This window comes from Mytilus californianus, unplaced genomic scaffold (genome assembly GCF_021869535.1).
Source record: "Mytilus californianus isolate M0D057914Y unplaced genomic scaffold, xbMytCali1.0.p SCAF_10, whole genome shotgun sequence".
Classification (NCBI taxonomy): domain Eukaryota; kingdom Metazoa; phylum Mollusca; class Bivalvia; order Mytilida; family Mytilidae; genus Mytilus; species Mytilus californianus.
In genome coordinates, this window is record NW_026262582.1 from 16,004,886 (window position 1) to 16,076,974 (window position 72,089).

Below are 72,089 nucleotides of genomic sequence, written 5' to 3' on the forward strand. Positions count from 1 at the left end.
GTACCAACAGTTTAGGAGTCAGTGGTCAAAAACAACATTTTATGGTTGTTTTTTCCATAATTTTTGTTTTTTTTTCTCCAAAAATTTACCATTTTTACATTGATTATTTCTCATTTATATATAAATGCAACAAATACTGATATGGCTGGTGATACACACGAAACAGGGTGTGTAAATTTTGTGCATTTTTCCTTTGATGTGTACTTCTTGATAATATGTCAACGTGTCAAGTATCAGTGAACTGGTCACGATAAAGAAAATATATTGGGTCAGTTCACAAGTGCATCGCAAAAGGATCTTCTTTCCCTTTAATTCACAAACTTGCACATGATTTTTTTCGCAGAAACGCACAAGTTATTTCATGAATGAAACACTTGTCATTGTTTGAAACTTTAAGTAATCAGCTGGTAATAAAAAGTTAGTTTAGCCTTTTTGAACGATTCACTGATTGTGTGAAAATTTGAACAGAAAATGTACAATAAACCTCAGTGATAAAATTTTGTTATCTGCAGAATTATTGATAGCTTTCCTTACTATTCATGATCACTAGGACATATAACTTACATAACGTCCATGCTATTCCGATCTGAGTTTTTATTCATACATAGTCTGGCATGGCTGGTGCTGTTATACACATCATATAATTTTGTTTTGGTTATAACTATGGACTAACACTTCAAAAGCAACATATATATATATAATCATTCTTTCAATTGACCTTTAGATAAATATAGAGTCTAATTAAAATTTAGTAACGTATCTGGTCAAAGAAATAGTGACATATATTCTCAAAACTGTGTTGGTTTTATTTTATGACAAACTACTTAAAATGACATAAATTTGTATTGGCTAAATGGTGATAGATCTGAAAAGGCAACACAGGTACATTATTTTACAAGCTTCTTAAGTTAAATACTCAACAGAAAAAATATCTATACCATCAGGGACATTCGTTTTACTCAAAATAATACGTTTTAGTGTAAGGCTGGAGTAATTTTAATATTCTTCTACGTAGCAATTGTGTTAGTTTTAGCTAGATATCTTCCTTGACTTTCAAAAGCATATTTGTTTAGACATTTTAAAGCAGATGAGGCTTCAAATATCTACAGGGACAACAAATCACGTATTGGACCTGATTTCCTGAGAATGAGTGGTGTATAATGTCAAATCATAACAATACAAATTGTTTAGTCTCAAAGAAAACTTGTAAGATTTCCGCAGTTATTTTTGTTGAATAGGTGCAAATTGGGTACTCGGTGCAATTTGGGAACTGTGACGTTATAGCCATAAGTGTTTATTGCTTTAATAGGTTGAAATGTGCACCTGATAAAAGTATTCAGTAGAGGGAAAATGTTTTGATCAGGTTTAAACTGACGCATGAAATACACAGGCGACTGCGGGAAGCAATTATTTATATTGCATCCAAATAATGTGCCGGCAGCTTGAATTTCAAAGGATGTAGCCCACATACTTCCAATTCATGGTATTGTCATGGGTTATTATAACTCCATCTTCCCATAAAATTCTATTTTGGACAATATGGGTGCATACAATACATATGTACGTATAAATGTATTACTCAGACTCAAGTCTCCTTTTACAGCTGTTTTAATTTATGATTAAACTCCTGGGACTGTTTAAGGTAGATATGTGTCACAATTAATGACAAGATTTGTTGAGAGTTTGTCAAAGGAAGTACATGCAGTCTATACAGATAGTGAATTTGAATATATTTTCTTTGCTTAAAACTTTTGTTAAGTTTTGAATTTCACAGGTCTGCATTTGTCTGTGAGCTTAAAGGAATAACCTTGATCACATTCAACAGTAGAACCAACTTCATTATCACTGTTTCTTGATATGGGAAATTCTGTAGCAGATAATTAATAGTGGTCATGGTCAACCAGAGGCAGAGCACCGGATTTTACTTCCTCCGGCTACGTTTCTCCCGAAATTTATAGCTTGCAGAGGGGTTTTCTGTGTTCCCATGGCTGGACGGAACTTTTACTTCTGTCCCGGCAACCTGACTATCACTTAAATTAAAGTTAAAACAGACATTTTTTTCAAAATTCCCTATCAGTTCAATATAATTTCCGTGACCCGTATCCGATTTCTTTAGTTTAATATTCAAATAAGCAAAGTGGCGTTGATTCCTGGATATGAGGGCTTTATAGCCAGTCAAGGTCGTTAAAAACCATATAAGTAAGTTTGTATCAATAGCTATTATCATCTGAAGTTAAATGACTTTTTAATCAGCGCGTGCCACTCGGCACGGGACCCAATCATCATATTCAATCAACCTTATCCAATAAACCATTGTCTTTTGATCGTTAGAGAGATATAGATTTCACCACTGCAAAAAGTGTGTTACGATATTTCTCCACTCGAGACAGTTAAATTTTTTAAATATTTAAAGCGCGAGGCTTGCCGAGCTTTTTAAATAATTAAAATTTAACTGTTGAGAGTGGAGAAATATCGTAATACACGAGTTATAGTGGTGGAATCTGTTTCTCTAATGATTTTTATCCTTCCTTTTCAAAGATTTGCAGAAATTTGTGTTCTGTGCCATGACGTCATCAGGTATGGTCGCCTTTTTTCATAACGTCACAATAGGAAATTCAGAAGAAACCCAAGAAAATCTGACGTCATAATTAAATTTCGACCAATCAGTTACCGAGAACAAATATCTCACTAGTGAGGAGAACTATTTTTCTCACACCGATCAAGAAATGTGAAAAAAGCACAAAAATTAGAGAAACATATATACATGTGTATTTATGTCTCTGATCGTTACTAATTAATAGTTAATGCAAGGATTTGTACTATACAAATCCTTTGTTAATGGTATAGTTGTTGAATAAACCCAATGGTTTGGTGTGGTATATTTTCAACTTGATGAACGTAAAACTGAAAATTTTGATTAACAGTGTCTTTGTTTTATTTTGCATCACGGGAAATTGTTAAATAAACTCAAATTTCTATTTTCAAGAAGCCAATTTTAGAGTTATAATCTGAGAAAAAAGGGGCGCATTGCATTTGCGCCAATTTTTACAAAATCCAACCTTTCATTTGCGCTAAAAAAAACTACATTTGTGCCATTGTACAGTTAAAATATAACGGAAAAGTTTAAATATTCGTAGGTGTCAAGATGGACATTGCCAATTCTGAGACAAACAGGCCGTTAGTTTTTTCAATTGAATTGAATTGCTTCATACTTTTCATGTCGGGCTGTTTATGGGGTTTTCTCATTGTTGAAGGCCAAACGGTTGACTTTAAATGCTTGCATCCCATTCATTTGATCTTTAGTGGATAGTTGTCTCATTGGCAATAATACCATTCTCCTTATTTTTATATAGAGGAAATAAGTCTGTAATTTCTATGACCACTTATAGGTTATCTTATGTACATCGTACTTTCTTTTAGGTTTAATGATCACGTTAATTGTGTTTAAACATAGTTATGAAAAGTCGCTTTTTCAGAACTTATCAATGTATAACGCTTTCATTATGGTTATGATGATTGATTTCGGATGAATATGTTTTATTATGCATACAAAAACTGTGTTTTAAAGTTATTATTAAAAGTTTCATTTGAATAAATCTATTGTTTTATACTATTTACCTGTATTATTGGCGCAAATGAAATGTTTTATTTTGGCGCAATTGAAATATGGTTTGTGGCGCAAATGAAAGATTTTTTTGGCGCAAATGAAATCCCAATTGGCGCAAAAGCAAAGCACCGGAAAAAAGGACGTGTTTCCTTGTAAGTATAAGTAATTAGTTTATAATAGTGACTTGTGAACATGTACATGTATAAATAGATATAACACATTTTACAAATTAAAGTTTGTATAGTCAATGTTGCACCCGGCCCATTGGACCTATAAATCATATATAATTATTTGACAAATTTAGTAAGTTTATCATGGGAATATAATATTTCTTAATTTATTCAAAATTAAAATAAATGTTCAAATATTTAGATTAGATATGGAAATTATTTAAATGTTATAGATTATACATCAACTGACGTCTATATTTTAGCTGACGAACTATATATTTTGCTAATATACTTATGTTGTAAGTCATTAAAGAGTTCAATTTTTCAGCATGATCCAATTCTGAGAAATTTTCTTCAGTTAAGACTTTACCAAAAATGTTAATGTTACAGTCAATATAAAGAGGGCAGTCACAGATGAAATGGGACTCAGTTTCGGTTATTACAGAATAAACGTTTACTTTTTACATCGGATGTGACCTTGAGAGGTCATACCGGTGTTATGTTGCCGCAGAAATTTCCTTGCCGTTTGACGGATAACCGAACGTATTTCGTATAATTACGCGGATATTATCGAGTGCAAAACATCATTCCTTATCGCTTGTTATATATTAATTTCATCAATAAATATTCATGAAAATAATTTTTAAGAACATAGATAAATGTATGAAAATGTTTTGTCATGAAAAATATATATATCAATAACAAATCATGGATACCGAAAATTTGTGTTAACGCATGCGGAAGAATATTTCGAGAACGTTTGCAACAAAAGCGGGAAAATATGAATGCCTACTCAAATCCAATCTATTAGAAAAACGAATTATTACAGAAGAGTGTCCACCATGCACTTGCACTGCACTATCATTAGAATAGTAGAATAGAATGATATATAAATGGATGAAAATTTGCCTGTAGAGTTATTAAGATGATCTGCTATATACATATAGATTCTACCACTGCATCGAGTGTGATACGATATTTATCCACTCGAAACAGTTAAATATTTAAAATTTAACTGTCGAGAGTGGATAAATATCGTGTTACACGAGATTTGGTGGTGGAATCTGTTTCTCTAATGATTTTCAAACAATACGCAGGCAAATTTATTCCTTCTTTTCGAATGTTCTGCAAAAAGATGTGTTCTTTCTATGTGACGTCATCAGGCATGGTTGCCTTTTTTCATGCCGTCACAATAGGAAATTCAGAGGAAAGCAAAAAAATTCTACGTCATAATCGGATTTTAACCAATGAAGAACTGAGATCAAACGAACCACACGTTGATTAAATTTTTTTTATACAATGGGTGCAGAAAGGGATAAATTGACGAAGAATTAGAGAAATGTATATAACTGGTATACAAATATTAATATAAATAATATATAACAACATACCAGATTATACTGATAACAAATGATTATATCACTACAATATAATAATTATTACGGTGAGGTTGAATTCCATGTCATGTATTCATCATCCACACAGGAACTTGTCTCAGAAAAAATATATCTATGTACCTTAACCTAACTTTCAGGTAAAGAGATGAGGATTTTTTTTCTAAGACAAGTACTTGTGACCATCCACCAGAACTTGCGGTCATCCGATGTTCAGTTCTTCAGTACTTTGATTACACATTGTGACTTGAATGGAGAGTTGTCTCATTGGCCCTCATACCACATCTTCTTATTTCTATATAGTCTTTCTTCTAGAGTTTCGTTGGAATACCTTCCAGTTTCCACTTTTAAGTATTTTTTCTCTTTATTGTATGTAAAAATTTTGCACAAGAAAAGTTTCATATAAAAATGTGAAAATTTTTATTATATGTTAAAAATAAAAAATAAAACAACCTACAAATATTGCAGTTATGGGATCTACTTTATATACAAGATCATGGATTTTTTTTATAATTTTCGGTTGTCCGTAATTTACTGACTCAAGTTTTTTTTTTTTGCAGTTTTCATTAAGAAAAGTCAACAATTTTGTCAAACGTTCATGGAATTTATGAACTTGGACAGAAGCTTTTTTATGATCAAAAGAAAGTATCCAGAGGGAAATTCAGTTATTTTTTTTTTAATTTTACGTTTGTCCGTATCTCAAATTTCAATTTTATATACAAAATACAAAACACATAAGAACAAAAACATAGAACATGTATACACATTTGAACTGTATACACGTGCGTTATAAACTGGTCCTGGTTGAATGAACAACAATTTCAATCAATTACACAGGTGGCAATCAATATTGAATGCGGCACGTGTCGATAAAACATTAGATAACTTCGTCATTTTTAAAGATATAACTATAAAATTTTGAACTATTTATTTTAAATTAGTTTACTTCTATATTTCATGTCCTTTGTGCCAATTATATCATTCCATAGTGCACTAAGGAGGTCCTTTGCGGTATTTCTACGGACCCATGATATTTTGACTATCTTACCACAATTACCGACATTGTGACTGACACCCAATTTAAATCCACATTTTTACAGCGTTGGACATGCAAGGTATATATATATATATATATATACGTATGCTACAGATTGATCCCTGATGTCAAAATTGTTGTTAAAACTTACCTTTTTTTTTTATTAAAAATCGGCACATTTGTCGTAAGTTTCTTTTGGTTATTTTGGCAATATATATATAGATAATTCTATGAATTAAGCATGTGAAAGATGTTTTAAGTAACTATGATTGGAGGGGAGCAGAGCTGGGCCTTTTCTCAACATTAATACATATTGTCTGTACAATTGCTATGTAAACATGATATATTATTGCATAAAATTCCTGCTTACTCTTTTAGACAGAACCTGTGACTGATAGCTAACTGGTGACGAAGATTGAAAAATAAGTTATATTCAGCAGTGCATGGTTGGAATTTGTCTGAAGACACAAGGAGACAACTGAGACTCTCGTTAGCATCACATTCGGAAAGAATCGGCAATCGTTAAATTTGAGAATATTGATGCAATACGTAGAGAGCATTTCCAAACGAATTATTGAATGATGATTACGGAAAAGGGACTCTTTGCAAGCACGATTAACAAGTGAAAGTTACGGCTGTCATTCGGTATTTCGAGAGAAAAAAAATGTGGAACAATAATTTAAGTAACGGTGATCATGCATTGCGATCGGATCGTGGACGATCTTGTGAACTTATTAAGAACGTATTTTTTGGGCTGTAATTGACCTCCTTCTCCTTTTCTACAAAACCTTTAAAAAACTCAATTGAAAAATAAACTTATTATATTCATATCTATATACAATTAAGCAGCATGGTCATTCACAGAGGAAAAATAAAAAATAAAATAAAAAAACTTTATGTTTTTTAAAAAGCCTAGCACTTTCTGTTTATTACTTGAAAAAAACCCACTTTTATTAGGTTACTTATTGTTTATACAAATAATATTTCCAGTCAACTTTGATAATTTATCTTTCCAGTAAACATTCTAACATCTTGGATACATTTAATTGACATACACGAACCTTTGCTACATCTTGAGATTAATTTCTCTGGCATTTGACACTTTGAAGTTACACTGCAATCTCACCAGGGGACATACTAATCTGTTCTTAATCAGATACATGTTACAATTATTCACTGTTTGTGGTGAAAGGCAAGGTAATTTAAGTTCCCATAAAAAAAATAAACATTAATTTGTATGTAATAACTGGAGGTCGGTGATTTCAGTTTCCTTCCACTAGATGATTGATGTACCCAAAATATGTGTGTTAAGCCATATGCATGGTCTTTGTGTAATCAGTTTCTTGGTTCAAAGCATTCAAACTTAGTTCAACTTGACAGTTTAACAGTGATATAATTCAATTTACAACCCACCAACCCCTTCCAAACGCCTTCAATAATGTTCATGACATGAGAAATATCTCAGCATTTACCAGTGATATTTTTTATTTTATAACTTGTTTTCCTTGATGGAATTTTATTACTGGTCATTTCTAAAATTTCATTCTTCTCCAAGCATTTCCGACGGGAACAAATTTTATCAAATTTATTCCAGCGCCAGATTAATAGACACTGCTACTTACTATTTGTAATAGCACCACATGGACAACTCCCATGCAGACCTTGCACACCCCGGCTGCAGATGAGACGCCTAGTCTCATCCCCTTGGTGGAGACCCCTGGCTTCACATTCCTGGCTGGCGTATTGTCGGGCAGGCAGGTTCTTCCTCACACTACAGGTTGCAATTTGACTTGCTCGGTAGGAACTCCAAAATTCTTAATTATACTGAGTGTTTCTCAAGGGCCAAAATATTTTGTTACTGAATTTATTGTATTAAAAAAAAATATTCATTCAAAGATTCTGTCTGCTTTGAGCCAGAATGATTTATTGAGATATGTTTTGGTTTACACACAGATACCCCCTTTCACATTTATACTAACATTAGATTATTTGGGAGTTTGTTCAGATCTACAATGCTCAATTTCACTAATGGTGAGTTTATAAAATTTTTACTTGTTACAATTTACTTTTGACTTAAAACTCACTATTGGGGACTGTGGATTGTGATATTAAATTTGAGTTTGGCTATCAAGAGATTTACATCAGAACTAAGAAAACATTGGATCTACAAGGATTTGATTCATTACCATACAAACAGAAAATTATTTACATATTTACATACCAAGAGACAATAAGAGATAATAAAACACCACCTATAAAAACTTCAAAAGTATGTTTACATTATGGAACAACAATTAACACAGCACAAAACTTACACCATACACAACCACAAAGATAATTGTGTTTGTATAAATTGTATATATAACCTCATATTAAGACCTGTTTTCACAAGAGTTTCTTCAAGTTTGATTTTTTTTTATCATTCTTCCAATTAAATTCTAGACAAAAAGATACTTTTCAAACGTTGTGAATTTTTAACCAAAAAGAATGACATTCTTACAAAAATGCCCCCTCCCCCCCCCCCCTTTTTGAATTAAAAAAAAACTGTTAACATCAACAAGGATCTTCCCTTCTTATAAATATAAATGCTGTTCATAAACAATATTGATATTAGATTAGGCATTCTTGACTTTTAATAACGACATAAAAAACAAACATACAGCAATTGCTTTATGGCACCACGGACTAGTCGGCATGTTTTTATTAAAAAAAAAACATGTACCAAATGACATTGAAACATCATAAACTATCTTTCACGATCATAAATATCAAATGTATACAAATATTCCAATTTTGACCTACTTTCTGATTAAGCTACTTCAAAATGATTTTGAAAGACAATTAAAACATCAATTTGGAACGACGCTTTCAGAGAATAGTAATTTATTCATTTCTATAATAAAAAAAAACAAGTGTGTTTACATTTTTTTGTCATTGAAATATTGAACAGCAATCTGCCTTTTTTGGTATTGTAAAAACGGTGATATTACAAATCTGATTTTCTTAGATACTGATCAGATCATAACATTAAACCATTTTGACAGACAGTTTCTTTTTTCTGACCTTACATTTGTCTTCTCGATCAGATTTCCTTCGCGATCTCATCGCAATATTTGACCACCGTGACTTATTATTTCACGATAATTTTTCGCGAATGACAGCCTTGGTTAAGATTATTCACCTTAGTGTTCACGGTAATGTCGATAACTCTGTATACCAAGATGAGGATATTGTGCTCACCAGGAGGCCTGACATTTTCAAAGAAGGTGTTCAAGGTCTTCAATCTGGGAAGGTTCCAGCCAAATTTTACGAAACTTTAAAAAGTCATAGGAATATGGAGAGGGTCAGTTCCCCTCGCAAACCCCCACCCCATTGACCAATGCACACTTTAAAAAAATCATTTTAGATTTGATTTTTACACATTTTGATTATTTCATCTAGTACTAGTTTTAAATTTTATAAATGCTGTGTTATCTTTGGAATGATGTTTATTTTTAATGTGACATTATTGACGTTTCGTAACTGTTTTATTTGTCATCATAAATCTTTAGTGAAGTTTGTACTCTATTTTTGTCTCGCCTGCGGTAGGGATTACAATCAGGAGGCGACGGCGTTAACTATTAGTTTAAAGCTTTATATTTCAGAAGGTAGAAGACCTGGAAGTTTTATACCTTGTATGCAGATGCCTTATGTGACGAAGTTTCCGTCTGTCATTTTTCCATTGTCTTTGACCTCTTTTTCATGCGTCAGTGACTGTAATAGGAATTTCTAACTAATAATGAATAATAGTATATAGCTATATTTTGATATAAATATTCCTTGCAAGTTCTACACGTCCGTCAGACAGTGTTAACCTGACCTCGACCTCATTTCATGGATCAGTGATCAAGGTTAAGTTTACGAGGTCAACTCCGTATTTCAGATACTATAACGAATTGGTCAACTATATTTGGTGTATTGGATGATAATAACGTGTGCATGTGTTACTGGCATGTTTCATCTGACCTTGACCTTATTTTCATGATTCATTGGTCAATGTTATTTTCTTCTGATTAGGTCTATTTGTCATATAATACGTAACGTGTGTCCGTCTGGCAGGTTTCATCTGACCTTGACTTCATATTCATGGTTCGTTGGTCAATATTCAGTTTTCCTGGTTTTGTCTGTTTTTCAGATACTGTATGCAATAATACAACTAAATGTGGTGTATGGAATGACTGTAAGGTGTACATGTCGGTCTGGAAGCGTTTATGTGACCGTGAAACTAAGCAAAATGACAATGATACATAAATTAACAAAGGACTACTTGCAGTTACTGACATGCCTGCTAAGGTTGAATCTGTAAGCATATTGAATATGGAAAGATTTATCTGTTATTCTACATACAATTATTGCAACTACCATTGAATTTTTGTAAAGTACAGTGTTAAAAACTTTGATGATTGCTTATGTTTATCGAGTAATTATTATATCGACATCAATCTTCATGCATTGCCTTCTCAGTGTGTTTTGTGTCATGGTTTTCTTCAAAAATGAAAATAAAAAGGATCCGTCTTAAAAAAATTATCTAAGGTACCGAAACTGCAAAAGTGTCATATTTCTTTAGGATCTGAAAAGGATTACTGTTGTAAATAATAACTACTAGACGATAGAATTTGAAAAATAACATATATCCCTTTTTACTTTTTGATAAAACTGAGCTATGTGTATATCTATTTATGGAGACATCTAGCCTCACTTCATTTGAATTTCATACGATCATTACCGTTTTTCATTTCGTGTTTTTTTTTTTTTTTTTGTGACTTTCTAATGTATTGGCTTCGGTTTTATTGTTACCCATCTCTAATGTAAAGAAAACCAGGAAAGAAAGCATGTTCCAATCTCGAATCAGTCGGCTGAAACATGCCGGTGCACTTCAATATGCAGAGGCATTCATGATCTTTTATACAGTTTTGAATTAAACACTGATAACTGATTTTTTGTGACTATTTATGACGCCAATACACTAAATCCGTTGGATGTGTAATGATTGTTAATTTATTCCTGGAGAACATGATTTATCTATTATCTGTAATTGGCTGTGAACTTGATTTCAATAACTATGAGAACTCTTATTTCGGTGCTTTGTGTCGATTGTTTTTATGTTTTATGTTTTTGTGCCTCGTAATCTTTTGAGTCAAGCCAATTTCTACTGATTTTTACAGTTGTTCTTATTTTGTGCTAGCTGTTACACTACTGTCCCAGGTTAGGGAAGGATGGAGCGTTCACAAAAATGTTTAACTCCGCCAAATTATTTACTTGCCTGTCCCAAGTTAGAAGTCTGTAGTACAGTGGTTGTCTTTGATTAATGTGTTTTCGTTTGAATTGTTTCACATTTTTCATGACGTGGCATTGGCCGACTATACGGTATGGTACAATGGCCTATAATTGCTATTAAACTACCACTTCATTTTAAACTCTGGTGAATAGTTGTCTCATTGGCAATCATACCACATCTCCACATTTTTATATTATTCTAAAACCGGGAGATCATTGTTAAAATACTTTATACAACATAATATGAAAAAGGTAATGAATATAGTATACTATTTCATAGAAAGAAACGCGTTAGCTGCAAGTTATGTTTCCTACAAAATTATATATTTTCTCAAGAACACGAACAATTATTTATTTAATTGGCTAGTGATAACAATAGTGTTTGTTATTCATTCAATCTGTGTTTAACAAGGTAACATTGATTATTCAATTTATGGTCCTACTAACAAAAATGCAAAGCTAACTTCATTATCTTTCTTTATACTCCTTCAAGTTGCATGCTGTGATTAGTATTGTAACAAGAAAGAATGCAGCTTAATTGTCACTGAGTATATAATAAAGGTAATGGTTACACATTACGTAAACTATTTAAAGATCCCTTTAACACAGTCATTGTGAAAAGATAAAGAATGTACATTCAAAAGAAATTAGTGGGTTGTATTATATCGTCACATGCATATTGGTTTGTGTTGTAGTAATATGAGATATACATACCAAATTGTTTAAGAACTTGCCGTGAGACTACTGTATATGATCAGAGTAAAAATTAACCATAATTTGTTTTGACATCCTATAGACATGTATTTCAGGATTTTCTACCCCAGAAATAAATTACCTTAGCTGTATTTGGTTAAACCTTTCGATTTTTTTTGTTCTCATTGCTCTTCAACTTCGTACTTTATTTTGTCTTTTATTAACTTTTTTGCTTCGTCATCACTGACGAGTCTTTTGTAGACGAAACGCGCATCCAGCTAACAAATCAAAAGCCTGCAGGTATCTTTGGTGATTTTTTTTTGTATTCAGATATGTATTTCTTTAGTAATTTAAAGACAATCTTTTTCAATATTCTGAAACTTGTCTGGCATAAAACCGCATCACAGCATATTAATAATGTAACCACATTAAAGTTTACAAAGAAAGTAACGAACAGGGTGGTTCATTGATATAACTATCTAATTAGTGACTTCTTTCAACATGGATTTTTAACTTATGCCATTAAGTTGTTATGTGAAATTATCACAAAACAGTTATATACTATTAGATACTGATACACAAAAAGGATAAAAGACATGACCAAAATATTAGACAGTACAACGGACCACAGTACAACCACCACCAACACAGGACTCAAAAAAGACGTTTAAACAAAGACAGACAACGAATAGTATTTCACTGTGTACCTTCATTAGATATATAAATTCCTGGCTAAATACAATCAGCACTGTTTACAATTATACTCAATTCTTTTATATAACTCTATAATTATTTAACATTTGTTGGGTGTTTCACACTATTTTTAAAACTGGTAGAAAACAGAATTGCATTGACCTTTTTTATTAAAATTTATATAAATTATCTGACATGTAATCTCATTTTAAGTTTGCTCCGGTTATTCATGGTACTGTCATAAACAAACATAGGGGCAATATATCTGCAACCCTAGATGACGATCTGGAGAACACCAGGTGTGGGATAATACAATTGTCACGCTGTAAGTCTTTGTGTACGTAATACAAAAAAAAAAAAAAAAAAAAAACCCGAGAATAACAGAGTTTTAAATTTCAGGTCAATCATAGTTTATTCAAAAAGTGTTATTTTACTTTTCAACTGATAAATAATCAAAATGGTACTGTGTTACCCTGAAATATTAAGACATTTATCAAATCATCCAAATATTTTTTAAATCAATTGACTATTTTGTTCTACTCGAATGCTTTACCCCTTTGCAATATTTAAATATGTAACTTTTATGTTTGAATGTTTAATACCTCCGACTATATTCAAGGAATAAACTTCCGCGTTCAGTTTTTCTAATGATGCCTGTCATCGTTTCGTATTAACATACATCGTTATTTAATTATGTATGGGATTTCTGTAATAGTTATTTTTCTTCCAGATGTGTTTGGTGGAATATGTTCTATATACACAGGACCGCATGGAAAAATGGAATGTTACGAAAGTACGAGCTCGTATTCTAAATATCAATGGGGTACATGTCTTTTGAATGAATATATCAAAACAATCTCTAAAGGAAGACTCAGTTGTTCAGACAGCACTGCCACTTATTGCTACTACCAATGTATGATAGAGGTCTACAGTATATCATCTGGTGCAGTGTATGATGATTGTGCATGTTCATCGGGAGAGGAATATACCGACTCTGAACTATCACTTCCATCTCGTTGTTACATCCCGTCAGGAACAGATTGCTCATGGTATAAAGACTGCTTTAAAAGGCAATTCAGTTGCAATGATACCCACATAGAATATGCACTTGAATTTGATACAGCTTTCTGTAATCTTTACTCACTAAACGAAAGTTTTTCAAATCATGGTCAACAGTGGATTAATGAAGTGAGGAAATGTCTTCAATATTCCATCCTCTCAACTCTTCGTCCATGGCGGTCTCTATCATGCACGGAAGTTGAACAAGTAGTAACTGATTCATATAGTCAGTGTTATATCCAGCCACAAACGAAGTTATTGGATGTTTCCATCTGTCATCTCATTGCTTCAGACTACTTCCAGGTATTTTGGACAGTCAGATCAACCTTGGGACAGTTTTATCATTCTACAAACAGATTTATTGATACTATGTTTAATACTTTGAAAAACTGTAGTGAATCTTTTTATCAAAATGTTACATTTGGCGAAGAAGTACGAAAGTTTGATTTGACGGTAAGTTATTCTAAAGCTGCTTTAGACAGGCGTCGCCGCTCAGTGCTTGACGATGATGTGACGATCTCTCTAGAAATTGTTGAAAACCTAGCAACTAAACTCAAATGGCAAGAAAAGGGGGTTCTTTGGTTTTCTCAACTTAACAGTAACTCAAGTAATCATCTGTCTGCGGATATTCATGTTGAATTATTTCTTGCAAATAGGAAGACTTATGATCTAAATGCAGTCAATATCACAGAATCAGTTGATCTTGACACAGTGGTAGACGAATTAAGGAATAGTGTACAAAAAGATAGTTTGTATGGAAATACCGACGATATATCATTCAAAGTTGTTTCAGTTAAAGGATGCTTGGATTCTAAATGTGAAACATTGTCGTTCAAAATCACAACATCACAAACAGGTAATGTAGCAATTTACTTTAACATTTCTACAACATTAGCAACATAATATTTTAAAACAATGTATTTTTTTTCTTTTATTCAAAGCGTAATATTTAATTTTTTTCTTATTGAAACTAGAACTTTCAAAAAATATAAAGTGTTTGCTTTATCGAATTATTTCACCAAGAGATCACAACAATGCACATATTCCTTTAATCAATAGCTAAGCTAAGATTTTATTAATATAATGACAAAAGACGGGATATTTAACTTACTAAAGATTTTATTAACAATAAAGGTTTTTTTAAATGGCTCTATCTAAAAATGAACAAAAGTGCACTTCAAACAGAAGTGTAAATGCATTGTCGTTGTAATCTTATTCCACATTATGTGATAGTCACAAATAAGTCAAACCATTAAACACAAAAAAAAGTAAAGGCTTAAAGTCGTTATTGAATTGGTGACTATATCAAAAAAAGTTATTGTTTTCATAATTTTGAAAACGTGCTGGATGATGATCAACCCATTTTTCAAATAATGAATAAAAGCATGAAACAAAGAAGAAGGATATTCTAAAATTAGGTAGCAAACTAACAACTTGCAAATCAAAAGACATCTAGATGGTTACGTAAATCACCATCTAGATGATTTCTTTAGATCACCATCTAGGTGATTTCTTTAAATTGCCATCTAGATGATTTCTTTAAATCACCATCTAGATGATTTCTTTAAATCACCATCTAGATGATTTCTTTAAATTATCATATAGAGGATTTCTTTAAATCACAATCTAGATGATATCTTTAAATCACAATCTAGATGATTTCTTTAAATCACCATCTAGATGATTTCTTTAGATCACCATCTAGATGATTTCTTTAGATCACCATCTAGATGATTTCTTTAAATTGCCATCTAGATGATTTCTTTAAATCACCATCTAGATGATTTCTTTAAATCACCATCTAGATGATTTCTTTAGATCACCATCTAGATGATTTCTTTAAATCACCATCTAGATGATTTCTTTGAAATATCATCTAGATGATTTCTTTAGATCACCATCTAGGTGATTTTTTTAAATCACCATCTAGATGATTTCTTTGAATCACCATCTAGATGATTTCTTTAGATCAGCATCTATATGATTTCTTTTAATTGCCATCTAGATGATTTCTTTAAATCACCATCTAAATGATATCTTTAAATCACCATCTAGAGGATTTGTTTAGATCACCATCTAGATGATTTGTTTAGATCACCATCCAGATGATTTCTTTTAATCACCATCCAGATGATTTCTTTAAATCACCATCTAGATGATTTCTTTAAATCATCATCCAGATGATTTCTTTAGATCACCATCTAGATGATTTTTTTAGAACACCGTCTAGATGATGTCTTTAGATATCCATCAGATGATTTTTTTAAATCATCATCTAGAGGATTTCTTTGAATAACCATTTTAAAAGATATATTAGACTGGAACCCTGTTTTGAAAATTGAATTCAGATCCCGGTCTGTCTGCCTATCACAAAGTTACTAAGTAACGCACTTTTGTATTTACCGTCAATAGGAACATTTGTGTTAGAAATTAGAATAAAATCGAGATTTGCTTACCATGTTGCACTCTGTATCTTTCTATTACGGTTTAACATGTTCGCTTCTATGTTTTTTTTCTGTTTATACATGGATTTACGTGAATTTAACAAACATCGCGATGCTACCGCTCGTGCGAGACACTTTATGGATAGCCACTGTCGTTCTAAATCTAGCAGTTGTTATACCACCTTCAATTTTTATTGATTTATTTCTGGTAGTTTAACGTCCAGTGGCAAATAGTTGATGCATGTTTAGGACGACCTTCAATTTTAAATAGAAAAAATTCAGTTGATAAGATAAGTTTTAAGATCGCCTTAAACACTTTAAAGGTTTGATAAATTCCAGAATTCTGAAACTTTTATTGTATTTGATAAATTTTGAGTGTTCCTGTTTTTAAAAGTATGTTATTGTTCTTAAGCTAAGTCTGCTACACTTGCAGGCAAGTGTGGCCTTTCTTTTTAACTCTTTCTGATTTGTGCGCACTACAACTTGTATATATTTGGCTGTTTAAGTTTTTTGCTGATCTACAGGCACACTATTAAGTTCATATAAAAGACTTCAGGTCAGAGTTGTACGCGCTTTTTTTCCCAGATATTCAAATGCCTAAAAAAAATGAGTACACTACAGTACGATAGATAGCAGTCCGGATTTTCGTGACGAACGTTTCTTTACTACGCGGCCGCCATTTTATGTCAAATCTAGAATGGCTGCACTTATATGACTATCGTAAAGTGTTTATTGAGATCTGGATGAAATTATCCGTAAAGGCTTCTTTAGTTTGTGTTAAACAGTAAAAGTAATTAAAATATAATTTAGGTCTTTCTTTATTGGAATAGGTCATTATGTTCTAAATGGCGATTCATTTTTGTCTCGGCTTGACAGAGGAAACAAACGAGACTTAGAGATATGCTGTATCCTTCGGTGGCGGCGACGTCAACAATTAATTTAAGTTTCTGATTAAGTCAGTTTAAGGGGAACCACTGATGGTAAATCAATGATATTGTGTATGCAGTAACTAGTATATAAGCATTTACGCATCTCATTTCCATGAAGAGTATTTGGCCCTGCTCTCTCAGTCATGGTCCGTTGACTTTAAAACTTTTGCATATTTTCCATGTTAAAATTTGTGAATTGGGTCAGCTTAAGTAGAACCATTTATGAATGGTCAACAATATTGGATATGCAGTTATAGAAGCATTGGTATATTTTCGTGGAGATTAGTTGGTCCTGCCCCTCAAGTCATGGTCTATTGACTTTGCATAGTATCCATGTTGTTTGTTACGATTAGGCTAGTTTACGGGTAACCACTAATGATTATTCAATGATGTTTGGAACAGCGGTATACTACTGTTGCCTTTATTTGGTATGCAGTTGTATAAACATTGGCACATCTCATTTTCATAGAGATTGTTTTTAGGCTCTGTCCCCTTAACTATGGTATATTTACATGTGAAAAAATTTGTGGTTAGGTCAGTTGAAGGGGAACTACTTGTTATAATTTAATGATAATTGGTATGCAGTTGTATTACTACTGGCAGGGATAATTATCTCATTCCCAAGAAAATCAGTCGGCCCTGTTCCTTTAGGCATGTTTGGTTGACTAATTTACACAGTTACAGAAACATGTTAAAGCATTTCTATTCTATTTCAACATTTGCATTTTCTATAAAAATAGCATTAGGTGAGTCATACAGTTTATTTTATATGAGGTTATCTAGTTCTTCCGGTCCTTTGAAGTTTAGAAGACTTCGATAGCATTTATCTTCCATTTCCTTTATTAGTGTATTGTGGTTAATTTGTACGTATCAAATAAAGCTGTCATTTTTTTCTCTGTAAAGTTTATTGTTTTTACAATATCAATATAACTATACCATGATGCGGTTTATTGCAAAAACAGGACCAGCGTTCAAAATTAAAAGTCACAAAATATCGTCGCATTGTGCGAGGCATTTATATTTAAACGTAACAGATGTCTCGTCGACGTCAAGTATGTTTATGATTTACTTCCTATCGAATATCTGTCAGTTGTCTCTTGTAAAATGCTAAAGCAATTTGGCACTTATATCTTATTCTTATATTAATTCAACTACACACCAAAATCATCATATGTGATGTAATCTTTTGCTATACAAGCCACTAAACAATTAATTATAAAATATGCATTCTTTGTCTCTTAATGATGATAATTGTATAGGAATCTTTAATGACATGGTCTATGAAATTGATATTTATGAACGATATATTGTTACGTCTTTGTTACTTAAGTATAAAGAAATTATAAAATCAGCAGACTTTACAACAAATCCGGTTAAATTGTATGCAGATCAAGAGCGCCTCTCAAGTTACGGCTAGTTTATTGATGTTCGTCTGCAAGTTTTTTTTTATTGACTGCTTAAAAATATAATACTGTATATAGTTTTGTAGTTTAAGCAAATCTATCAAGTATTGAAAGAGATACACATACGATTTGGTTGAAATATCTCTTACTTTTTGTTTATTTGTGATCATTTTAAGAGCGGTGCTATCTTATGACTATTGGTGGGGTTCGTGTTGCTTAGTCTTTAGTTTCCTATGTTGTGTCATCTGTATTATCATTTGTCTGTTTGTGACCATGGCGTTGTCAGTTTGTTTTCGATCTATGAGTAATACTGTCCCTCTGGTATCTTTCGTCCCTCTTTTAAGATAGAAAATAAGGTATTAACTTAGGCCGTGAAAAAAAAAACAAAGATCACTAGAGTTTATAGAACGTTCTGTCGACAGACAATTACATCACTTGATAGACTTAGATTTATTTCAGCCCCAGCACCAATCACCGCTGTCTAATACATAAGTATGTAAACCACTTATCAGAATATGTGTATGCTCAAGGACAGTGTTTACAATAGATTATACATCTATTAGGTGTTTCATTTGAGTCATGTCCGCTGGAACGTTTTGAAGACTATCTGTCGACAAAGGAAGCGCTTAAAAGTTTGTTCTTATTAACAGCTTTTGACATGGAACCAAACGTGTTAGGTTAATCTATAAGGATCAAAAATAAATCACAAAAATACTGAACTCCGAGGAAAATTCAAAACGGAAAGTCCCTAATCAAATGGCTAAGTTATTATAAGCAGTTTCTGCTTCACAAGTGGCATATGCCGTGTTGCTCTTTATTGTTTTCACAAATCTGTACTGAGTCTTGATCAATATATATCATGGAACGAGGAAAAGAGAAAAACGAAATCTAGGGGACAAAATTCAAGTCAGAGATTAATCAGCATTATCACTGTTAAAAAAAGCGAGTAAAAGAAAACTTCTGTTTACAAAATACTAAACAGCAAACTACTGAATGACCGAACAGCCGTGATCTAGTCAGTTAAAGTGTCCCGTTTATTTGCCTCGTGATTAACACATTTGCTGGTATATTCTTCAACTGCTTTTATCAGTAGTCTGAAGCTCTTCTTCTTCTATCTAAGTTGTTCAGTGTTTATGATGCTTAATCCTGTGGTTAAAAGATGACGAGCAGTACTATATGTGGACGAGGAACAATACATTTGTATTGGGGTGAGGAATAGGAGCAATTGGGATGTTTACATTTTACATCATTGGGGGTAATGGTCTGTTATACACTTTAATGGTTGACAATCGTTTATGCAATAGGTTTGGTGTAGGTATGAGAAATGACAGGTGTTATCTTGATTTTGAAGTAATCAGGTATTGTTATTCGTAATTACTTTTGACAGAAGATATTGTTTATATTGATAGCCTTCAAACCCTAAAAGGAAATTCTACACCAAAAAAAAACTGTGATTTTGGAAGTAGTTTTCGCCAGTGTGAATAACATGTGATACGAAATGTCCATCATTCTTAAAAATGGTCTGTACGTAGAAAAAATTATGAAAAGTTAACCAACACTATTTATTCACAGCTCTGCCAAGATCAGTATATTCATTTCTAAAATCCTCCTGCTCCAACTATTTGTTAATTTAGTTGGTGACTCTAAATTAAAACGATCCAGCTTTCATACTTTTGCAGGTAGTATGCTGAAAATACAAAATTATTATTTTTATAACGATTTAGGATGACATTCTAACATAACATTTTACTTAATTCAATCATCTTAGTTTCACAAATTTATACTAAGAAACTTACTTTGAATGCATGCGGGTGACGCTTGCTTTGTTGCGCACCCGGTCTCGCTCCTCTCGATGTTATTGCGATTCACTCAGGTTTTTGAGTTGATTTGTTTTTCTAATCGATTTGTGTTACATGTATTTGAACATCGTTAAACTACTGTTGTCCTAATTTGCCGATTTTTATTGATTTAAAGCGATCCAGCTTTCGTATTTTTGCAAGTATGCTGAAAATAAATAGTCATATTTTTATAACGATTCAGAACGACATTGCAACATAAGAATTTTATCAACTTCAATCATCTTAGTTTCACAAAGTTATACTAAGAAACTTACTTTGAATGCATGCGGGGGACGCTTGCCCTGTTGCGCACCCGGTCTCGCTCCACTCGATGTTATTGCGATTCACTCAGGTTTTTGCCTTGATTTGTCTTTCTAATCGATTTGTGTTACATGTATTTGAACATCGTTAAACTGATGTTGTCCTAATTTGCCGATTTTTATTGATTTAAAGCGATCCAGCTTTCGTACTTTTGCAAGTATGCTGAAAATAGATAGTCATATTTTTTATAACGATTCAGAACGACATTGCAACATAAGAATTTTATCAAATTCAATCATCTTAGTTTCACAAAGTTATACCAAGAAACTTACTTTGAATGCATGCGGGGGAAGCTTTCTCCTGTTGCGCACCCGGTCTCGCTCCTCTCGATGTTATTGCGATTCGCTCAGATTTTTGCCTTGATTTGTCTTCCTAATCGATTTGTATTACATGTACTTGAACATCGTTAGACTACCGTTGTCCTAATTTGCCGATTTTATTGATTTATGTATACCCACACCAGTAATATTTTATTCGAAGAGGAGCAAGAAAAAATATTTACGAAATTTCTTTTACTATTTTTAGCCGTCACAATGATTCAGATTATCAAAATGAATTAAGATATGTAATTTACAACCACCAACTCTCTTAAGTATCATTTTTGAGTTTTTAAATCAACCTTTACCTTCGAATTATGTATTTCAGAATTCTAAAACTACTATTGACTGCAAATTGCTCGTTCTTATGAACTATGTAAATGTAGTGAACCTAGGTTTGCATTTCATCCAGGTGTGACATGATTACTTCCCTTAGTGAATATAGTGTATACTTAGCCAGCCGTAAGCGGTTTAGCTAGGAAAGTACTTCTTTAGGTCAGTCGGTTAGAGCGCTGCCTTGTATCACAGAGGTCCCCGGTTCGAGACCCGGCGGCGACAAAGTAATTTTGTAATAGAATCATGCTCTCCGGTTACACAAGCAAAGAGCTGACTATTCTGCTTTAGCCCTTCTGGGTTTTGTTCTCTCACATTTTTGACTGTCCAAACTTTTTTGTCTTGAGCCTATTTGATGAAATTATTTCAGAAACACCTTTTTTAAGAACAAGCATAATACAATTTTTATGACCCCGCCGTAGCGTTCCGTTCTCTAACTTTAGTTTGCCTCAACCAAATGTTATTAAACTTACATACAATGCTTATTACCACAAAACACAGATCATGTTCGAAATTGGATGGCGTCACTTTTACCGTTCATGAGTTATACCTCTTTATAAACATAAAAAAATGCTGAAATTTTCGTATCCGTTCTCTAACTTTAGTTTGCCTCAACCAAATGTTATAAAACTTATACACAATACGTATTACCACAGATCAAGTTTGAAATTGGGAGGCGTCACTTTTACTGTTCATGAGTCATGCTCCTTTATAAACATAAAAATTGCCGATTTTTTCTTTTCCGTTCTCTAACTTTAATTTGCCTTAACCAAATGTTATAAAACTTATACACAATGCTGATTACCACAAAACACAGATCAGATTCTAAATTTAATGGCGTCACTTTTACTGTTCTTGAGTTATGTCCCTTTATAAATGTAAAAATTGCTAAATCTGTCGTTTCCGTTTAGCTTTAGTTTGCCTCAACCAAATGTTATGAAACTTGTGCTTATAATCACAAAACGGTCTTAACTACATGAATCCTGTATCTGTATGTGGAAGTTGACTCATGCATATTTACAAGCAGGGGCATTTGTGGCCCCTAGACATATTCTTCATTTATTTGGTTAATAGAAGAAGATGTCGGAAGTCGAATGACTGATAATGGCCAATTACTGTACTGGAATTTCTTTTTGAGTTCAGTAATGAATAGGGTGACACGTTAGCAAGTTTTAGTTTGAGCTGTGTAAATTTTTTTTGTTGGCGTGGTGGTATCTAATTTTAGCTATCATATTACCGTTATGATTATTGTACGTTCTTGTTAATATTGCGTTTTTATATATTCCTGTTTTGCCGAAAATAAAGGTAAGGTACCACATGTATACCAATGCTCAGTTTATATATGTTAATGACATGTATAAACGGACAACCCGGCAGAGTAATCAATAAGAACCTTATGCAACTTCATTTAGACAGTATAAGGATTTTCTGTAATGAATCACAAACGTACTTTTTCTAACTAATAGATAGTAGGCGAGGTGCCAAAAACTAGTTTAAAGTATTGTAACAATATGCAGATAAACTTAGTTAAGTCGGTAATAAAGATAATTTTTCTCACCATGTATTTAAAGATCTTTGTATGTTAATCAATGTCTAACGATAAAGATCTAAAGGTTAAAGTTTATTTTTCAGTGGCTTATATAACTAAAGATTATTTACCTTGATATATATATATATATATTATATAACAGTTTTGCTTATTGTTGAAAACCATACAGTGCTTTCCTCGTCCTGTGGTATCTCTTGAATAACAGTCTCATTAACAATCCTACCACATCTCTTAACTTTTACATTTATTCATGAGACGACACGAATATATCTGTAATATTGAATAGATAAGCCTTGAACAATTTCAAGACCTCCTACATGCAACTATGACTGTTAAATTCTGAACCTTGGCATGCATAAACGGATGGTAATACTGTATCATTTGTATATTGATAGGGTCAAAGATGAATTTTGTATTGTTTTGCGTCTGTTTGCTGGTAGGTTGTCACAAGTAAAAAACAAACACGAAAAAATAGCTAATACTAGATAAGCCCTTAGAACGCGATAGTGTTTACGTAAAAAGTTTAATTTGATCCTTGTTCGGTTTATTCAGAGAATAAATTTTTATCCTAGCTGTTTCAAAGGTTATAAAATGTTGAAATAGCGCAAACCTTAAAGGGATAATTCATGTTTACCGATTTGACCCAAGTTCTCATATTTGATTTATCACATACCAAAACGTACATTCAAATTCTAAAAATTCCAAAAGAAACACTCAACAAAGCATCGACTCGTTATAATGTATCAGCAGTCCGTGTGTATTTCAGAATAAACGCCATATAATTAATCATCGAAATGACCTCCGAAGAATGCCAATGGTTTATGAACCGATATAAACATGAATATAAATATTAATGCATACCCAAGCACATGCAATCGTATAATGCCGATTTTTCTGCTTATATTTAATTTCATGTAACATATTAAGCAAAACGTAAATCATTGTTTTTACCTGTATAATAATGATTTTTGTTGTTCTTATCGGTCAAAAAAGTGGTTCTTTTGGTGACTCTTTTTTTTCATTTTTTAATATAACCCATATGAATGTTAAAATTGAGAATGGAAGTTGACTACTTGTTGGTGATACCCTCGAACATTCTTTGGGGAGTCTGTATGCATTGCTTCATTTCATAAGTATGTGATTCTTTCAATTTTGAAACTATCAAATTAAAAGACTGTCAAATAGCTGCAAAATAAAGCGTAAAAGAGAGGCAAAAGATACCAAAGGGACATTCAAACTCGTTAGTCGAAAACAAACTGACAACGCCATGGCAAAAAAAGAAAAAACAACAATAGACCAAGAACAGTACACAAAACACAACATAGAACACTAAAGACTGAGCATCACGAACCCCGCCAAAACTACGGTTTGATCTCAAGTGCTGCTCCGGAAGGGTAAGCAGGAATCATTATGTTTTAATTCTACTATATTTGTTCAATCAAAGCAAGACGTTTATGTTTAATTTCAATTTTTGTTTTCCTTCGATTTTTTCTATTAATTCGAAACAATACGATATTTCGAAGGAGAGTCTGATATATTTTTCTTATTATTTCCTCATTTTTTTTAATTAAGAAACTATGAACTACATTATAGTATGGAAAAACATTACTAGCATATAGATAAATAACACAATGTTTTTATATTTATCATTGTTATTGCAGATTCATCAGAATTTTGTTTTATGAATGTCGACAGATTCAACACAAAATGGGACCAAACAAAAGTTGGTACTGTAATTGAAATGGCATGTACTGGTAATTATACTGGTACTGTCTCCCGATTTTGTGGCACAGGAGGCCAGTGGGAAGAGCCGGATAACAGTCAATGTACAAGTGTGGCCATTAAAAATTTACAAAAACAGGTAAATCTAATATTCATAAATTCTAAAGATCTCTGAATAATAACTATAACTAATTTATATCACCATTTGCAAATAATAGCATTAAGAAACTACATTGTTCTACCATTTGATTTTACATTAACTGTTCCATACTGTTATTTAAAGATATACTCTGAAAAATCAATTGAAATTTAAAAGGCGTACAAAAATGCACGTATGCACAAGTATATAATTCTAAGAAAGGATCATTCGTTTAACAAAGTATTGCAAAAACACGTTTTTGAACTTGGCTTCAACGAAGTATTCAGGTTTAGTTTTACAGCAGTTTCGATACGCTATTGTTGGCCATGTTTTTGGGGATTTTTTTTTGTTTTGGCTAACGTCGGTCGTCCATCCTATTAGCTCTTATTGTGGGCTCTCCTCGCCGACCAGTACTTTATTTGTACTATTCAGAATAAGACTGAAATTGGTTTCCAAGAAACCCACTGGAAACGCTCAAAACCGAACATTTGTGTACACATATCATTGGTGTGAGCCTTGCGCAATGCCAAAAAATAAGAATCGACAGAATGCAGGGGCGTAAGTTTCCATGACTGGATGATTATTTTCCCCTTCTAAAACTCTGAAAATTAAATCAAGGTTAGACCGATAACTAAACTATTCACAATATTACTACAATTTTAAATTGATAACCTTTTAGATAAAAGTCAGTTTTAAAACAAAACCTTACAACATAAGGAAGGACGTAAAATTTCAATTCCACATTTATGTATTACTTGGCAGGTGCCAGCATATTGGTAACGTATGATATAATCAAGAGTATGAGCTTCTTTTCGAGATTGAATATGAAAACTACTGAACTAGTACATTTCTATATCATCGCTGATTTTATCGCTTCTAAAGTATGGAAGATTCACTTTTCCATTTTTAGGCAAGTATGCTCCAGACCAGCGACAATACTGCTGCGATTGTAAATGATATTCTAAATGAACTAAATAATCTGACGAGCGAAGCTGAGGATCTAAGAAGCGGTGACATGGTAACATCAACAGCTATATTGAAAGACATTTCAGAGCATGTAGCACAAAACACAGCAGCAGTCTCTGGCAATCAACTAGAGGTTTGTGTCAAATTACACCAAAATAAGCGTTCATGAAATTCACATTTTAAATTTATAATGTATAGCGGATAAAAGAATTGAAGAAGGATAAAGGTGTGTCGTTGTACCTTTTCAGAAATAACCATTTGAAAAATATGAATATTTGACCGGAAAAAGGCCTTTATAAGTAATGATTTAGAAATGTGAATGTTTTGTTGTTTCATCAATAAATAAGAAATAAGAAATATTTCTTAATATTTAACTATAAGCGATGCATTTTTCAAATGAATATATTCAGAAATAGAAAGGATTGCTGGATATATTTTCTTAATATAGAGCCTGGAAAGAGCCATGTGGAAAATATTAAGGTAAAATGGTGAAAAAGAAAAGCCTCTAAAATGTTGTTCTTGATACAAAGCAATTATTATACAAAATCATATGTCTTTCGATATTTCATCAACTATGATAAATAGATTGAATCGATAAAATCATAACACGAAGTAGATCATTCAAAGGAGAATGGCGGAAACGGAAACGTCGTTACATTATTTGAACACTATTGTTGTTGGCATTGTTAATTAGTCCCGACGTCATCTGCAGTGTCACTTTTACTGCGAAACGTAATTGAAGATGTCGAAAGTTGAATGTTCTGATGGGTCTATTGGCGAGACATTTTTTTCATTATCTTAAAGTAGAAAACATTAATAGTGTATACTTTAAACTTTGATGTAATTAAATGCATGGCTATTATATACGTACACTTCATTATTTTAGACATTTGGTTCACTTTGTAACAGTCTACTGGATGATAAAAACAGCAACAATTGGAATGAGTTGAAACTGAAGGTAGGGTCGATTTGGTCAATTATATGGTAAACCACAGAAAAGCATTTCTATTTGAATTATAACTTAATCTTGAAAAAGAGTTGAAAGCATAGAATAATAAAATAAAATCATCACCTGATACCAGGGTTAACATTTTGTAAGCCATACGAACGTTTCGCTTAAAAACTACTTACCAGTGACGCTCGAATCAAAAATTAAAAGGCCAAACAAATGACGAAGTCGAAGAGCATTCAGGACCCAAAATTACGTCAAATGATTTCCTGGATATGATAAATCTGCAATGACAAAACTTTGAAAAAGCAAGAAGGTTTACAAACTTGAGGGTTTATATAACCATAAGAAATCTGAAAGGAAAAAATATTAGTAAATATTTGAAAAATGACATAAGTATGACAGTTATACAGTAAGATTAACACTTTAAAAATCAGGCCAGAAAAGCAAATTCAAGAGGACATTGTTTAATGTACATTTAAAAGAAATATATCGAGAAGATACTATAGTTGTTGAGTGTTAAACTCTCTAAAAGGTCGGACAAAGAGACAAAAAATGCAAAGAAGAAAACAAATTCCTTTTTTTAAATTGGGGAGAAATTTGTTTTAAATTATAGTGAGAAACTGACATTTTTAGGGCATGAACTTCCCATTGGAATTTAACTTAGCGTTCTGTTTTTTGTTAATACTTTTTTCACTAAAACATGTAGGTATTAAGACAGTTTTCTGCTTTTGGATTTTTTCCCCGAGGGCATCATGAACTTGGTAGCTTTATCCATTAGAGACAACAATACGAAAAACTTCGCCCGGGTTACCAAGGTCCTTTATTGCCACACGGGACATGAAGCACTATGTTTGTGTGTTCCATCGTATATTCTATGGGAAACACCTGATTTGACTTAATAATGATAAGATATTGAGGCAACAGTAAATTGTATTTTTAAACAATTTACCAAGCTTTAATATGAGATTATGTTTTTATGCGTATCAGATGAAGCATTTTTTCATAATACAATCCATATTGTTCATTTGTTGACATTGATATCTTGTGTGTATAAAACTTTCAAATTTTAGGGACCAAGCAGTATAACTGGATTGGTAAAATCTGTCACACTATACACCAAGAGCTATACTAATGTTATAGAAAGGGAATATAACGTCGTGGAGAATAAAAATATAGGTAAGTTCCTTTCTCTCTATCTCTTTTTCTTAATACACAAAAGAACGTACACGTGTTGTTTAAAGTTTTATGATATACACTTAATTTTAATATATATTTGGGGCGTCTGTTGCGCGTTGCTGGAGTAATTATTGTCATAACACGAAAACCAAAATTTGATTAACCAAAATTGCTCTTATCACATGCACAAGATAATGTTTGTCGATAAAATTTGTTGAATGATGATTCCATTTGTTTTAGTGATTGAGGTAGGAAAGATTCGATCTGAAGATTTGATTGTCCCTGTCAAATCAAAGATATCAGAATCCTGGATTTCGGATTCTCCGACGGAAATAACCCTGAATAAGAAAAACTTTGATGGTATGTATCTTGCATTTTTTGTAATTGATTTTTTCAAGTTGATATCTCGTAGAATAAGCATAAATATTGTGAGACCATTGCAAAAGTATGTATGGTGTTAATGGCAGATCTCTGATAGACTTTTTAATATTTACTCTCATCTGTATAGACAATGGGCGATTCACAGACTGACTTATGATATCGATAAACGAACTTGAAAACGATACACGTCGGCATGAGACTGTTTGCCCGAAAACTCTCATACACTACGGTTCCATACTGACATTTTGATTTGAGAACTTTTTACGAGAATTATGACACTTTGTCCAGCTTAGCCTATTTAACGTTATGGTAATTTTGGTCAAACAGCTTCTATATTCACTAGGATAATATGTTAATTATCTTCATTTGTTCAGGTCCGTTGTGTTCAACACTTCCATCATTGATCTTTGATCCCTTCAGCTTAAAACAATTTCAAAATGTAAGTGAAAGATGCAACTGTATTTTTTATCATTTAAATGAAGAAATTTCTTTAAAATATTTTTAGAACTGAATATAACTGGATATAGTACTGTGTTCTACAGAAATATTTCGAAGATATTTCCCGATTATTTTCAACAAAACGGGTTTGTATAGTTTTTTTTTCATCTTCATATAAGAATCAGAAACCATAGTTCATTGATGGCTGAAAGATTTTAAAAGGAGACCTTTTTTTATACATTTAGGAAACAGATTTTATTGACATGAAAAGGAGTAATTTACGTAATGTTTATTTTACATTTCAACGGAAGCCATTTAAAAAAAGGCGAAAGATACTTATTGGACATTTGAAACTCGGAAGAGAAACGTACAATGAAATAAAAAAACGAAAAAGGAGGAAAAGGAAAAGACAAACAATTACAAAAACACAACAGAGAAACTAAACAAAACAAACCCCATCGAAATCCGGGGTTAAACTAAGGTTGTCAAGAGGGGTAAGTTGATCCTGTTCCAAGTGTTCATTGGATAGGGTAGACAACTCTCATTATAAGCAATGCAGTTGATCTTATCTATAAGCTTAGTATATATTTATGAAAATGCTTACTTGATACAACAGTGACTTTTGATGTTATGTCCCTTAGCATAAACCTATCTTTTTGATATATTTTTTTACAGAGAACTAAGTGTTATTAACAGCAGCTATGACGTGAATTCATTTGTTGCCGACTTTTCTATTGAGCCAACACCAGAACGTTTAGATTACCCTTTGATTATAAAATTTCAGCACATATCGGCAAGTGATATTTTGTTAGCTATAGTTATATAGTTATTATTCTATTTGAAGTGCACGTTAATTTAAAGTGAGGACATAATGTTCCAACCACGTGAATCTACTTTGAATATACAAATCAGGATATAAAAGACTTGGGGAATGTTTTGAATGTTAAACGGAGCGAGAACAGGTGTGATGAAAGGGTAAGCGTTTCCTTTGCTTTGATCACTCCCCAGAGATCCAGTCAAAATGTCACGATAAGGTATTTTACTTAATCGACAAATTTACAGATAAGACGATTATTCTGATATCTTAGGAACTAAGACCACGAAATCATGTTCGCATGAAATAAGCCACAAACACATCCTATCGGTCAATCTATTTTTATTGTTTACCGTAAAACTGGTGTAGGGTTGATTTCAGTTGTTCTTCTTCATATTGCTGCTCAAACAATGTTTTGATTAACAGCTTACACTTCTTAATAAGGTCTGTACAATGTGAACAAGATCGCGAGTAACATATCAATTTGATCTATGTAAACACAATACGATGAGGCAGTCAGTTTTGTTACTACTGAAAAATTGGATTCAACTTTGTATTCTTCAATATGGCCATCATTAACAAATCTTGTCTTTTGAAATGATTTGTTGAAACTTTGTTTGTATTGAGACTAATATTTTGGCCTAGACTCTAAGAATTGCAGCTTAATATATATATTCATATTACACGATTTATATATGCAGACATATGTTAAACTTAAGCGGTCTTTTTGGGAGGTAGGACTTTATGTGTTCTTGGTTTCTGTTTTCTTGACGTACATACATACTGAATATTGCATTTTTTGCATACCTCTTCGTAACACATTTTTTTGGATTTTACAGGCGGGCTACTCAAAACCATTTTGCGGATTCTGGGATTTTGATATACAGTAAGTTTTACATGCTTCTTCAAGCAAATGCTAAACATAGCTTTTTTTAATTTACAAATTCAGAAGTGATGTTGAAGTAGTTGAAGTATGGGAACTTCAAAGTTTTGGACTATAAGCTTGGTCATGCCAAGACTGCGCTACCTGCTACTGGGAGCTGAATTTCTTAACTTCTAATCATTTACCTAATTTATACCTAGTTTCATGCATTTCCTTTTTATACTGTTACGTACCTTATAAATCGTTTAAAACTATATGGTTTCATGCACTACCTGTTTCATATAAAATTCAACAAAACATATATAGTGTGTGTTACTTGTTTGAAAATATGGAAGTGTATCACGGGCTGTACAAACAGAAGGAAAAGCGAGGCTAGCCAAACTTTTCTTCTGTTTCGTCGCGAGTACAAATTTTATTTTATAATTTGTGTGCATGTTTTTATCTTGCAATTTGATATACATGTACACACATAAAATGTTTTAATGGTTTTACACTAGTAATTTTTTGGGGCCCTTTATAGCTTACTTTTCGGTGTGAGCCAAGGCTCCGTGTTGAAGACCGTACTGTGACCTATAATGGTTTACTTTTATAAATTTTGACTTGGATGGAGAGTTGTCTCATTGGAACTCATACCACATCTTCTTATATCTACACACATAAAAGATTAGTTTATTTAAAGTCCCAGCCGTTGTTTACTTTTCATAACATTCTAAAATGCTGATTGTGACGTAAAAAGTTATTTGAATTATAGCGATTAGAGTTGGATGAATATACTGGGCGTTTGTTCATACAGTTTAGATTCTAATGTATAATACACATTTGCAAGAAAATGCATAGTATTTCGGTTTTTATGTTTTAGGTATGTGTATTTGTATGTTTATAACTTCATAAAATATCGAAAAAAATAATGTTTTATTTACATTAAATACTTAGTTAGTTGTATATTTAGAACAACTGCTTTATATCTTAATTCCTTTGACAGTGTATGCAAAACTTATCATTGTTGTAATTTTTTAGGTTATTCGCATGTTTCGCCTTCAGTTTCAACGTTAATCACCTGTTTTGTGTTGTCTTTTAGTTTACAGATTTTTGTTAATTACTGAATGTTATTTTTGGCACTACTCTTTTATGTTTGACAAAAACAAGTTCATCAAAGATACCCGGATTGTAATAAAAAGTAAAATAACAAAAATACCGAATTCCAAGGAAAATTCGCAACGGAAAGTATTTTATCAAATGGCAAAATCAAAAGCTCAAACACATCAGACAAATGGAAAACAACTGTCATATTCCTGAAGTGGTACAGGCATTTCCTTATGTAGAAAATGGTGGATTAAACCTGGTTTTATAGCTAGCTAAACCTCCCACTTATATGACAGTCGCATAGATAATAATATACACGACGCGTATATAGTATAGATTGCAATGTTTTTCGTTATTATAATTTAATAAAATATTCAAAGTAGCATGTTCATATGATTTATGTAATTATGACGCCTATATCATTATCATTATAATTTCATACAACAGAGACACTCCGAATGGAGCATGGTCTACAGAAGGATCAAGAGTTACTGAATCAACTAACAGTTATACAATATGCCAATATAACCATACCACAAATTTCGCTATTTTGATGAGTCCAGTGAAAACGGTAAATATATTTATGATGTTTCGATATTTCTTAATAATTACATACACATAACATAGATGTTTCATTAAATTACTTGTTTGTATTGGCCGGTGTATTTCAAAAGTTTTGCTTTACTTTGTTTTGAAATGTAACAACTCTGTGACAACGTTATGATAATGAATAGAAAATAAAACGACAAATATGATATAACTTGTAATTTAATGTTATAGTAAATAAAATGTAATTGTGAGAAATGAGCGCCTTTTGTAAAGCTGTGGGTTGTACATTTTTATATGTTCCACTAATGCAAAATGTGCTTCTGCCATCGCTTTTACACTCCAAAAATTTACAATACGAAACACGCATTTCGCCGTTTCACAACATATTGCATTCTGAATAATATTTCCAAAAGTGTACACCAATACATCTTGATTGGTTAACAACGTCCTAAACATTTAAGATTTAACCAATGGCGTGACGTGTTCTTTTTATATTTGGGGTACAAACAATAAAATTACCAATAGTCCATTTGATTCTAAAACAACAAATTACTAAATAAAGTGCTCTCTGTCCTTCGTTGATAATTGTTTTCCAAGATGAATTTTTCTAAAATTTTGTTTTACAATCAACACAATATACATGTAATGTTTCAGACACTGCATAAATGGGCATTCCTAAGTCTGTCTTTTGTTTTGGTTTACGCTAACCGTTTAAGCCTACTCAGTGAAATTCCGTCGATGTCGAATTATATTTCTACTCTTTTGTTTGAGAGAGATGAAGTCAAAATAACTGAAAACACTTCCACAAGATGATTTATATGATATTTATATTATTCTGAGTATATTAATTATAATTCTTAGCTGATAAACATTTTAGCAGACAATTATATTCAATCTCAAATCATGTCTATATAAGAAGAAGTGAAAAATTTTATTCCGTTGATGTGGGTCTCAAAGTAAAAGATCATAGTTCGTTTAAATATAAAGATAACAAGGTCATATACCATTGAAATGTTTTTTATTTTTTTATAGCCCGATTTGCACAACCTACCTTTGAGTATAATATCAACTGCTGGATGTATTGTGTCTATTTTTTTCCTGATATTTACCATTGCTGTACATTTTGTTTTATGGAGGTATGTCCTTATGCAATTATAAATAGTAAACTGAATTATAATGTATAACACAACTATTGTATCATATTTGCTGAGGTACATGTACATTGTAAGTAACTATTAGAAGTCATTTCAATTTTTAATTGCTAAATACTTTACACAAAAAAGTACGGGTATATTGGCTTATTAGTACAAACATACTTCATTTTGATAGCACATCTACAAAGGACATTTCTTTATCCCGAATAAATGATAGCATAGATATAATTGTCTTTTAAATAACAAATACTGTTTGAATTAGATTTTGTCATATCCTCATTTTTCCAACAACCCTCACTAAGAACTGTAATTCATGTGGCTTGAACTTCATTAGCAACAGCGCCTGTAAAGAACTCTACGTAATATTAAAACCCTACAATCGATTGCTTATACAAGGTGGAACTAGAGATAAAATCCAAATATAGGTTAAAGCATCTGAAGGTCACCATACGGCATAACTTATACCGCAAGATATGAAAGGCCCCGAAATGACAAGTGTATAATATTTCAAACGAGAAAACTAACATACATGAAAAACAATTAGGATATACAGCAACAAGCGACAGCCACCGCATTATAGGCCCCTGAAGCATTGTTATGAAGCCTGAAAAGATTTGACAAACTTTGTCGATTTAACTATGTTTAATCTCACATATATGGAAGGGTAGAATAATATGACTGTAAAAATCTTGGTGCCGTTCTTTTATATCCAATTTAAGGTTTAAATTATAATGTAAACTTTAGCTATACAACCAGGTTTAATCCACCATTTTCTGCATAAGAAAATGCCTGTACCGAGTCAGGAATATGACAGTTGTTTTCCATTTGTTTGATGTGTTTGAGCTTTTGATTTTGCCATTTGATAAATGACTTTCCGTTTTGAATTTTCCTTGGAGTTCGGTATTTTTGTTATATTACTTTTTAATGTTTTGCTCGGTCTTACTGTAGTATTGCACATATAATATGCAATAATATGATGTGACATAAACATGTTAAAAGTAGATGACTTTGTTGTACAAAGCAGATTTGTTATACTTCTAGACATGTACGAAGTGATAGATCAAAAATTCTAATGAACTTATGTGTGGCTTTGATTTTGTCGTATGGCCTGTTCTTAGCTGGAGTTACAAGAACAGGGAATAAGGTAATGATAAAAAGTGCAATATGTATATTTAATAGTTATATATGAATAAGGAGAAATATAAATTATTAGCCCTTGTAAATTAATATTAATCTTAAACGGTCATATTGGACTTAACATCATCTGAAAAGTCTGAAAAAATTAATTATTTAGACATTATCAGTTTTTCGGTCAATTTCCAGACTTATTTACTGCGGTAAAGTCAGGACTGTTCAGACAATTTTAATGCCGTCAATTCAGTACTGTTCAGTAGCTTTTCAGACAATTCAGTGTGATGCTGATATGTACAGGTAAATAACAACTACTGAACAATCTGAACCTAGTCAGAACCAGGCAGGGGGTAATGCTAATTTTTAATTGTAATGCCCTGTAATGCATTACATTCCCGAAGTAATGTCCAGGTGCGGGATTTTCTCGCTGTGTTGAAGACCCATTGGTGGCTTTGTGCTGTTTTCTGATCTATGGTCGGGTTGTTGTCTCTTTGACACATTCCCCATTTCCATTCTCAGTTTATAAATTTATTTTAATGTGTAATGCCCAAACTTTGGCATTACAGGTAATGGTAATGTAATGATTACATTGGCAAAAATGCATGTAATTTAGGCATAACATGGCATTACATAGCATTACTTCTTGTCTGATCGTGCAATATATTGCTACAAATCTCAGGGATAATAAGTACCTACTGTTTTAACAAATCAATGTCTAGTTAAACTGTTGTAATACTAATGATTTTCTTCATCTAACTTTAATACTCATGAATTTTTCATCTAACTTTAATACTAATAATTAAAACAGATCTATTTTATAAACATACTAAAGTAACTTTGTTTTAATTTGCAGTCATTTTATTTAAAAATGAAAGAAATAAGTTGAATGATTGATAAAATTAGATAATTACTTTGTTAAGCAATCAATTCTTTTCTTTTGACAAGAGAATTTATGATTAAATTAACAATATATTCCTTACAACATTTCTGTTATTTCTTTTTTGAGAAAACACAGAGATGTATACTTAGAAATATTAAAAGCCTGACCCAGAACATCAATCAACCTTTGCAATTTTGTAAAACCATCTGGTATTTAGAAATATCAATTGAATGACTCAAAGCAAATCAAAGCTATGCAGATTCACTTTTCCAGTATATTGCTAGAAGTGATTCACTCTCATTTTCAAGAGTTGAAAGACAAAACTTTAGGAACTTTATAGAAAATCTTAACCCAAAATTTCAGATTTCAAGCCGGAAACATCTCTCATCTAAATTGATACAGAATAAGGCCAAGGATGTACGTAAACAATTGTATGATAACCTTCAGGGAGCTGATCACATTTGTTTGACTGTTGACATTTGGTCTAATAGGGCAATGAAAATTTTAAAATACCTATTCAACAGTTACCAAGATTTCAGTATAAAATGTTGTATATATGTTTATTTTGATAATAAAATTTATAAAATGTAATGTGTAATATAATACATTACTTTGGTAAAGTAATTGTAATGTAATGCATTACATTCCAAAATACATGTAATTGTAATTTAATGCTGGTTTTGTCCAAGCAATTGTAATGTAATGCATTACATTGCAATGGAATTCGCCCAATGCCTGGTATGAACAGATCGTAACTGACTGCAAACGATTAGTCTGAACAGTGCTGAATTTACCGCAGTGGTTCAGTATCAAAATTTACGAAAAGACTGGAAATGATTTAATGATTTATTTTTCAGTCGATTAAAATCTTTTCAGACCAAATCGAGCGTTACAAATACAAATTGGTTCACTAGTGTAGTATTCGACAATCAATCAAACAACACAAATAACGTAAAGACATCTAGAGTCAGCATACAGTTTCAAACAACAAACAGGTGTCTATTCATAATGTCAATCACTTACAGAGTAACCTATTGTGCCTCCAATGATCAAAGTTAATATATACTCTGAGCTTGCAGGGTATCTTTCATGAGTTTAAAGATATCATATTTTACAATGATTATAACAGTAGGAAATCAAACATGCATGTATTTGAACAAACTTGCCATAGCATATGATTTGTTGCAAGTATCCTGATCAATGCATGGGACTTGTGTTTTCATTTCAATTATTGTCTGTATATAACAAGACTTTATATTATGAATGAGCTCTGTAAACTATATTATTTTCGGGATATTTTCGCTGCGTTGAAGACCCATTGGTTGCCTTGTGCTGTTTCCTGCTCTCTGGTCGGGTTGTAATCTCTTTAACACATTCCCCTGTTGCATTCTCAATTGTAATATTTTCATACGCACTGCGATTAAAAACGATTACAGCGATTGAGTTCCATATTTAATATCATCATATTGGTAATATGATCAAATGATAGAAATGATTTCAGACCATATGACGCTTTCTTTTGAATATTTTTTCCAGCGATGGTTAAGCTCAAAAGTTGGAAAAGCCACGTACATGTAATATTTAACAGAATTAAAACAACAAATCGCCTATATATTGATAACTAGAGGCTCTAAAGTACCTGTGTCGCTCACCTTGTTCTATGTGCATATTCAACAAAGGACACTCTCAAACATTGTAGACGAGAATAGAATTCATGACAAAAATATGTTTTAGTCGATCTTGTATTGCTGATCATTTATTCTGTTTAGTTTCTCTCTGTTTTCTTTAGTTTTTGCTCAAAACACAAAAGAGGGTAAAAAAATCCTCATTTAAGGGCAATCACCCCTACAAAGAGTGACAGTCTACTAACTATATCGGCAAAAGTTGACTTGTTAGTAGATGTTGCCTTGCTTATCATTTTTGTGATTTATAAAAGTGTCTATTTATCTATTTTAATTTTTATCATATAAGGCAAAACGCGAACAAAATGGTAAAAATCGTCATTAAAGGGCAATAACTCCAATAAGGAGATGTCAGACAAATTCCTCGATATTGTCTTAATTGTAGATCTTGTCTTGTTGATCATTTTTGCTAATTTAAGTTTCTGTCTATCTATTATAACTTTTAAGATATAAGGCAAATTCACATAAAATTGGAAAAAAATCGTCATCAAAGAGCAATAACTCTAGTAAGGAGTCGACTGACGATTTCGACCATGTGACTTATTTATAGATCTTGTCTGGCTGATCATGTGAGCAATTAAAATTTTTCTCTATCTATTATAGTTTTTAAGATAATAGACAAAAATGAAAAAAAATGGTAAAATTTGTCATTTAAGGGCAATAACTCGTATAGGAACTCGTTTGACAGTTTTGACATATATAGACAATTGGTAGAGCTAAACATTCTGAACGTTTTTGCTGCCGTCAGATTTTGTCTATTTATAACGGTTTTCACAATAATAGACAAAACTTGCATTTTACCCCTATGTTCTATTTTTAGCCATGTCGGACATCTTGGTTGGCAAGTGGGGTCATCGGACACGTTTGTTAAACAAGATACCCCAATGATGATTGTGGCTAAGTTTGGTTAAATTTGGTTCAGTAGTTTCATAGGAAAAGATTTTTTTAAAAGTTAACGGACGACGAAGGACGACGGAAGACTAACAACGGTCGACGGACGACACGATGGACGCTTAGTGAAGAGAACATCTCACTGCCCTTCGGGCCAGGTGAGCTAAAAATGAAAAAGAACTTTATAGGACGATCGAGACATATGTTTGTTTATATCTCAAAATAAAAAAAAATGGGAAGAAAAAAATGCAACTGTTTAACGTTTTATTTTTTGCCTGAGAAAAAGTGAACAGCAGTTTGTCACAAAAACATTTAGTTCGTAAATTGAAATTTTTATTCCTCCAGCATAATTAAAATAACTCTGGTATATAGTACTGGCTAATGCTAGGATGGTATCCTCGAAGACATACACCGAAATAAGGAAGACAAATATGTATACAATATTTAGAATTGTTTATAGATAATGGAATATTCTATTATTCGTAGATCAAAATTTGTGAGGGTCTGAATAGGGTTTACATAATAGAGCAAAATGGGCAACAAAAAGAATGGAGAATATAATCATATGCTAAAATATAAAGATTACAGGTCACTGGGACAAAATATGAAGAAAAGATCGATTGATCGATTAACGAGACGTCCGTTGAAAGAGTTGACAAAATAGCAGAAATAATTAAAAATACTGAAATAAAGACCACTTCCAGATCGTAATTACCATTGTAAAACGTGGCAGAAAGTTTAGAAATATTTAAGTTATAAACGAAAAGGTGAAAATAACAGAAAACTAAACTATTATATTTCCACTTTGTAGGTTGTTTGTACTGGTATAGCGGTTGGACTACATTACATATTTTTGGTAGATTTTGCATTGATGTTAGGGGAAGGAATACAAGTAGCAATAATGGTTGTTATTATTTTCCGTTCAAAGTCGATAATTCAGTGGTTGCTTCCTTTATGCTGGAGTAAGCATTTGTAATTTTAGTTGTACAAAAGAATAGATCTTTTCTTTGATTAAAACGCTTTTATAGTCGTCTTTCAATGTTGTAACAAAGATCTATTTAACTTGAAAATGTATTTTAACAAACATTGACGATTTGAAAAAAGAATTTTGTTCAAGGCCTAGAACAATTAACAGAATTACGTCAAATTTAGTTTTCTTGATAAATACGAACCAACTTTTATTGCTATGACCAAAAAATTGAAAACATATAAAATGTTATTTGCAATATAAAGATAAACGTTGTTGTTTTGCCGTCTAAATGTCGCTTTTTATTTGAATTTAATTTCTAAATGATAACGAAACATGACATGCGCTAGTATTACAGCTGTTAAATGATATACTACATAATTATATCAACAACCCTTATTCTATTTAGATATTTTAACTTGTTAGCTCTTGTATAATTTATAAAAATCGTCAATTTCAGTCCTTCCCGCTGTGATCGTAAGCATTTCTGCAGGGGTAACCAAGTTTGAAGGATATGGTAATGCCCAGTAGTAAGTACGAGTCCAGATGTGAAATTAGTAAGAGTCAAAAAGCTAACTTCAAATAAAAGAAGCCTAGGCAAATAGCAATTTACAACAATGAAATGAATTTTCCTAAATATGTTTGTAATGTTGAAGAATTCCAGCAAACATAAATTGTGTGATTGATTAACATTAGATTATGATGTTGTTATATATTTTAAATATATTCTTTATTAAGCAATCTAGAATATTAGTTTTTAACTAAAGGATAGAGCATATAATGATAGGATATTGTCCTAGTGATCTCTAATCTTCATTCTTGTTCTACTATTTCATGAAGAGTGAAGATAATGTAATCCGCCTACGAATAAATAGCCATAACGTAAAGCATATTCAAATCAGAGTCAATAAAAAAAAAACGTAACACAATCACAAGAAACACCAAAATATACAAATGTAATACCTTTTAAACTGGCACATCAATTCGAAGTGCATTTTCGGAAATAAGCTGCAAGCTGTGTTCGGACATCAAAAACTGCATTGTCCTTTGCTATAATAACATAAACGGTACCGAATTTATTGCACCAGATGCGCTTTTCGATAATCTAAAATGTCTCTTCAGTGATGCTCGAGGCCAAATTATTTGAATATCCAAAATCTTATGCAAATGTTGCAGAGCGGATTAAACCAATAAAAGCCTGAAGGATAGACAAATCCGGACATGCAAGGAATTTGAGCTTTTCATGAGGGAGACATATTCCTTAATTCAAAATGATTTCAAAAAATGATAAAAAATGTAATTTCATATATTCTTTAATGATTACGAAAAACATTGTTGTTACGTCTGATTCTTTTTTTGTTAAAATAAATTTATCTTTACATTCCAATCGAATCTTAGGCCGGTAGCAAAAGAATGATGGAAAACAGCTGATTAGTAGTTTCTTTCAATGCTTACAATACCTAATTATGAATTCATGGTTCACATTTTTACAGCAAATTTCTTTTTATACATTTACTACGCGTTCTAGTTTATTCAACTGTAGAGGAGAAAGTCCTAGGGACAGTAAAATACAAGTCCAAGAAAACAGACAACACAATTGCAAATCGAAAAAGACAAACAAAAATGCAAAAACAGCACGCGGAACACTAAAGAATACGCAACATACACGACACAACACGAGGATGTAGTCCGACGTTCTGGATGGCTAAGTATCTTTATTTTCTTATTTATATGGAAATTTGAGTGACGAGGACATCAGTCACTTATAAAAGAAAAATATAACAAGGGTTAGATATGTCGATAATAGTATTACGTGCTTTAACAGAATAAAATATTGTTGAAGCACAACAAATGTAAACTGTAATGATTAATAAACTGTTTCATATATTAAATATGACTGTTTTTAGTTGTTGGCTATCCCTGGAATCGAATCTCATCTGGGCGTTTGTAGGACCTGCTCTGTCTGTAGTTGTGGTAAGTTCCATGAAATTGTAAATTATTATAGTAAAAGAAACAGAAAACCCCTAATGTTGTCCACAACAGTCATCTCAATTACAATAGAATCTCTGAAACATTCCTCAAAGGTCCTTTACATTTGTTATGATTTGACATTCTAAATATCAATGTATGGCTATCATTTTATAATATGTAAATAAGAAGATGTGGTATGAGTGCCAATGAGACAACTCTCCATCCACGTCACAATGTATAAAAAGTTAACAGTTATAGGTCAAAGTACGGCCTTCAACACGGAGCCTAGTGTCTGTTAGTGTTTTCGATTCCAAGCATCGGATATTAAAAAAAGAAGAAAAAAACGTTGATTTTGAATACTGAATAATTCAAGGAAACCTGGAATATAGGTCAAGTTGATAACAACCAAACAATTCAAATACAATTAACAAACCGATGAAGGGAGGTCAACGTACAACTTACATCTAAAGACGAGTTTCTTTGCAATACGACAATGATTATTCACGATTCTGAAATAGGATGACATATAATCAATTTCTGACCTTTTGTAACAGCAACGGTTCAACACTTACTTCATCCGACAAGTATTTCCACAGTTATTGTCTCTTCAGTAATGATCTTGTACAAAATATTTGAAAAACAAACAAAAACCTAATGAAACGTTGAAGAGCTGACAAAAAAAAATAAAAAAATAGAACCAAACGTGTAGTCAAAGCCGGACAAGGCATCAGATCTAACCATATATTTTAAATAAATTAAAAAATGTTATGACAGCAATTTCAATAAAACAATATAAGTATTTTCATGCTATTATCAAAATACTGATGTACTGGTCGACAAAGCTATATGTGTATAAAACACATAAAGAGATGGTATTTTCTTTTACAAATATCTAAATTATTTATAATGTGATGACAAATAAACACAGTATTCTTCTAAACAACTGGCCTTGTCAGGCAGCTTATCTTTAAAGTTTTAGCGTACAAGCAAATCTAATTGTGCAGTGTAAAATTGAACGACTTTCAAAATTTAATCAATATTGCAAATCTTTCTTGTTCTGTTTTTTGTTGTTTTTTTTTAATGCATTTATTTTTATAGTGTGGAGCTGGTGGATCTAAAAGTTTTCTCTGTTCAATCTCGCCGCGGTATCTCATTTCGCGTTGAAAACTATAACCAGTTTCATATCATTGGACAAAATGATTGAAAATGGTTGAAAACCAGATAAGACAACAATACTTATAAATATTTTAACGTTTTTTTACTGCAAACTACTGTTGCCGTAAAAAAAAAATATTTCACCATTACAAGACGTCTGATTTTTTTGTTGTTTTCTATTTTGTGTGTGGACCTGCCATATCATTGATATTTTCATTTTCTGTAAGTTTACTGTATATAAGATGTTGAATTATTCTAAAAACTAATGATTTTCTACCCAAGGTATGAATTGCCTTAGTCGTATTTGGCAAACCTTTAAGAATTGTTTTTAGTTTTTAAACACATACAACTTCATATTTGATTTAGCTTTTCAAATGTTTTAATTTGAGAGCAACTAAAGAGTCCTTTGGAGACGAAAAGTACTAAACGACTAACGTACAAAATTATTAGCCTGGTATCTGTGATGAGTATTTAGCTATGAAAAGTGCACCTTTATCCTGCAATTTAATATCCATCTGATTTGCTTATAAGCTTCTTATTACAACGCTTTATTAAACAAATACAACATATGTGATACGTCTCCTTTGCACAATTTTCTGCATACCCTTTTTTAGTAATATAGCTCATGGCACGGGCGCACCAAATCTATTAAGTGTTGTTGTCCTTTACTATGAGTGGTTCGATACCGTTACTTGTAGACTGCAAGTTCTCGGGGTATCACCAGCTAAGTTGCTAGTGCATCAGTACTGTTTTCCTTTACTATGAGTGGATCGATACCGTTACTTGTAGACAGCAAGTTCTCGGGGTATCACCAGCTAAGTTGCCAGTGCATCAGTACTGTTTTCCTTTACTATGAGTGGTTCGATACCGTTACTTGTAGACTGCAAGTTCTCGGGGTATCACCAGCTAAGTTGCCAGTGCATCAGTACTGTTTTCCTTTACTATGAGTGGTTCGATACCGTTACTTGTAGACAGCAAGTACTCGGGGTATCACCAGCTAAGTTGCCAGTGCATCAGTACTGTTTTCCTTTACTATGAGTGGTTCGATACCGTTACTTGTAGACAGCAAGTTCTCGGGGTATCACCAGCTAAGTTGCCAGTGCATCAGTACTGTTTTCCTTTACTATGAGTGGTTCAATACCGTTACTTGTAGACAGCAAGTTCTCGGGGTATCACCAGCTAAGTTGCCAGTGCATCAGTACTGTTTTCCTTTACTATGAGTGGTTCGATACCGTTACTTGTAGACAGCAAGTTCTCGGGGTATCACCAGCTAAGTTGCCAGTGCATCAGTACTGTTTTCCTTTACTATGAGTGGTTCGATACCGTTACTTGTAGACAGCAAGTACTCGGGGTATCACCAGCTTAGTTGCCAGTGCATCAGTACTGTTTTCCTTTACTATGAGTGGTTCGATACCGTTACTTGTAGACAGCAAGTTCTCGGGGTATCACCAGCTAAGTTGCCAGTGCATCAGTACTGTTTTCCTTTACTATGAGTGGTTCAATACCGTTACTTGTAGACAGCAAGTTCTCGGGGTATCACCAGCTAGGTTGCCAGTGCATCAGTACTGTTTTCCTTTACTATGAGTGGTTCGATACCGTTACTTGTAGACAGCAAGTTCTCGGGGTATCACCAGCTAAGTTGCCAGTGCATCAGTACTGTTTTCCTTTACTAGGAGTGGTTCAATACCGTTACTTGTAAACAGCAAGTTCTCGGGGTATCACCAGCTAAGTTGCCAGTGCATCAGTACTGTTTTCCTTTACTAGGAGTGGTTCGATACCGTTACTTGTAGACAGCAAGTTCTCAGGGTATCACCAGCTAAGTTGCCAGTGCATCATTACTGTTTTTCTTTACTAGGAGTGGTTCGATACCGTTACTTGTAGACAGCAAGTTCTCGGGGTATCACCAGCTAAGTTGCCAGTGCATCAGTACTGACATGATTTTAACATACATTTGTAAAATGTCGAAATTAATGAAAGTAGGGTCCTAACTCCATCGGGCAAGGCTGACCTTAGATGAATTTGACTATTTCTTTTTATGTCCTATTTGGTCTCTGCCTTTTATTATTAAGTTATATTTGAGTGTTCCTGGTGAGGGTAAATAAAGTAAAGTGTTCGGACGTACACTAGTTACAAAGTATTCATTTCATTTACCGACATCATAATTTTTGTTGCTTTTCCTTTTTATTACAAATTACTGTATCGCCTATACATTTATATATAGAATTAAAATGATTGCATGTTCTATTATGTAGGCTAACTTTATTATACTAGTCATCATGCTTCATAGAATGTTGACAGTTAGAGGGCTTCCGGCAAAAACATTGAAACAAAAATCGAAGTAAGTCTTGCTTTTTTATCTTATTTTCAATTACTTGATAATTCGCCGTTTCAGAATCTAATGCATTCTGGGTAATATTTTTAAAAGCGTACACCAAAACACTGTGATTGGTTAAACACGTACTAAACAATGGAAATTTAACCAATGACGTATCGGTATTTTTATGTTGGTGTACGAACAAAGATTACCCATAGTCCTTTAGATTCTAAAGAGGCGAATACACCTTATCGCTATTTGTCCGCCATTACTGGACATCACACAGGTTCCCGTAAAATTTTGACGTCATAATACAAGATATCTGACGCCACAATGGAAAAGTGATTGTTGTATGACGTCAATAGTTCAAGCGGGACGGATTCTTGGGTCAGCCGGGAATAGCGATAAGGTGAATTGCAAAAGCATTTCACGTTTATTTTGATGTTTTTGTTTGAAAAATTTTTATAAATATCTTTTTTTTATGGTCAGCAGTTTGAGTGAATTGCTTAAATGATGAGTTCTTAATGTTACAATTTTTTTTTGCAATTTATGCAATAATGATGATTTTGCAAACGCTACCTTAAAATACAGCCATATAACGATAGGAATATGTGGCATGATTACCAATAAGACACCTCTCTACCGTAGATTAAATGACGTAGAAGTTACCAAAGTTTACATAACCTGTTATAACCAATACTACATAGGTTAATCATGTATAAAGCTTGTAATGCAGATATCAGATTGGAAAATAATTTAACCTAGTACCACAATGATATTTTCGATTTAAACATCACATGTATAATAGACAAAAAATATATACAGTAAAATTTCTAATGTGTAAATGTTATAATATAGTCTGTATAGGGAAATGGTCAAGACTTTTTATTAAAGATACGTAACCAAACAATGTCCTCAATATGTCTGGATTAGTCAGGTAAAGTTCCAGATGTATATTTTTGGCCTATTGAATGTCAAATGGCCAGAGAACACAATTATTTCGTAGGTCATTTCTTTTAAACGAAAAACGCAAATTAAAAACATAGCACCTGCTCTATCCAAATATATTTTTACAGTGTAGTGTACTACTTTTGGGACAAATTATATCAAAATCATAAAAAAGTCTATCGCTTTTAATTCAAAGTATGGACAATTTTATGTTAAGGGGGTCTTTAATTCAGGTTGACAGCTTCAGAAATACTAACTTTTGACCTTTTAAAACTGGACCTTATCACTACACTACCTAAAAATTCATGGCCAAAGTTTTTAAAAATGTAATTTTATCCCCCAATTTGCTTTTTTATGCATAAAATATAAAGAAATGAATTTAGACTGTGTATGAATTGTTTTTTCAAGTTATACATTGTTCACACTAGGGAGGCAACGAAAATCAATGAACGATAAATGTGAACCCGGACCGAAAATTTATTTGGAACAACAATGACATTACATTAGTCATCAATTTTTTGTTGACATGAAATATCAATTACTGTTAATTCAGAAATTATTGCGATGTTTTTATCATTGTGAAAAATGCGACAGGGTTATAATCGCAATAATTTAAACTCGCATTTTGAATTTTTTTATATGAATTTAACAGGATTTTTCTCAATATCGCAAAAATTTAAATCGCATTTTAGTCTAAAATGACAAAATCGCAATAATAAATGCATGCAATAATTTCTGAATTTACAGTATATGTTCATTTTCTATTATTTTTTGTTGATAAATTTGAATCAATCGAAACACAAATGTGTTTCTACCACCAGGAAAAGATTGTTTTAGCTGTTTTTGGGTCAAAATTTTCGTTATTTACTTTTCTTTGCTCTCCAACTTCGTTTTTTATTTGTCCTCCCAAGTATTTAGATTTGAGCTCCACTGACGAGTCTTATGATCACGAAACGCGCGTCTGGCGTAACAAATTTTAAGGCTGGTATCTTTAATTAATATTTGATGTAGCAAAAGTATGAATTAACATTGTTATATATTTTTACTTTTTCGTAGGGCAGGAATAAAAAGTATCTGTGTTATCTTACCACTGTTTGGTGTAACATGGGTCCTCGGTGTGTTTTCTGTAAACGAAGACTTAGTTGTTTTTCAATACCTTTTTGCTATACTTAACTCATTACAGGTATGTACATTGTCATTGGGTTAATCTTTAGAACACCCATTAAATTTACCTACAGAAAATGAATGTATTATTATTACCATCGATATATTCACGGAAATCAATGCTTATAATGATGCTATCATAAAAACAACCATAGTTTTTTTTTTCAAAACAAACCTCGTTGACATTTATAATAGATAATATTAGGTTAGATTATACGTTAAAGCAGAATATTTTATCTTTCTGCGTTTCAGTAGTGATAGTGACATTTGAATCTCCGCATGTTAAATTTTATTGCACACACATTATGAGGTTCAATATATTTTTGTTTTCAAACTGTTTAGATACAACCGCCAATAATTTAACTTATGTGAGGAAAGTGCTCGTCTGGCGTATTTCATTATAAATTAGAGTCAACAGTAATTTACCGATAGATTTTCAAATCTCATGAATCCATTTTGACATTACAAATCACGGTATAAAACTAAACATGAGGGAATCGCAAAAACTCTAAAAGGAGTATGATATGACAGCGTCGAAAAGGTAAACGTCTCCTGCTATACATTCATCACCAGCCATGTCAATCCACTCTCAGTTAGAATATTACAATAAGGAACATGACAGACTCGTCAAATTTGTAGATCAGACAACTTATCTGGCACTTAAAGGTCTGAGACGGGGAAAACTTGTCGCCAGTGAGTTTAAAAACAGTTGCAATGTATATATCGATCAATTCGTGACCGTGAACATAATCTTATGCAGTGCCGATTCCGATGGGGCTGTTTTTGTGTCAGGACCATTACCCGTTTGATGATAAGTCCGTTAAGTGTGAATAGGCATGATCGTGGTGTTATATTTGAGATATGTAAACGCCATTCGATGGGGATAGTGTGTGTTACTGCTAAGAGATGGAATGTTGATTTACAATTGGAAAGCTGAAATAATTCCGTTTGTGATAGATTCTACTTTGAAGTCGTCCTTTGTGTCAATATCAAGAAAAAAATAAAGCAGATTTTGATAATATCCTTAATTTTTTTTTTCAAGTTCACTTGGTTCTAGTTTATCAAATGCATGAGGTAAATAAAGGCAACAGTAGTATACCGCTGTTCGAAACTCATAAATCGATAGAAATAAAAACAAATCCGGGTTACAAACTAAAACTGAGGGAAACGCATCAAATATAAGAGGAGCTCAACGACACAACAAAAACACAACATTAAAATGTAATACACACAGAAATGAACTGTTATATAACAATGGCCATTTTCCTGACTTTGTACAGGACATTTTAAGAAAAAAAATGGTGGGTTGAACGTGGTTTTGTGGCATGCCAAACCTCCCGCTTATTATAGTAATATTTTTGTTGAGTTTATATAACTACTGGGTCGATATCACTGTTGTTTGTTTGACCCGAGATAGTATTACCAACTCAGTAGTCGATACACTTCTGCTTACATAAAGGATCATTGATACGGTTAGTTTCTGTAAATTAAACATAAATAAAACTTCAAAATAGTTCAAAACATGGAGGTCTTTTCTATCACAAGTGTTGAGGCCTTGGCACGATTTGGCACATTTTTTGTAATGGTTGATATTAATGCTCTTCAGCTTCATAATTGATTTTGCCTTCCAACTATTTTGTTTGAGCTCTACTGATGATTGATATGTAGAAACCACACGTGTCTGGCGTACTAGATTATAACCTTGGTACCTTGGTGTGATTTTATTAATATAAAATTAAGCATTAGTTATATTGAACTTTTTTTCAGGGTTTCTTCGTGTGTTTGTTCCATTGCTTTTTGAATAAACAGGTATGTGTATGTTCTTTATCACAGTTTGTAACGAATAATTACAAAGCTGGTCAAATGAATTGCAAATTTCTATGGTGACAAATAACTATTTCCCCATATGCTGTAATGGATTATTCACAATGTTTGGTTTATAGTGATTAAGATTATAACACAATGTTGAGTGCTGTACCCCAATTTTGGACATTTTTACCTATTATGTCTGTTTGTTTTGCTCAAAGATTGTTGTTAATGTAATGGAATTTTATGCGACTGTCATACAAGTGAGAGGATTAGCTAGCTACATGTATAAAACCAGGTTTAATCAACTATTTTCGACATAAGGAAAAACCTGTACCGAGTCAGGAATATGATAGTTGCTTTCCATTCGTTTGATATGATTGAGCTTTTGATTTTGCCATTTGATAAGGGACTTTCCGTTTTGAATTTTCCTTGGAGTTCGGTATTGTTGTTATCTTACTTTTCACTGCCTGTTTTTATTTTTTGTATTACTTATAACATATAATAAAACTAATTGAAAACTTTATATTTAATATTAACATTTCTATTTTAAAACTTATGCCTAAAAAGGTTCTCATCGTAATCTGTCTATTCGCTGAACTGAACAATAACTCAAATATCACTGAAAACTTTTTTAAGTAAAAAAGACAAAAACATTGTTTGTTTTTAGACAAAAATAATCATGCTCATTTTAAAAAAAAATCTCAAACCCTAAGAAATGTTAGGCAGTAACATTGGTGTGGAGACGTTGCCATTAATTATGTGATTTTTCCCAATCACCAGTAATTTGTTTTTAAATTGGCAAAAGTGTTACATAGTTTTCCTTTTTCTTCAAAAATTTAAAGAAGCCATTATGCAAAGTTTTATTGACCGATATGACAATGTATGTTCAATTAATTGCATGCTACAGTGTATAAATGGCTGACATATAAGTGAAAACTATTCGAAACTTTCATTTAATGATCCCTTTCCTTTCAATGAGAGAAAATAACACTTTATGAATTTCTTGTGTCCGAAGCGTTTTCCTGGATTAACCTTTATGAGGAACGCTCAAACCTAAACAATCTCCGGCGCAGAGATCATATCCGTTCCGTACATGTTCTGCAATACTACACTTAATATGACCTGAGGTCCTATTGAGTGTAGTGTTACGTATTATTGAACGAAACGGATATGGACACTGCGCCGGAGATTGAAACCTAAACATTTGAAAACCATGGCTGTATAAATACGCAGAAACGAAAGGAGCTATATGACAGAAAGGACTCAGAAGTAAAAGTCAAATTCATCTATCAAACTTCAAATTCACCTGATGGATTTGGAAACTCAGTTTCTTAATAATTTCTTAAATTATTAATGGTGAATTTAAGAAAACTCTGTTTTGAATCACATTATATATGACTACTGAGCTAATGATCTGTTACCCTTCCTGAGTACCTGAGATCACCCCCGGTTTTTATTGGGGTTCGTGTTGCTCAGTCTTTTGCTTTCTATGTTGTGTTTTGTATACTGTTGCTTGTCTTTTGGTCTATTTCTTTTTTTTGCAATGACGTTGTCAGTTTATTTTCGACTTATGAATTTAAATGTCTCTTTGATATCTCACGCCTCTTTTCTTGATCTATCTAATTTACATATCATACTATATGTAAATGATTTTGATATTATTCTATCTGAATTTGCTTTCGATCTATGAGTTTGACTGTCCTTCTGGTATCTTTCGTCCCTCCTTTAAGGCAATATATTCAAGGAAATGTTATATTGAATTGAAAATGTTGCTTTATATACTCTAGCCCCAATATGAATTTTTGAGTAATTTATCATAGGTCAAGCAAGGATACCAGCATTATCAAAGACGGAGAAGAGCAAGTCAAATGGATTCTAAATCATTCACACAATCCAGTACCTTTGTAAGCTGAGTTGTATTTTATATTTTTCTTGAATCTACACACAAACAAACCAATCTTATCAACAAGCCTTAGAATGATTATACGTTCTACAAACATTAATTTATTTGATTTACGACCGGAAAATCCGGTAATGAATTAATTTCTGTGTTCTTTTGTATAAGATACGAAAGTTAACTTCTATATAAACGATATTTTGTTGTTGCCACTCAGGGGGTATGGACATTGATTGGTAGCAAAATTAGGTTTTATACAAGAACTTGAGAATAGACAATGACAATGATCACAAATGGCACAAATCTATGCTAAATTCGACTTCTCTTTATTAATTTAGTTTAAAAACAAATACATTGACCTATCTCTCTCTCTCTCTCTCTTATAGCAAAAATACTATAAAGAACGAATATAAATAGAATTAGCATTATATGAAGTTTTAACAAAAAAAAAGAGTTAGTAGAGATACCAAATGGACATTCAAAGCTCACAATTCGAGAGAAATTGACAACGCCATGACAAAAAACGCAATACGACAAAAGAAAAAACAATTCACAAAATAAAACATATAAAACTAATTACTGAACACGAACCCCACCATAAACTAGTGGAGATCTCGAGTGTTCCAGATAGGTATGAAAATCTGGTCCACTAGTGACAACCATCGTGTTACACATGGTATATACAAATTTATTTATGAGTCTCATTCGGTGATGTCTCTACCGGGTAAAAGCAAATTCAGAATATAATATAATATTTTTAACTTAACAACATGTCTGTCTTTTTTTCATGCAAGGACAATCAAACAAAACAACAACGAGATAACAATGATCCAGTTTCTAAGCGGAAGACATCCAGTGATGGAAATTACTTGAATCAGCGAAGGCATCAAACCAATTCTCCATATTTTGATTCCATATTTGACAATCCTGCTTATTCGCCTTCGAATACTTAAACTGTTAAAACTGTGTATGGGGACTCGAACAGATAATGAAGATGTTTACAGCAGTGTCAAAGACGTAGATACCATCTTTTATTGTAAGGAATTAATTGAGGAAGTGAAAATGTTTATGCAATGAACGTAATACGTCTTCACATCTTAAAATAAATAACATGGTTGTTACTAATGGAATGGGACTTTTTATTTTACACAAATGATGCTTTCTGTTGTTTGTTTTTTCTATTTCAGTAGGATAATGACTTGAAGTGCACGTTCTACATGTTCTAGTTGTTTATATGTTTATTTTACAAATAAAGTATCAGTCAATAAACTATCAAATGTTTGTTTGCTCATTGTTGAAGGCCCTACGGTGACCTATGGTTGTTAATTTTGATGTCATTTGATCTCTTTAAACACGAAACACTTGGAATAATAGAGGTCTGTGTATGATCTGTTAAAGTCTAAACTACCCTCCACTGAACATTCGGGTTTTGAACACGTTTTTGGAAGCCTCTGTTTTTTGTCGTAATGATACAAACCTTTAGATATTCATTGGCAAAATATTCATTGGTTGTCGTAATAATTATCAGATTATAAGCGTTGTCAGATTCCTGTAGGCGAATCGAAGACACTGGATATGTATTGTATTAACATTGTTTTGAATCTTAATCAAGTATGAAGGATTGGATCTTCTCCACATTAGCGGAATCTAGTATGTGTTCTTACAAACAACACTATGTTACTAGGTATGCCTAATGCTCCTAGAAATTTATTTAAATTACATAGATTGATTATGTGAGCAATCTAAACCGGGTAGTATATTAGCTATCGAAACTGAATACAATAGTAGTATGAATCAGAGGTAGATTCTTAAAAAAGAGGCAAAAGATACCAAAATTGTCATACAAAGCCGTAATCACAATGTAAGTAAAAGATGTGGCTGAACTTTAGATAATAAAATAAGGTCTGGTTGGTGTTTCAGAAAAAAACAAACAAGGAAAATAGAATAATTGGCAAAACGAAATATAGAGAAAAATGGTCTTAAAATAAAGAAACCACGAATGAACATCTTCAATAGTCTAACCTGGAGGTAGTGGGTGGGGGCACTTACAATGGTAATTCAAGATATGAAGCAGAAATAGCTGTATCTGTTTTATCTTTTATTTTCAAGTTTGAAAGATAAATGCATTCAACATATCCATGAAACTTCTTTTCAGAAAATCATTGATATAGGGGATCTGGAAGTTAAAGTTTAATACAAGCTTCTTTTAATTCTTCCTTAGACGATTCTGTATAAAGTCTGCCTAATATGAATAAAAAACCAAGTTGGCTAGAAAAAGAGCACATATGGTTTCCTTAGGAATACCGATTTTTTTTAAACACGTCCTGTTTGAATTCAGTGGAGGATTATGCCAGACAACGGACTCAAAGCAAAAGAGAAGACGTAGATATTCTTTCCGAATGGGTTGACGCTGTTCCAACTATGCTCTTATTTTTAAATTTTTGAATTGGTGGTCTGACACCTTTAACACAATGTAACAGTTCGCAGGAAGACATTTAACTTAACACATACCGTTATCCTTTAATCTTTTGGCTTAGAGGAGAAAAAGAAAATACTAATTTTCAATGATCGAAACTATGACCTTCCACCCAGGTGGTTCACGAGATTGTGAAGGCTTTCATTCAATCTGCATTTAAATTAGAATATATAAGATTAAACTTTGAATTTGTGAATATCGCCATATCATACGCTAATTAAGGTATTAAAAGCTGTGTTTGGATTTTTTGCTAAAACAGAAAGTAGGAGAATTAAATAGTGTTTTAAACCATATAGTGAAATAAAATTATAAGTAAGAGGACACCAAAATAAAGAAACACACAGTTTTTGCCTTCATTGACTACCATTTGAAGCTCGCGTGTGGGAAAGTAGGGTACGAACTGTATATAAATGATCTTCCACTAGAAAAGATGTAAAAATATATCCTGTCACACAAAATATAAGAAAAACATGTGTTTGATATTGACAATGCCGTCTTACCGCGACAAATATATAAGCCTGCCGGGCAAAGGGTCATAATCATGATTTACCCATGCCTTCAACCCCGGATTATCAGATTAACACAACAGTAATTGACCTCTTAATGTATAGTTGTAAATACTTTTTCTGTTGGTCATGTCACAATCTTTTAAAGTTAAAGTAAAAATGCCAGTATTGATGTGTCAATGTGAAAACTGTCCAAATATGAGAAAATAGCGGGTGGCAGGTCGATTAAACTTACTTAAATGAAGAGAAAAATGAACTAATTGAGGCTCGATTTATAAAGATTATGTTTTTCTATTGAATAAGGGTCATTTGCATAAATCAGTTCCCATAATGTTGGTCATGTGACATTCTTATAAAGTGAAAGTTAAAATGACGAATAACGGTAAAAAATCTTGCCAAATGACGTTAACGGTAATTTTTGGTGCATGACGATAAAATGAAGACTTTCTTCACGTCGATAAAAAAATCGACAGATCTTGACGAATCACGTTAATTTTTTGGCCCAAAATAAAGATAACGATAATTATTTGAGACCTCTGACGAATCACGATAAGGATATGTTGACAAATCACGGTAAAATGATAACATATTTGACGCTAACGGTAGCCGAAAATGACCGTTAGACGCCTGACGGTAAAGGGCATTCATACCCTCTAATATGTCCGTATTGATGGCAGAGGCGGATTTAGGGGGGGGACATGGGGCCCGGGACCCCATTTTTGTGGGAACAATTTGGTTGATTATATAGGGAATCACTGAAGCATGACTTTAGCGGGCCCCTCTTAGGCAGTCAGTGGACCCCTTTAATGAAAATTTCTGGATCCGCCACTGGATGGGTCAATGTAAAAACTGTCCAAATATGAGAAGATAACGGGTGGCAGGTTGATCAACTTACTTAAGTGAAGAGAAAAATTAATAAATTGAGGCTTGATTTATATGGATCCAGTCGGCTCCAGAAGCAACGAAGCAGCACATCCACTTTGGACGGGCAGATATCATCTATCTGATATGGGACCAGCTGAAGTCCCACTGCCCTAGCTGATGTCGCAAAACAGTCGTTGGAGGTTAGAGTAATCTCCGACTACAAAACTCAATTCCAATGACAAAAATGCCCTAATCTTAAATTGAAAGCATTGGAAAAGTAAACTGGATAAACTAATAGAAAAAAAGGCAGTACAAAAAAGAGTGAAAAATAAAAAGGCAGGACAGATTACATCTCGAACTAAAAAAAAATGCAGGACAAAATTTTTCATCCTAGCCCCCCCCCCCCTTTTTCCCCCATAAAAATGGAAAGGAAGCTCCCTTATAGTGTTTCCTTCAGAGGGTGTTGGCCTGGAATGGTACCCTGCAGTTTTCATACGCCTGTTCATGAGAAATATTATGGTATGCCTTTGTCCGTCTGTCTGCCCTGATCTGTCTGTTTCTAGCATGTTATTCACTAACTCAGTAATATTTTTTACCAATTTGCATGAAACTCTGGTGAATTGATTATATCTACTGACGTGAGCTCCCTTTTAGATTTTTAAGAATTTTATAATATACATTTTCAAAATGTGAGGTTTTATTCATTAAAAAAGGGGGATTTTCATGTTAACGCCCATTAACTCTAAAAATGCTTTGTTCACTAACTCTTCAACGCTTTCACCAATTTGCATGAAACTGTTGTGAATTTATTATTTTATAAATTTTAGGTTTCCCGCTTCAGAGTTATATGGGATTATAGACTGACATGTATTAATGTGAGCTCCCTTTAGATTGTTTTGGAATTTTAGAATTTACATTATCCAGTTACAGTGTAAGGGGTTTTATTCATTCAAAAAGGGGGATTTCCATGTTTTCGGACATTAACTCGAAAATGCTTTAAGCAGTTGTCATTTGTCATGAAAGTTTGGTTAATTGTTTATATATATATCTATTGATGCAAGCTCCCTTTCAATTTAATAAATTGTGGAATTTTATTCATATTAAAGGATGGCTTTCCCAGTTTGCAGATCAAATTCAAAAGTTTGTACTTGCACTTCTCTGGCATGTTTCAGTAAATGTGTAAATTATAACGGACAGAACTAACTTTGACAATGACCACATATTTTTAAGTTCAATGTACATGAAATATACAAGGTAATGCATGTAGACTCGATACTGCTGCAAGGTTATACAGGGTTGTCAATGAAAAAAAAAATTTGTTTGCCAGCTTAGTGTTTCCTTCAGAAGGTTTTGGTGTGGTCTGACACCCTGTCATTTTTATACGCCCGTTTACGGGACGTACTATGGTATACCGTTGTCCGTCTGTCTGTCCGTCGTCAACATGTCGGACATTAACTCAAAACCGCTTTAACTAATTTGCATGAAACTTTGGTGAATTGTTTATATCTATTGTCATGAGCTCCCTTTCGTTTTTTTATAAATTTTAGATTTTACATTTCTGACTAAAATTAGGTGGAGGTATATTCTTATTTCTGACACAGGGGTACTCAACCTATATCAATTTGTGCATGAAGCGATTGATAGTTGCTAGATACTGAATAATTTTACCACAAATTTGTGAAAGTTTTAACCAGTGTACATGTATATACTTAAAATATGTTGATAAAGTTCATGTCTTTTTCAGGACTTCTGATCCAACCATGTATTATGGCATGTTTGTGAGATATGGTTTTGACCAGTAGGATGTTCATGAAGGACCTGTAGTACAAAGTATATCACTGGATTGAGCTCATTGTCTAAGTGTATTATTAAAGTGCTTTGCTTTGAGCTCAGTTCATTGTTATGCAATTCATTCTTTGTGAAATAAAGATTTGACAGACAACTCTCGTGTACAAGGAATTGTCAAAGTAGTATCCATTCTATGTACATTGTAAGTAATAGGGAGATAAAAGCATTTTATTTAGATTTGAACCAAACATTTTTTGTCCATTAGCCAAACTGAAAAATAAAAGCACAAATTCACCAAACAATGCTACTGGCGCTACTAGCAATATGATGCTAGGGTTATTTGTTACACTTTATTTTTATGCCCCCGCCGTAGCGGAGGGGGCATTACGTACATACGTCCCAACATTGGTTTCCGTTCTCTAACTTATACACAATGCTTATTACCACAAAACACAGACCAAGTTTGAATTTTGGTGGCGTCACTTTAACTGTTCTTGAGTTATGCCCCTTTATAAATGGAAAAATTGCTAAATTTTTATTTTCTTCTAAATATCAAGTCATTTTAAAATTGGAGTTATCTTCCTTTGTCGATGATTATAGTTGAATCAACTACAACCAAATGTTATGAAACTTATACACAATGCTTATTACAACATAATACACACTTTTACCATTCTTAGTTATGTCCCTTTATAAACATAAAAATTGCTGAATTTTTCGTTTCCGTTCTCTAACTTTAGTTTGTTTCAACCAAATGTTATAAAACTTATACACAACCGTTCTAGAGTTATGCGTGTTTACAAATAGAAAAATTGCTGAATTTTGAGTTTCTGTTCTCTTCTTAAGTTAGCCTCAACCAAATGTTATGAGACTTACACACAATGCTTATTACCACAAAACTCAGATCAAGTTCAAATTTGGGTAGCTTCACTTTTACCGTTCTTCAGTTATGTCCCTTTATAATTATATGATATGCAAGCAGGGGCATCATCTGTGTCCACATGTGGACACTATCCACATTTGTTTACATCTGTACTGCCTACTGGCGACTCAGTCCTGAGTGTAAATGGTCATTCAGTATGTTAAGAAAAAGACCAAAATTTATAAGGCCTATCTGCCGTTTCTGGCCTAATTGATTCTAAAATATATTTCATTGTACATGTTCAACATTTATCATTCATTTGTTTATTTCTTAATTTGTGTGAATTAACAGTAAATGCTAATTACTACACTTTCATACCATAACAAAACTGCCTTACTGTATTGGTATCACTTTTATTTGTATCCATGTAACAAAAAAACTGAAAAGAGAATACTTTTGCAATAGCTTTTTCATATTGAATACTAAAACTTTTTAGATATTTAGACATATTAAGTAGATGTTCATAATATCCACTTGACATTTTATCATATGACTTCTGTAGTTAGTTATGAGTCTTTGAAGCATGCTCACAAAGGTTCTTTTGTTGATATCATTTTCATACTGGTCAAAACTTTTTTTTGCTTTGACAAGCTTTGGAGGAGATATTTTCAAAGAATTAATAAAAAATAACACAGAAATTCACTTTCTAGCTCATCTAGCCCTAATCATCATGTCAGGCATTGTCATTACATGTACTAAAAAACATTAAATGTCTCCTAAACTGAGAAACAATTTCCACATTCAACCGAAATCTTTTACTTATGATACTGACAATCCCCCACAAAGTAATATAAATAGAACCATACAAATAGTAAGCAAATACATGTTCTCAGATACCATCTCCCATATAAAAAAATGAACCTATTATGTGTTCCTCTCCTAGCTATAAAATGTATCCAAAATCAAAGATGTGGAACATATATATTCTATCATAATCATTTGGTAATTAATGCAATTAGTATCTCTTCCATGCCCGTGTCGAACATAAAAAACTAAATATTACATAAACAACACCCCTAATGCTCATGTTGGTTGTCATTGTGCAACACAGTTAATACATAGAAAACATAAAACATAGAACTCCTTTTGTCATATAAAACACTGTCAAACATCCAATCATACTATCCACACTGATCTGTGTCCACACTTGTTAAGTTAGTAAAATATTTTGCAAGGAAAAACTTTTGAACATTTCTGCAAAGTATTTGAGAGGTGTAATATTAATGAAATCAGCATATATATATAAATACTTACAGTGGACTCCCATGGTTTTAAATTGCAAACAGGGGGTAGGCTACCTCCAGTTGCTCTTGCTTCGGATCTTCTGGTAGCTCCTTTTTTGTAGCAGCCTGGAAATCCTGCCATTTTTTCTTACAATCAGCTACAGATCTAGATATATGTGAAGAGTTCACAGCATTTACACTACAAAAAAAAATCAACAAATTGGAGGTCACCCTATATTTTCAATTTTATGTATTTGAGTTAGTCTGATATGAAAAATGTTAGTTTACATCTCTATGCCACATGGCCTGGTGCTACATTCTGATTTCCAATATTTGCTAATATCAAAGGCCAAGATTTCATATTCTATTTTAGAATTTGTATTTCAAACACAAAATTTCGGGTAATAAAAGTGAGAGCTGAATCAGCAGAAAAAAACAGGAGTAATTCAATGTTTTGGTCACCCCCTCCGCCATGCCCGCTACTGAAGTCAATTCTAGCTAGAAGGGCCATAGTTACTCTGAGATGGGCGATGCTAGTCAAATCAATTTCAGTTACAAAGCCCTTGCACTCCCTTGTGTCCATGATTTGTTCACCAATTCGAAATCCAATAACTGGAAGTTGGAGTAACTCCTCAAAACTACAGGAGTATGTATTTACCAAGGCCATAACTGAGTAAGAAAATATATACACAAACACAATTTTATTATATTAAATGATCTTCCACTAGAAAAGATGTAAAAATATATCCCGTCACACCAAATATAAGAAAAACATGTGTTTGATATTGACAATGCCGTCTTACCGCGACAAATATATAAACCTGCCGGGCAAAGGGTCATACTCATGATTTACCCATGCCTTCAACCCCGGATTATCAGATTAACACAACAGTAATTGACCTCTTAATGTATAGTTGTAAATACTTTTTCTGTTGGTCATGTCACAATCTTTTAAAGTTAAAGTAAAAATGCCAGTATTGATGTGTCAATGTGAAAACTGTTCAAATATGAGAAAATAGCGGGTGGCAGGTCGATTAAACTTACTTAAATGAAGAGAAAAATGAACTAATTGAGGCTCGATTTATAAAGATTATGTTTTTCTATTGAATAAGGGTCATTTGCATAAATCAGTTCCCATAATGTTGGTCATGTGACATTCTTATAAAGTGAAAGTTAAAATGACGAATAACGGTAAAAAATCTTGCCAACTGACGTTAACGGTAATTTTTGGTGCATGACGATAAAATGAAGACTTTCTTCACGTCGATAAAAAAATCGACAGATCTTGACGAATCACGTTAATTTTTTGGCCCAAAATAAAGATAACGATAATTATTTGAGACCTTTGACGAATCACGATAAGGATATGTTGACAAATCACGGTAAAATGATAACATATTTGACGCTAACGGTAGCCGAAAATAACCGTTAGACGCCTGACGGTAAAGGGCATTCATACCCTCTAATATGTCCGTATTGATGGCAGAGGCGGATTTAGGGGGGGGGGGGGGGACATGGGGCCCGGGCCCCAATTTTTGTGGGAACAATTTGGTTGATTATATAGGGAATCACTGAAGCATGACTTTAGCGGGCCCATGTTAGGCAGTCAGTGGACCCCTTTAATGAAAATTTCTGGATCCGCCACTGGATGGGTCAATGTGAAAACTGTCCAAATATGAGAAGATAACGGGTGGCAGGTTGATCAACTTACTTAAGTGAAGAGAAAAATTAATAAATTGAGGCTTGATTTATATGGATCCAGTCGGCTCCAGAAGCAACGAAGCAGCACATCCACTTTGGACGGGCAAATATCATCTATCTGATATGGGACCAGCTGAAGTCCCACTGCCCTAGCTGATGTCGCAAAACAGTCGTTGGAGGTTAGAGTAATCTCCGACTACAAAACTCAATTCAAATGACAAAAATGCCCTAATCTTAAATTGAAAGCATTGGAAAAGTAAACTGGATAAACTAATAGAAAAAAAGGCAGTACAAAAAAGAGTGAAAAATAAAAAGGCAGGACAGATTACATCTCGAACTATAAAAAAAAATGCAGGACAAAATTTTTCATCCTAGCCCCCACCCCCCACCCCCCCCCCCTTTTTCCCCCATAAAAATGGAAAGGAAGCTCCCTTATAGTGTTTCCTTCAGAGGGTGTTGGCCTGGAATGGTACCCTGCAGTTTTCATACGCCTGTTCATGAGAAATATTATGGTATGCCTTTGTCCGTCTGTCTGCCCTGATCTGTCTGCTTCTAGCATGTTGTTCACTAACTCAGTAATATTTTTTACCAATTTGCATGAAACTCTGGTGAATTGATTATATCTACTAACGTGAGCTCCCTTTTAGATTTTTAAGAATTTTATAATATACATTTTCAAAATGTGAGGTTTTATTCATTAAAAAAGGGGGATTTTCATGTTAACGCCCATTAACTCTAAAAATGCTTTGTTCACTAACTCTTCAACGCTTTCACCAATTTGCATGAAACTGTTGTGAATTTATTATTTTATAAATTTTAGGTTTCCCGCTTCAGAGTTATATGGGATTATATTCTGACATGTATTAATGTGAGCTCCCTTTAGATTGTTTTGGAATTTTAGAATTTACATTATCCAGTTACAGTGTAAGGGGTTTTATTCATTCAAAAAGGGGGATTTCCATGTTTTCGGACATTAACTCGAAAATGCTTTAAGCAGTTGTCATTTGTCATGAAAGTTTGGTTAATTGTTTATATATCTATTGATGCAAGCTCCTTTTCAATTTAATAAATTGTGGAATTTTATTCATATTAAAGGATGGCTTTCCCAGTTTGCAGATCAAATTCAAAAGTTTGTACTTGCACTTCTCTGGCATGTTTCAGTAAATGTGTAAATTATAACTGACAGAACTAACTTTGACAATGACCACATATTTTTAAGTTCAATGTACATGAAATATACAAGGTAATGCATGTAGACTCGATACTGCTGCAAGGTTATACAGGGTTGTCAATGAAAAAAAAAATTTGTTTGCCAGCTTAGTGTTTCCTTCAGAAGGTTTTGGTGTGGTCTGACACCCTGTCATTTTTATACGCCCGTTTACGGGACGTACTATGGTATACCGTTGTCCGTCTGTCTGTCCGTCGTCAACATGTCGGACATTAACTCAAAACCGCTTTAACTAATTTGCATGAAACTTTGGTGAATTGTTTATATCTATTGTCATGAGCTCCCTTTCGTTTTTTTATAAATTTTAGATTTTACATTTCTGACTAAAATTAGGTGGAGGTATATTCTTATTTCTGACACAGGGGTACTCAACCTATATCAATTTGTGCATGAAGCGATTGATAGTTGCTAGATACTGAAAAATTTTACCACAAATTTGTGAAAGTTTTAACCAGTGTACATGTATATACTTAAAATATGTTGATAAAGTTCATGTCTTTTTCAGGACTTCTGATCCAACCATGTATTATGGCATGTTTGTGAGATATGGTTTTGACCAGTAGGATGTTCATGAAGGACCTGTAGTACAAAGTATATCACTGGATTGAGCTCATTGTCTAAGTGTATTATTAAAGTGCTTTGCTTTGAGCTCAGTTCATTGTTATGCAATTCATTCTTTGTGAAATAAAGATTTGACAGACAACTCTCGTGTACAAGGAATTGTCAAAGTAGTATCCATTCTATGTACATTGTAAGTAATAGGGAGATAAAAGCATTTTATTTAGATTTGAACCAAACATTTTTTGTCCATTAGCCAAACTGAAAAATAAAAGCACAAATTCACCAAACAATGCTACTGGCGCTACTAGCAATATGATGCTAGGGTTATTTGTTACACTTTATTTTTATGCCCCCGCCGTAGCGGAGGGGGCATTACGTACATACGTCCCAAAATTGGTTTCCGTTCTCTAACTTTAGTTTGCCTCAACCAAATGTTATGAAACTTATACACAATGCTTATTACCACAAAACACAGATCAAGTTTGAATTTTGGTGGCGTCACTTTAACTGTTCTTGAGTTATGCCCCTTTATAAATGGAAAAATTGCTAAATTTTTATTTTCTTCTAAATATCAAGTCATTTTAAAATTGGAGTTATCTTCCTTTGTCGATGATTATAGTTGAATCAACTACAACCAAATGTTATGAAACTTATACACAATGCTTATTACAACACAATACACACTTTTACCATTCTTAGTTATGTCCCTTTATAAACATAAAAATTGCTGAATTTTTCGTTTCCGTTCTCTAACTTTAGTTTGTTTCAACCAAATGTTATAAAACTTATACACAACCGTTCTAGAGTTATGCGTGTTTACAAATAGAAAAATTGCTGAATTTTGAGTTTCTGTTCTCTTCTTAAGTTAGCCTCAACCAAATGTTATGAGACTTACACACAATGCTTATTACCACAAAACTCAGATCAAGTTCAAATTTGGGTAGCGTCACTTTTACCGTTCTTCAGTTATGTCCCTTTATAACTATATGATATGCAAGCAGGGGCATCATCTGTGTCCACATGTGGACACTATCCACATTTGTTTACATCTGTACTGCCTACTGGCGACTCAGTCCTGGGTGTAAATGGTCATTCAGTATGTTAATCAAAGAACAAAATTTATAAGGCCTATCTGCCGTATCTGGCCTAATTGATTCTAAAATATATTTCATTGTACATGTTCAACATTTATCATTCATTTGTTTATTTCTTAATTTGTGTGAATTAACAGTAAATGCTCATTACTACACTTTCATACCATAACAAAACTGCCTTACTGTATTGGTATCACTTATATTTGTATCCATGTAACAAAAAAACTGAAAAGAGAATACTTTTGCAATAGCTTTTTCATATTGAATACTAAAACTTTTTAGATATTTAGACATATTAAGTAGATGTTCATAATATCCACTTGACATTTTATCATATGACTTCTGTAGTTAGTTATGAGTCTTTGAAGCATGCTCACAAAGGTTCTTTTGTTGATATCATTTTCATACTGGTCAAAACTTTTTTTTGCTTTGACAAGCTTTGGAGGAGATATTTTCAAAGAATGAATAAAAAATAACACAGAAATTCACTTTCTAGCTCATCTAGCCCCAATCATCATGTCAGGCATTGTCATTACATGTACTAAAAAACATTAAATGTCTCCTAAACTGAGAAACAATTTCCACATTCAACCGAAATCTTTTACTTATGATACTGACAATTCCCCACAAAGTAATATAAATAGAACCATACAAATAGTAAGCAAATACATGTTCTCAGATACCATCTCCCATATAAAAAAATGAACCTATTATGTGTTCCTCTCCTAGCTATAAAATGTATCCAAAATCAAAGATGTGGAACATATATATTCTATCATAATCATTTGGTAATTAATGCAATTAGTATCTCTTCCATGCCCGTGTCGAACATAAAAAACTAAATATTACATAAACAACACCCCTAATGCTCATGTTGGTTGTCATTGTGCAACACAGTTAATACATAGAAAACATAAAACATAGAACTCCTTTTGTCATATAAAACACTGTCAAACATCCAATCATACTATCCACACTGATCTGTGTCCACACTTGTTAAGTTAGTAAAATATTTTGCAAGGAAAAACTTTTGAACATTTCTGCAAAGTATTTGAGAGGTGTAATATTAATGAAATCAGCATATATATATAAATACTTACAGTGGACTCCCATGGTTTTAAATTGCAAACAGGGGGTAGGCTACCTCCAGTTGCTCTTGCTTCGGATCTTCTGGTAGCTCCTTTTTTGTAGCAGCCTGGAAATCCTGCCATTTTTTCTTACAATCAGCTACAGATCTAGATATATGTGAAGAGTTCACAGCATTTACACTACAAAAAAAATCAACAAATTGGAGGTCACCCTATATTTTCAATTTTATGTATTTGAGTTAGTCTGATATGAAAAATGTTAGTTTACATCTCTATGCCACATGGCCTGGTGCTACATTCTGATTTCCAATATTTGCTAATATCAAAGGCCAAGATTTCATATTCTATTTTAGAATTTGTATTTCAAACACAAAATTTCGGGTAATAAAAGTGAGAGCTGAATCAGCAGAAAAAAACAGGAGTAATTCAATGTTTTGGTCACTCACTCCGCCATGCCCGCTACTGAAGTCAATTTTAGCTAGAAGGGCCATAGTTACTCTGAGATGGGCGATGCTAGTCAAATCAATTTCAGTTACAAAGCCCTTGCACTCCCTTGTGTCCATGATTTGTTCACCAATTCGAAATCCAATAACTGGAAGTTGGAGTAACTCCTCAAAACTACAGGAGTATGTATTTACCAAGGCCATAACTGAGTAAGAAAATATATACACAAACACAATTTTATTATATTAATTCAATATAAATATATTGACAATAACACTAATATTATAAATGTTTTTATTGATTATTGTGCACTACAAGTGTTTCTGGAAACCCGTCCCTTCTGGGTCTGCGGTAACCAGAAGGACAAACAAAATAGCAAAAGCGACTGGTACCCTGTCCCTTCTGGGTCTACAGGTAAATGGGAGCAAAGCATTGCTGATTCCCGGCGACTGGTACCCAGCTTTCCCGTCTGGGTCAAGCAAGGTAACCTGTCAACTCGATCGTCTGCTGCCACAATATTTCTTCTAAAATACCGTGAAGTATATATTCTTCCAGAATTCTCCACAAAAGCCTGCAATGAATTATTCCCTTGCTGGAATAACTCAAAAAACCCTTTTCCCTCCTCTTTTACAATTTTTACCGTCCACTACCCGCACGGCAAAAACAAAAAATATCCCTTATAAACTGATACTGCCCGTTAATTGCTAGCAGGGCCAATAAAGTAATGGCCTATGTAATATCTAAATACCAATAGATACTTTGAATGGTCGGTCCTATGTTAGGCAGGAACGGCCGGATTGCTCGTCAGTAATATAGACGTCTTCTGTTAGCCATTAGTTATGTACCGGAAGAGGCTCTTCGGGACATCTCTATATGGTCTATCTGATGACCTAAAACTAACCCTACCAATACTACAAGGCCTAGTCTGGTTATTGCATCTAAGTAATTGAAACATGTGGAAGGTGTGTACAAACGTCAAAGATTCGAGTATTACTACAGTCTAAAGAAACAATTTTAAGATTATAAAATTCATGTCTAAGGATTGTTACCATATTCTAAATCAGATCAAATTAATCAAGATTTTTCCAATAATGCGAGTCATTGCGGGACAGATTTGTACTATGCATATACGTGACGGAATGAATAAGGATCAATGTTACGGATATTTTGTTACGAACAACACACGCAGTCTATAATTAAGTACTCCCACATTTAAAACGAAGAGAATGACGGTTGGGTCAATGTACCTTTCAGTGATATGTGCCCAACAAGCATTTTTATCCTGGATAGTCAAGCTGGGCCCGAACTGTCCCTTGATAATTGTAATGTTACATGTAAGCTCCCTCTCCGACCAGTTTGGTTTCCGTTTTAACATAGGAATGTCTGATGGTTCCATTGCAGACGATTTTTGTTTGTTTACACAGGTAGGTTTCATTGCACATGCTTTCATTAAATGAAAGTATCGTTGCTAACGTGGTTTTATCTTAAGTGTGTTCGTAAGAGCAGTCGTAGGACTTGATCGTAAGAGTGGTCCTAAGTCTAAGATTAAAACTAACGATATGTTTTGTGAAAATCTCCTACGACAACTCTTAGTAGAATCTTAAGTACAACACGTAGGACTTACACTTACGACTTTTTGTGAAGAACATAAAAATTTGAAATTGGACATACACCTTTTATGGTCCAATATCCAAAATCTAAATATATGGTTAGATTCAGCATATCAACATTAATTCCGTTTTTGATGAAATTAAATAAAGTTATATTTTGGACCCTCTGGACCTCAATATGGACCAATTTGATAATGGTGCCCAAAATCAAAAATTTGAATACATGATTAGAATAAGCATATCAAAGAACCCCATATATATTCAATTTTTGTTGAAATCAAACAAAGTTTAATTTTGGACCCCGATTTTGACCAACTGAAAACTGGGCCCAAAAATCAAAATATATTCTGAGATTCAGCATATCAAAGAATCACAAGAATACATTTTTTGTTAACTAAGTTTAATTTTGGAGCCTTTGATCCTTAAGGTGAATAATTTGAAGACATACCCCCAAAATTAAAAATCTATACACTGTTAGATTCAGTATATCAAAGAACCCCAATAATTCATTTTTTGATGAAATCAAGCAAAGTTTAATTTTGGACTCTTCGGCCCTCAATATGGAGCAATTCAAAAACCGGGCCCAAAATTGAAATTCTATATACCTATCACAGCATATAAAAGAACTCCAAGAATTCAAGACTTTGAATTAAACCCCATTAAAATTGGTCAAGAAATAAGCAATTTATACAAAGTATAACAAAAGTATTGGGTTTTTTTTACCCTTTTTCCTACAAAGTTCGGGTCATAACCCCTAAAAATAATCCCAACCTCCCTTTTATGGTATAACACCTTATGGCACAATTAAATAGCAATCAATAGACTTATACTCAAGTTATTGTCCAGAAACTAGAAAATTGTAGTTTTTTGGCCCCTTTTCGGCCCCTAATTATAAAATGGTTTGGGCCATGACCCCAAAAATCAATCCCAACCTTCCTTTTAAAGAATAGATCATTTTGGTACACAAGTTATTGTCCTGAAACATCAATATGGACCAATTTGATAATGGTGCCCAAATCATAAATTTGTATGAATACATGATTAGATTCAGCATATCAAAGAAACCCCATATATATTCAATTTTTGTTGAAATCAAACAAAGTTTAATTTTGGACCCCGATTTTGACCAACTGAAAACTGGGCCCAAAAATAAAAATATATGCTCAGATTCAGCATATCAAAGAACCACAAGTATACATTTTTTGTTAATATCAAACTAAGTTTAATTTTGAAGCCTTTGATCCTTAAGGTGAATAATTTGGAGACAGACCCCAAAATTAAAAATCTGTACACTGTTAGATTCAGTATATCAAAGAACCCCAATAATTCAATTTTTGATGAAATCAAACAAAGTTTAATTTTGGACCCTTAGGCCCTCAATATGGAGCAATTCAAAAACCGGGCTCAAAATTGAAATTCTAAATACCTATCACAGCATATAAAAGAACTCCAAGAATTCAAGGCTTTGAATTAAACCCCAATGAAATTGGTCAAGAAATAAGCAATTTATACAAAGTATAACAAAAGTATTGGGTTTTTTTTACCCTTTTTCCTACAAAGTTCGGGTCATAACCCCTAAAATCAATCACAACCTCCCTTTTATGGTAAACACCTTATGGCACAATTAAATAGCAATCAATAGACTTATACTCAAGTTATTGTCCAGAAACTAGAAAAATCCTAGTTTTTTGGCCCCTAATTATAAAATGGTTTGGGCCATGACCCCAAAAATCAATTCCAACCTTCCTTTCAAAGTATGGAAAATTTTGGTACACAAGTTATTGTCCTGAAACATGAAAAATGTTTGTTTTTTGCCCGTTATTCCTAAACGGCTACGACAATAACCCCAAAATCAATCCCAACCTTCCTTTTATGGTATGGAACATTGTGCTAAAATTTCATAGAGATCGTATGGATTCAGCATATCAAAGAAACCCCATATATATTCAATTTTTGTTGAAATCAAACAAAGTTTAATTTTGGACCCCGATTTTGACCAACTGAAAACTGGGCCCAAAAATACTCAAGTTATTGTCTGCGAACCAGAAAAATGTTTGTTTTTGGCACCTTATTACAAAACAGTTACGACAATAACCCCCAAAATCAATCCCATCCTTTCTATTGTGGTATGGAACCTTGTGCTAAAATTGCATAGAGATCAATACACTTATACTCAGGTTATTATTTGCGATCCAAAATGTCTACGGACGACGATGCAGACATCGCCATAACATAATACGAACGCAAAAAAATTGCGGTCGTATAAAAATCTGAAAATGGAGGGGATAAAGACAAAATTAAAGATCTAAAATGTTGTACACAGAGAGAAATTACGAAAGCTTACTGGAACTACATTGACAATATACTAGTCTCCCCACCAGACCTGAACAAACCTCAAGAACAACCAAACTGCATGAAGAGATTCTGGACCTTCAAAAAGCACAAGAGGTCAGTTGGGAGTTTGATTGGATTTATACAGTTATAATATATACACTTTAATAGTATTGTTTGTATTCTGATAGAACAGAGCCGCCAGTTTATCGTATTTTTCCGTATGTTATACATGTAAAAGAGAGGCGAAAGATACCAAAGGGACATTCAAACTCACAAGTCGAAAATAAACTGACAACGCCATTGCAAAAAAAGAAAAAGAAAAATACCAACAGACAAACAATAGTACACAAAACACAACCTTGGAAAACTTAAGACTGGGCAACACTAACCCCACCAAAAACTGGGGGTGATCTCAGGTGCTCCAGAAGGGTAATCAGATCCTGCTCCACGTGTGGCATCCGTCGTGTTGCTCATGTTAGTACAAACCCGGTAATAAGTCTAATTCGGTAGGTTACATTCTGGGGAAAGAGGACGGGATTGTAGTTACGACATTTAGAACATAATTGATTGATTATGTCATCTGTGAAACGGATATTCCATAGCGGTCAACCAACTCGTAATGGCGTCCGTAAAATTTACGTAGGGATGATTTCAACTTCACTACTTGGAACTCTTAGTTTAATAACTTCCTTGTGAGCAACAACCCTCTATGAAGGAAATCATGATAGATAATACAAGCGCTGGAATATCGTTTCAACTGGGAGATATTTACTCCGTATGCAGGCGCTGCTGGAATCTTGCTACATAGAAATGGAAAGTTCAGAATTGGGAAGCTGAAATCATCTCTTTTATCGTAAACTTTTGTTTTCAACCGACCCTCATTGTCAATTTCTAGATGTAAGTCAAGATATGAGGCAGATTTAACTGTATCTGTTTGTATCCTTTATCTCAAGTTCGATGGGATAGATGCTTTCAACATCATGAACATAGTAACCAAATTTAGAATTATTTAGTGAGAGAACATCATTTATATATGTGTAATACCACTATTGATTTTCACCTATTAGTCTTTGTTAAATTTGCACTTTTCAAAAAAATGTGCAGATTTACCTTTGTTCCAAATAAAGAAATACTTGGCATGAGTAAAGTGTTATCCTGTCCAGTACTATAGACAAAATTTCACATAACATTTCATTGCATATAAGAAAATAACCATCACTGGAAGTTAACCAATCAAATGTTCACCCCTTTTCTTCCTGTGTACAAGCTTTAGTAACCATGTAACCTCAAGTTTCCAAAATATTCAATAGAAACACCAAATAAAAAAATAAGGGTGCTTTGAAACACCCAAGATATATGTTTATGACTCAGATTTTTTTTACTGCAATGAAATGTAGGATTAATTTCCTGCAACTGTCAAATTCAAGGGAATATTTTTTTCGACCGTTTTTCGTATGCAACCGGATGCGACGTACTATGATTTGGTGGTATTACACCTATAGCGGAAAGTAAAGTTAAAGGATACTGCTAACTTCTTTTCTTTCTTCCTAAGAAGTTCCCATATGAAATCAGACTCATATGAATAGAGGAAAAAGTCGCCGAGAAGAAGGGCACAGTTGGTTCCCATGGGAATGCCGATTGCTTGATGAAAAACACATCCTCCAAACGTAACAAATATGTTGTCTATCAAGAAATCAAGCATCTTGATAATGTCAGTTTCAGAAAAAAATTTTGTTTGAATCAGAGTGATTTTTTACAAAGTAGGATTTATCCCTCCCTAAGACAAGATTTTTATGAAACAAAGCAGGACCAACTCTTTCAATTTGTCATTTAGTTTGGAATTGGGTATACTTGTTTTAAGTGTAGAAAAGTCAAATGTTTTTATACTATTGCAAGATAAAAGAGTCTTAGATTGTATGTACTCTAAAAGATATTTAGAATTTTTTAGTATCCACATCTGATTCACACCACCTCTAGAATAGGTAGTTTCACAATAACTTTGAAGCCCGGCTTTGATTGCTGATAAAATAGATGTTAATAATTTAGATAGAGGATTCGTAGAGCACTTGGAGGACTCAGCAATATAACGTTGTTTGTAAGGACACTTATGTAGTTTAGGTATCCAATACAGTGATAGTAGATCCAGTTCTTCATCTTTGGTTGTAATTCAAAAGGAACATAAAACAGACCTATGATTATCACGGATTTCTTTTTTGGTAAGTGTCGTAGGGGTATATTTTGAGTTTCCAAGTGAATTGTCAATACCTAGTTCATTTTGTAATGTGATTTACACACAAAAATGATGTTGTTTGGGGCTTTATCTGCGGGGAAAACAACATATTTGTCATGGAGTAGGACAAGTGTTTTGCAACATTTGGGACTTTAAAGATCGATGTAGCGTGGGTATTCATAGACCCATTCAGTTTCTTACTTCTGATTTGTATCAACGACCTCACAGCCTTAATCCATTCGGAAAGAGTAACAACGTCTTCTTTCTCGCGTTTAACCCATTGCCTGGCATAATCCTTGACTGAATCCATCAGTATTTTGAAGTTTTTTTTCCATGCAATTGATGGACTTAGGCTCACGATATTTCGGGCCTTTGGATAACTCATTTCACAGAGGAGTGTTATTGTCAATGAATAACGAGCACTTTCCGTTTAATGAATTAGAGTTATATCCCTTTGTACACCGTTTTGTCTATGTATTTATGGTTTGTTACTTGTGTACTTTCAGGACTATTTATTTATGTCGTATACATAAACATCTCTAAACCTCCTCCCCTCTTTGTTAATCTTTTGTGTGTGTATAGGGAAGGGCGAGGTTTTTGCTTGTGACAAGTATGTTTGTCTACTTCAATTCCCAAATTCAATTTATTATATATAGGAATACAAAAAAACATAAGGGTAGACATATAATTTCAAATGATTTCGAAGAAAAGAATAACATTATTTCAATGATCGGTATTAAAAAAAACACGGAAGAAAAGGGGGGGGGAGTCTTTTCCGATTTGTATAGATTATTACATGTCATTTTTCATATCAGACCCTTTATCGGCCCTAGGTCATGATATCAGCCCAAGAACCGCAGGCTCGAGGGCTGATATCATGAACGAGGGCCGATAAAGGGTCTGATATGATAAATGACATGTAATTATCTTTTTATCATATACTTCAACAGAAGAAATACAGACAAGAACTATTAATTAAAATTTTGTCTTTCCATGAATTTTTAGATAATAATTTACAGACAACCAAATACAAATGTCTTAACTTTTATTGTTTTTATTGATATTACAAGCATTTTATTTATCTTGTCACAACAATTAACATGTTCTTAGTTTGAAATTTGCTCCTCAACCATTTTGTGAAAAGTCTTAAATCACTTGCGGTTTTCCGCACTGTGTTGTCGTTTTCGAACAAATTTCCGGAAATGCACGAAGTTGCATGTGATAAACGTCACGGAAATTAACGGAAAGGCATGTGATAACATTCCGGAAGCAGTCAATAAAGGTTCCTTTATCAGCCCGCTGAGGAAATTCTTAGGAATCTGGTCAATAAACCTAGTAATCCTTTCATAGCCTTTTAATATTTTTAAATGTTATTGAACAGTAAAATTTTAGTAATATTTTATACAAGTATATGATAAAAAGGTATATCTTACAAGTCGCTGGTGTGGGTAATCATTTGTGGCGTCATTCATATTCATTAAATGGGGTGTAATTTCTCACAGTTATATATCAATGGGTACTGGCTTACATTAAAATATAAATAAATAGTAACAAATTACTTTTAACTTTATTGGACATGAAGATTTTCACTGTTGCCAAGATGAACTTGAATTTTATTTGTATAATAAGCCCAACTTTGTTTTGATCTCTTGTCTTGATATATTTAACCAAATCTTACACCTCAGACTTAGAAAGTCATTAATGTCACTTTTCTGCCCAAATTTGAGCTAACCATGCAAGTTATAATCAGCGCGTTACGTTTGCGCAAATTTGTTCTACGTTAGGGCGAACACTTGTCTACGTTTGTACGACAAAACGCAAGACGTTTGCACAAAATTTACCTTTTGAAAAG

The 72,089-nt window shown here is 33.0% G+C and overlaps 1 protein-coding gene across 2 annotated transcripts; it reads left to right on the forward strand.

The window, feature by feature from the left end:
* The first annotated feature begins 13,530 nt into the window (after nucleotides 1–13,530).
* LOC127717692 (adhesion G protein-coupled receptor B1-like) lies at nucleotides 13,531–51,449 on the forward strand. Of its 2 annotated transcripts, XM_052223442.1 has the most exons (20): nucleotides 13,609–14,824; nucleotides 24,764–24,963; nucleotides 25,874–26,062; nucleotides 26,816–26,887; nucleotides 27,952–28,057; nucleotides 28,298–28,417; nucleotides 28,944–29,022; nucleotides 29,552–29,669; nucleotides 30,530–30,576; nucleotides 32,104–32,227; nucleotides 33,238–33,341; nucleotides 34,401–34,503; nucleotides 38,755–38,905; nucleotides 39,371–39,440; nucleotides 40,818–40,884; nucleotides 44,289–44,374; nucleotides 46,355–46,481; nucleotides 48,230–48,271; nucleotides 50,092–50,175; nucleotides 50,963–51,449. In XM_052223442.1, exons 1-20 carry the CDS (start codon nucleotides 13,687–13,689, stop codon nucleotides 51,119–51,121), a joined length of 3,186 nt encoding a protein of 1,061 aa, XP_052079402.1. In that variant the 5' UTR covers nucleotides 13,609–13,686; the 3' UTR covers nucleotides 51,122–51,449. The 2 variants fall into 2 exon arrangements, with proteins under 2 accessions (XP_052079403.1, XP_052079402.1); XM_052223443.1 differs by lacking the exon at nucleotides 50,092–50,175 and having other exon boundaries at nucleotides 13,531–14,824.
* The last annotated feature ends 20,640 nt before the right edge of the window (nucleotides 51,450–72,089 follow it).

Bases quoted from the DNA above. Each gene is read 5' to 3' on its own strand.
- LOC127717692 (XM_052223443.1), top strand. From the start codon at position 13,603: ATGTATGGGATTTCTGTAATAGTTATTTTTCTTCCAGATGTGTTTGGT. The intron at 24,964-25,873 runs GTAAATCTAATA...TTCCATTTTTAG, and splicing joins TTAAAAATTTACAAAAACAG to GCAAGTATGCTCCAGACCAG. The intron at 32,228-33,237 runs GTAAATATATTT...ATTTTTTTATAG, and splicing joins TGATGAGTCCAGTGAAAACG to CCCGATTTGCACAACCTACC.